This window comes from Impatiens glandulifera, chromosome 1, assembly GCF_907164915.1.
Source record: "Impatiens glandulifera chromosome 1, dImpGla2.1, whole genome shotgun sequence".
Classification (NCBI taxonomy): Eukaryota; Viridiplantae; Streptophyta; class Magnoliopsida; order Ericales; family Balsaminaceae; genus Impatiens; species Impatiens glandulifera.
This window is the reverse complement of record NC_061862.1, coordinates 28,886,837-28,958,925: the sequence shown is the minus strand read 5'-3', so window position 1 is coordinate 28,958,925 and position 72,089 is coordinate 28,886,837. Positions and strand designations below refer to the sequence as shown.

At 30.7% G+C, this 72,089-nt stretch overlaps 6 protein-coding genes and 1 pseudogene across 6 annotated transcripts; 1 reads left to right on the top strand and 6 right to left on the bottom strand.

The window, feature by feature from the left end:
- Positions 1-16,792: 16,792 nt before the first annotated feature.
- LOC124922625 (transmembrane protein 45B-like) lies at positions 16,793-17,683 on the bottom strand. Its single transcript, XM_047463351.1, has one exon. The coding sequence runs from the start codon at positions 17,681-17,683 to the stop codon at positions 16,793-16,795; it is 891 nt and encodes a 296-aa protein (XP_047319307.1).
- Positions 17,684-24,269: 6,586 nt separating this feature from the next.
- On the bottom strand, positions 24,270-25,461 carry LOC124920095 (transmembrane protein 45A-like). The gene has a single exon (XM_047460501.1). It carries the CDS (start codon positions 25,361-25,363, stop codon positions 24,416-24,418), a length of 948 nt encoding a protein of 315 aa, XP_047316457.1. The 5' UTR covers positions 25,364-25,461; the 3' UTR covers positions 24,270-24,415.
- Positions 25,462-33,302: 7,841 nt separating this feature from the next.
- LOC124922614 lies at positions 33,303-33,692 on the top strand. The gene has a single exon (XM_047463341.1). It carries the CDS (start codon positions 33,303-33,305, stop codon positions 33,690-33,692), a length of 390 nt encoding a protein of 129 aa, XP_047319297.1.
- Positions 33,693-34,762: 1,070 nt separating this feature from the next.
- LOC124921360 (metal tolerance protein 4-like) lies at positions 34,763-35,469 on the bottom strand. The gene is made up of 2 exons (XM_047462010.1): positions 35,058-35,469; positions 34,763-34,947 (listed from the first exon to the last, which is right to left on the bottom strand). Exons 1-2 carry the CDS (start codon positions 35,317-35,319, stop codon positions 34,778-34,780), a joined length of 432 nt encoding a protein of 143 aa, XP_047317966.1. The 5' UTR covers positions 35,320-35,469; the 3' UTR covers positions 34,763-34,777.
- Positions 35,470-35,525: 56 nt separating this feature from the next.
- Positions 35,526-36,294, bottom strand: LOC124922605 (metal tolerance protein 4-like). The gene is made up of 3 exons (XM_047463331.1): positions 36,078-36,294; positions 35,844-36,019; positions 35,526-35,759 (listed from the first exon to the last, which is right to left on the bottom strand). Exons 1-3 carry the CDS (start codon positions 36,292-36,294, stop codon positions 35,526-35,528), a joined length of 627 nt encoding a protein of 208 aa, XP_047319287.1.
- A 6,327-nt stretch (positions 36,295-42,621) lies between these two features.
- LOC124922596 lies at positions 42,622-44,506 on the bottom strand (annotated as a pseudogene).
- Positions 44,507-51,613: 7,107 nt separating this feature from the next.
- LOC124921339 (alanine--tRNA ligase-like) lies at positions 51,614-66,680 on the bottom strand. The gene is made up of 23 exons (XM_047461986.1): positions 66,463-66,680; positions 65,460-65,698; positions 65,014-65,154; positions 64,084-64,230; positions 63,586-63,738; positions 62,749-62,878; positions 61,859-61,955; positions 61,564-61,684; positions 60,598-60,657; positions 60,193-60,243; positions 60,017-60,112; positions 59,784-59,885; positions 59,167-59,289; positions 58,866-59,009; positions 58,707-58,778; positions 58,541-58,616; positions 58,113-58,255; positions 57,892-58,000; positions 57,628-57,815; positions 57,345-57,434; positions 57,054-57,233; positions 56,785-56,964; positions 51,614-51,850 (listed from the first exon to the last, which is right to left on the bottom strand). Exons 1-23 carry the CDS (start codon positions 66,611-66,613, stop codon positions 51,779-51,781), a joined length of 2,865 nt encoding a protein of 954 aa, XP_047317942.1. The 5' UTR covers positions 66,614-66,680; the 3' UTR covers positions 51,614-51,778.
- Between the last annotated feature and the right edge of the window lie 5,409 nt (positions 66,681-72,089).

The window sequence follows — 72,089 nt, the reverse complement described above, 5'->3', positions numbered from 1 at the left end:
TTCAAATATTTTAACATTTAGTATTAGGGACTCTAGGTTCTACCAATCCACAAAATCTTTTACTAATTTATCAAATCCTCAAAATTTCTACAAATCCACCAAAACATTTTTACCAATCCATCCAAATTAATGGCCTAAACAAATATTAATCATCTCATTCCAGAGTTTAATGGCAAAGACTATGATTACTTGTACATGAAGATGAAGACTTTTTTTGATCTATTAACCAATGGGAGATTGTGGATACTTAAGTGAATGAGCCAGAGGGTTCTTCCTCAATAAATTTGACCTAAAAGAACGAAAGTAGTCTCGACAAACCGACACAAACGCTCTGAAACCTTCAAAGAATAGTCACTAAAACAATATTTCTTAAAATAATGTGTATCGATACACCAAAAGAAGTGAGAGATCTTGTAGAGTGAATTTCAATTATATGTGAAAGTCAGAGCAATTAAGTTCCAATCACTACTCAGAAAATTTAAAAATACCAAAATGAAGGAGACACTCATGGAATTCTCGACCAAAATCTTTGATTTAGTCAACCAAATTAAATATCACAGTGAAGATGTCACATGCCAAAGAATTGTACGAAAGATTCTCATTTGTCTTCTTGGGAAATACGATCTCATTGTAGCCTTCATTGAAGAAACAAAGAATTTGTCAACACACATAGTCCAAGAAATGATAATGTCCTTTAAATTGTTTAAGCAATGATTATCTAGACACTCCGAAAAACTAATAGACAGTATATTTTAATCATAACTCAATACAAGTAACAATGAACGAGAGGATAACTCGAGTTCTAACTAGTCAAAAGATGGAAGATATTCAAGAGGACTAAGTGGATGTAACTAAAAAAATAAGGAAAAAAGACAACACATCAAATTACAATAATTGCAATAAGCCAAACTACTCTAAGAATGACTATTGGTTCAAAAGTCAATCTAGATACATCAAATGGCATCGATTTGGTCACCTCGCCAAAAATTGTTGAACTATAAACACTCATCAAAAAAGTAAGGCTATGACAAATTGAACAGGTTGGGAAACACACGGAACATTCTATGTGTGTCACATAACTAGTGACAAAGAATAAGGAAAATGGTTACTAGACAATAGATATAACAACCACATGACGCCGACCACATAAATTTTCTCTAAACTCGACACAAGCGTGAATGCCCTATTAAATTCGGGAACTAAGAGCAAGAAAAAATCAAAAGGACTTAGAAAGCTCACCAACAAGAAAAAGGAAGGACCAAGTTTTATCAACAATGTTTTATGTGTGTCAATCTTGAGTCAAAATTTACTCAGTTTCGGACAATTGGTGGAAAATGAGTATAAGCTCTACTTCGATAACAATGAGTGTATTATCTTTGATAGACAAAATAAGTCAATGATGTTCACCAAGATCAAAATGGTCAATTGAAATTTTGCTCTCAACATCAATTATGAAGATCTAAAAGTGATATGAAACTCCTCATCCCCGAGTTCAACTCCAAAGAGGTACAGATTAATACACAATATATATATGAAATGCAAACTATTATTCAATTGAGCTTGAGAACTTTGACAAACTAATCAAAAAAATCGTGGAGAAAAAACAATGGAGGAGAAAATCAATGTGATCACGAATAATCATACATGACACCTCGTTGACAAGCCAACCGATCGATAAAGACTATCAAATAGATTTACAAAGTTAAGCATAACCCAAATAAATTTATTCAAAAAATTAAATAACACTCGTTGGCAAAGACTATTCTCAACAAGTAGGAAATGATTAAGGGGAGACATTTACCTCAATAGCTCAGTTAAATAGCTCCGAACTAAACTTGGAATCTAACAACACATTAAGGGGGAGTTTTAAAATTAATGTGGTTTAAGTTTTACCATATTGATTAGATATTGTGAGAGAATTATAACGCTTAATTACATTATTTTCCTAAATTTAATTTCAATCAAATATGAGCAAAATTGTTGAATCCTTATATTGATTAATAAAATATTTCAGTTATTTTCTAGTCTAAATATTAAGGTTTTGAAATACAAAGCAATGTAGACTTATGGAGCTTATACTTATCGTACGCGTTTTATTTCGCCTCCTCCCTAGAACGTCTAGGAATGTTTTTCTATACGGGGATTTTTTCTCTTATGTGTCCACAAATTTTAGAGTTCACCTAACATTTTTTGTTTTAAAGCATGAAAGGATATGTGCTTAAGAGTAGATTTATTAATTTGAATGATATGTCTTTAAGAATGATTTGTGCGATCCGAAATTGGTTGGTCCATGACTTACCTATCATTTTGAGTGCTCTGTCCACAGAGGGGATGCAACGAAAAACATGAATGGTAAACATGCACTGGTAAAAAAGTGGTCAAAACCGAGAGTGAAAACTCTCGGTTTTGACCCTATAACTTTCGGTATAGACCAAAATCCGAGAGTTAAGGTAACTGTCGCCATCCCTCGGTATTGACTCCGTCGTTAAAAATAATTGTGTGTTTACCGAAAGATATCCTCTAGTTCTCGGGTTTTCTTCAAATGAGAAAAACCGAGAGTTATTAGCTTAACCTTCGGTTTTTCCCTTTAAAGAAAAACCGAGAGTTATTGAATTAACCTTCGGTTTTTCCTTTGAAGAAAAACCGAGAGTTATTAGCTTAACCTTCGGTTTTTCCTTTGAAGAAAAACCGAGAGTTATTAGCTTAACCTTCGGTTTTTTCCTTTAAAGAAAAACCGAGAGTTATTTAGCTTAACCTTCGGTTTTTCCCTTTAAAGAAAAACCGAGAGTTATTAGGTTAACCTTCGGTTTTTCCCTTAAAAGAAAAATCGAGAGTTATTAGGTTAACCTTCGGTTTTTTCTTTAAAGAAAAACCGAGAGTTATTAGCTTAACCTTCGGTTTTCCCTTTAAAGAAAAACCGAGAGTTATTAGTTTATCCTTCGGTTTTTCCCTTTAAAGAAAAACCGAAAGCTTCCATTTAACTTTCGGTTTTTCTCTAAAAAATTTACAAAATAGCCCTATTGTTTTGTGCTCAACCGAAACCGAAGCCTAAACCTGTTCAGCCAAACCAATCAATTCATAAAACAAAATCATCATTCCAAAATTCTCCAATCAATCATCCCAACAACATGTTTTACATTAAACCATTAAACATATTCAATCAATTCATATAGTCGAAACGTCTTAGAACTAGCTGGTGGGGGGAGGGGGTGGTTGATATTGCCGCATAAACATTTCAAAACTCTCTAATCTTGCATTCAATTCTAACATTTCCTTCTCTTGTTTTGCACTTTCCCTATCCATTCTTGAAATCAATTCTACCTTTTTCGCTTGGATTTGATTAATCGTTTTAGTTTTTTCTTCATCCCTTTTCTTCAATTCCTCAAGTTCCATCGCCATTCTTTGATTCTCCTCAAACAATCGATCAGTGGCTCGTTGAGAATTGTAAGAACTTCGTAGATCCTGACGAAAGTGTGTGGGTCGGACGCCTGATCCCATACTGAATACTCCCCCATGTTTTTGGCGTCCGAATACTCTCTCTGTCAACTCAAAGTCTGAAATTTCTGGTTCGTTACTTAGAACTTCCTCCATCTCAACCTGCAAATTTGAAATAATTTGTCAATTATATAATAATTTATAAACTAGTTATAAGTAATTTAATTAAATTCAATTCACTTACAATTTTCTCTTGCACGCGTTCGTCCGGGACGGGAGTTGGGTTTTCTTTTGTCGGTTTTGGGGTACGGGTCCTCTTGAACACTTCAACGACAGATGGAGCCCATCCCATTTCAATCGCCTGTTGAAAAAAAAAATTATATAACTCATAACAATCTTTATATTAAGTTATTATATAACTCATAACAATCTTACCAACTCTTCTTCAATTTGAGCAAACGGTCTACTTCCCGTATGATGCGGGAATTTCAGCTGCTTTCTATTAGCTATATTTGTGCTACTATTTTTCTGAAATTCAAAAAAAAAATTGAAGTTAGAATAACTAATATCATATTTTATTTGAATTATGAAACCGTACCTTAAATTTCTCCGTAAAGAAATGGTTGCGACACACAAACTCCCAATCATCTCGATCGTAGTCTGGTGGAGGATTGGCAAGTACCGCGGCCTCGTCTCCTTTATGGACGCGTATATATTCCTTGTGCAAATCCGAGCGCCATCTATCCCATATCTGTCTGACGTGTCCCATTCCGGTCTTTCGAAAAAAATCAATAGGACCATTAGTAGCCTCGAACGGATCCTGAAAATAAAAACATTCAAATGTTTTAAAATAATTATTGAATGATCAATGTATAATTAATTAATCTTTACCTTCACAGCATTCCAAATGTAATCCAATTGGTCAGCACTTAATGCCTTCCACTTCAAAAGACGGTGCGAGACGGCTGAGGGATCCCGCACAACCGACCCCACATGTCTAGACCACCTTGTTCTTCCAACGTCAACACCGCCTGGCCTCCCATCTACCTCTCTAAAAGTTAGAGGAATCCTTGTCCCCACTGGTCTCTTAGATAACGCAATATTCTTGTTTTTCCCTCGTCTCTTGTGGGCACAAGATTCTTCAAAATATATCAAATTCATAATCAGATATGTGAATCAATTCAAACTATAACTAATTGTAAACAAGTTACCTGTCGATGATGGGTCGGGAGTGGATCCATGCTCCTCCTCTTCATCCACGTCCTGAGGGTCCTCGTGACCCTCGTTGTCAGCCTTATCGTCGTCATCCCCCACATCAGCAAACGTACTCTTTACAAACTCTTCTGCCTCAGCAGCCTTAACATCCTCGTCTGCTGGGGGAGTAGTAGCTATCGGGACTACAGCAATAGGTGGTGGATCTCTAGTAGACGATTCTCGGAGCCTTAAGTTTTCTGATTGTGCAATGAGGTTCTGGTACGGCTTTAAGAGTTTGCTGGGTGTTTTCCTCATACTCCACCAAGGTTCTTTACTACCTTTAGACATTCTTAATGCATACCATTAATAAATGAGCGACTAATTGAAATAAAGTAGTAATAAGAAATAATATAAAGTAAAAAACATATAATCTACCTAATTAATTAATCTGATCTATATATTTGTAAACCGCGGTTTTATTTTTGTCACAATCTTCCAACCGGGTCGGGCTGACATATCAAGGGCGTAGAAGACTTGTTTTGCTTGACTCGCCAATATATACGGGTCTTGACTTTGGGTTTTTAAAATTCGGTTTACATTTATACTTACGAAGCCATATTTATCCACTTTCACTCCTAGTTCTCCCGAGTGTGTATCAAACCACTTACACTTGAATAAAACAACTCGTTTGTGAGAAAAGTATTGCACTTCGATTATATCTGTTAAAACTCCGTAGTATGACATAGTTTCAGACCCATTGAACCCTTCAACAACCACCCCACTATTTTGAGTTGTCAAACCTTCGTCGTGTTTTTCTGTACAGAATTTGTATCTGTTTACTTTACACCAAACATACATAGACGAGTACATACTTGGACCTTCTCCTAAGATCTTGAGGTCTTTTGATATGTTGTTAAATTCGGTTAATTGAGCAACCTATACATACATTTACCCGACATGTAGTTGTTAAAATAAATATAAAGAGTTAGAATATATGGTTTATAATGAACTCACTCTATGCTTGAAATATGCGGCAAACGTTTCTCCATGAGACTCGTTGTTATTGCAATACTGCATGTAATCTCTGCAAATAGATCGAATATTAAATAGCATACTCTTTAATGCTAATTAATAATAGCAACATAGAATCTTACATGTAAAAAGGTTCAGCTTCGGGGCAATTTTTCAAAATGTATGAATGAGCTGTCACTCGATCGATATAATCCAAGTTGTATATTTTTCCGTTAGATAGGTCTTCCAACGATGAAAATATAGAAATGCCCGAGATTTCAGTTTGTGCATTTTCTTGCTCTTCTTCCTCCATATACCTGGCACATAAACTAATACTCTCATTTACAAGATAGTTCTCGCTTATAGAGGCTTCTGGGTGGTTATTATTCCGCAAATATCTTTTCATTGTACCCATGTAATGTTCAAACGGATACATACATCGATATTGAACAGGTCCCCCAAGCAAAGCCTCAAATGACAAGTGAACCGGGACTGATAATTGAATTCTGGCACGGCATCCTCTAACTGATCATCATCATCATCGTAGTCATCGACATCGTCATTAACCACTTGAGTAGTACGTCTTTTTCTCTATGACAATACCAATACTCATAATGCACATTTATTCCATAAATGATGAGGTGAGTCTTCACTTCGTCTATTTCCATAAACGGCGTGTTCAAGCATTTCACGCAAGGACATTTCACTTTTTGTCGGGATGTACTCCTAACAGCAAACTCGAGGAATTTGTCAACACCTTCCTCGTAATCTGGATGATCTCGACATAAGGTCATCCAGCTTTTATCGGGTACTTCCATCTTTCTAATAAAATGGAAAACAACCCACATTATTATTTCCTTAACTTTGTCTAAATTAATTAGGATTACATAATTCTAACATAATCTCTACATATCCAACCAAAATTCCACCGTAAATCTAGCATACATATAATCTAACATTATTTCATTCTTACACATTTCAAAGCAATCAATTCTAATCCAACATAATTTTATTCATACACAATTCATTCCATATAACAATTCTAACCTAAAATGAAATCTAATTCAAACTCAATCTAATTCAACATTTCAAACATAATCTAACATAATTAATCAACCCAAACATAAATCAAACTTAAGTCTCACATTAAAATCTAACATAAATCAACCCTAAACATAAATCAAACTTAAATCTAACATTAAAATCTAACATAAATCTAACATTAAATGTAACATAAATCTATCATTAAATCTAACATAAATCTAACATTAAATCTAACATCAAATCTAACATTAAATTACTAACCTAATCATATAATAAAACAACAATAACTAACCTTGCACAAAAAGAGCAACGAAGAAGAAGAGCGGGCGGTGTACGTAGATCGAACAATAATAAACCCTATTAATCAAACAATAAAGTATGAATCAAAAACCAAATCCAACATTTCATACAAAATTTCAAACTAAATCCAAATAATACCAATTTCAATCAAATTCTAAATTCAATCCAATTCATACAAATTCCAACTAAATCCAATTCATACAAATTTCAATCCAATTCAATTCTAAATTTAATCCAATTCATACTAATTCCAACTAAATCCAATTCATACAAATTTCAATCCAATTCAATTCTAAAATTAATCAAATTCATACAAATTTCAATCCAATTCAATTCTAAATTCAATCCAATTCAATTCTAACCTAAATCAATTCAATTCAAATCAAAATCAAACCAAAATTTAACCTCAATCAAACCAACATCAAACCAATATAACATAAATCAAACAAAAATGAAACTTCAATCAAACCAAAATCAAACCAACATCAAACAAATCTAACCTAACTCAAACCTCAATCAAACCAAAATCAAACTAACATCAACCCAATCTAACCTAACTCAAACCTCAATCAAACCAAAATCAAACTAACATCAAACCAATCTGCCCTAAATCAAACCAAATCAAATTTCAATCCAACCAAAATCAAACTTCAATCCAACCAAAATCAAACCAATCTAACCTAAATCAAACCAAAATCAAATTTCAATCCAACCAAAATCAAACCAACATGAAACAAGATCTAATCTAAATCAAAATGCAATCAAACCAAAATCAGACTTCAATCAAACAAAAATCCAAATTCTAACCTAAAATTCATACCTAAAATTCTAACATAAACTCCAATCATAATTCTAATAAAGCTAAATTTCAATTCATATATATATATATATATATAACTGATTACCTTTGGTCGGAGGAGAAGAGCGGCTGAAGGAGGAGAAGACCAGCGGCTGAAGGAGGAGAAGAGCGGCAAACAGGAACGGAGGGCGCCTTCGGTCGGTGGCGGCGGCGGCGTCGTCTGTCGCTCGTCGTCTTGGGTCGGCGGCGTCTTTGGTCGGCGACGTCTTCTATCTGGCGGCGTCGATTTGGGCTAAGGGGGCGCGGAAGAGAGAAGCGGGAGGAAGAAACGGGGAAAGAATAAACGGGAAGAAGAAAAGGGGGAAAAGGGTTTTATTTTATTTTTTATTAAATTATTACCGAAAGTTTTAATTAAACCTTCGGTTTTTACATTGATAAAAAACGAAGGTTTTAATAAAACTCTCGGTTTTTGATCAATGTAAAAACCGAAGGTTTTATTAAAACTTTCGGTTTTATCAATGTAAAACCCGAAGGTTGTACTAAAACTTTCGGTTTTGATTTTCATATTTCCGAGAGATGTGAAATAAACACTCGGTTTTGATAACTATTTCCGAGAGTTATATAATAAACTTTCGGTTTTATAATTTGACAAAATTTTAAATTCATTTGTTTATCACTTTCTAATAACCTTGAACAACATCAATTTAACTCATTTGATATCCTTAAAACATTTCCCAATCCATATGATCAAGCATTACACAAATACATAAGATAATCAAACATAAACATTCAAATACACTTCTCTATATAATCAAACACAATCATAAACATTTTAACATTAAACACAATATTAATTTTTAAAATACAACACACAATAGATTATATTAGTTAGGAGTCTATATGTGGAAGGTAAAAAACACTTTAATTTTAAAAATGAGAAGTGATATTTCTGAAAGTTTTATCATTACTCTCGGAAATAGCTATCAAAACCGAAAGATTTAGATAAAACTCTCGGTCTTGGAAAGGGTAAAACCGAAAGTTTATTATTAACTTTCGGTTTTTGATGGTTATTTCCGAAAGTTCATTATATAACTTTCAGAATTATCACTTTACCAATTGTTAAATTCATTTGTTTATCACTTTCTAATAACCTTCAACAACATTAATTTAACACATTTGATATCCTTAAAATATTGGATAATCCATATGATCAAACATTACACACATTCATAAGATAATCAAACATAAACATTCAAATACACTTATCTATAATAATCAAACACAATCATAAACACTTTAACATTGAACACAATATTAATTTTTAAAATACAACACACAATAGATTATATTAGTTAGGAGTTAATATTATGTGGTTAAAAACAAAATATTTTAGGAGTTCAGATTTTTTTAATCTAAGGTCAAAACCGAAGGTTTATTTGAAAACCTTCGGTTTTAACCCTCCCCATTTTTTTAATCTAAGGTCAAATCCGAAGGTTTATTTGAAAACCTTCGGTTTTTACCATTCCCCATACTTAGAAAATTTTCAGATTTTTTTAATCTAAGGTCAAATCCGAATGTTTATTTGAAAACCTTCGGTTTTTACCATTCCTCATACTTAGAAAATTTTCAGATTTTTTTAATCTAAGGTCAAAACCGAAGGTTTATTTGAAAACCTTCGGTTTTTACCATTCCCCATACTTAGAAAATTTTCAGATTTTTTTAATCTAAGGTCAAAACCGAAGGTTTATTTTTAAACCTTCGGTTTTTACCATTCCCCATACTTAGAAAATTTTCAGATTTTTTTAATCTAAGGTCAAAACCGAAGGTTTATTTGAAAACCTTCGGATTTTACCATTCCCCATACTTAGAAAATTTTCATATTTTTTTAATCTAAGGTCAAAACCGAAGGTTTATTTGAAAACCTTCGGTTTTAACCCTCCCCATTTTTTTAATCTAAGATCAAATCCGAAGGTTTATTTGAAAACCTTCGGTTTTTACCATTCCCCATACTTAGAAAATTTTCAGATTTTTTTAATCTAAGGTCAAAACCGAAGGTTTATTTGAAAACCTTCGGTTTTTACCATTCCCCATACTTAGAAAATTTTCAGATTTTTTTAATCTAAGGTCAAAACCGAAGGTTTATTTGAAAACCTTCGGTTTTACCCTTTAGATTTTTTTTAAAAGAGGGTCAAAACCGAAGGTTCTCAAATAAACCTTCGGTTTTGGCCATGCTGTTTTTTTTTAAAAGATGAAAAGTAAACAAATATAACATATAATTAATTAACAACATATTCAACCCAAACCAAACTAAACCAAACCAAACCAAACATAATACTAATAATTCATGAATATTAAAACAAAACACATAAAAATATTGTCATCGTTCGTACGGAAAAACTAATAAAAACATAATATATCTAGAAATTAATTAATTATTAGATGGGGTGGAAGGAGGGGGTGGTTGATTCAGTCGACTCCTCAACACCACAAGTTCCTGTTCGAGATTCTCTAATCTCTGGGCCATTTCGGCCCTGTCCGTTTTAATTTCACTAAGCAAACGACCTCTTTCCGCATCCCTTAATCGGATTTGTTCCATTTCCAGCGTCATCTGTCTTACCTCTTCCTCACGTGCCGCAATTTCTGATTGTGCTATCAGATTCTGGTAACACGGATGCAGTTTCTCCGGTGTACGCCGAAGTCTCTTCCATGTCGAATCACCCATATCCTAAATTCTTTTCAGATATATGTATATATATAAATTATTCAAACAAAATAACGTAAACTAGCATAAATCTAGATATATAATATAAACTTAAGAAATCTAAATCTCATAATAAACAAAAAAAAAAATCAAATGAAAGAAATTACCTGAACGAAAGAGGAGAAGAACCGGCTTGGAGGAGGCGGCGGCTGCGGCGCGGAAGAGAGAGAAAGGAGAGATGAGTGGAATGAAAAAGAGAAGGGTTAGGGTTTGTATTTATAGAGGTTGATGCCGAAGGTTTTCATATAACTTTCGGTTTTCAATTGAGCAAAACCGAAAGTTTATTAAAGAACCTTCGGAAATAACCATTACCAAAATTTAGAAATTTTTTTAATTGAGAAAACCGAAGGTTCTTTGTAAAACTCTCGGAAATGAAATTTTCAAAAAAGGCAAAACCGAAGGTTCTTTGAATTACCTTCGCAATTAAAAAACCAAGGGATTTCAAAACCGAAGGTTTTTACAAAAACCTTCGCAATTAATCCACACCCAACACTTAGAACTTTTTTGGGTTTTTTTGGAAGGTAAAAACCGAAAGTTCTTGGTAGAACTTTCGGTAATAATTAATAAACCCGAAGGTTTTAAACACCACTCGGAATCTATTTTTAATCCCGAAGGATTTATCCCTCTCGGGAGTATTTAGGAGAGTTTTAGGAAACCTTCGGGAAAACCGTCGGTAAAGGTCCTTTTTTTACTAGTGATGACCCGTGCACTTTTTAGAAAAAGATTTTTTTTTCAATGAAAATTATGCTATAGAACTTTGTGCCTTACCTTTCTCTCGAATCTCACAAAAAGTATATACGAAGACTATTCATATATGATGTTGTCTTATCTGTTTGAGAGGAAGAACCAAAGTGGAGTTCTATATCATAGACTTCTTTTGATTGACCCATATAGGATTCAATTTAATACGTGTACAAAACGTAGTAATCCGGTTGACTTTAAGAGTCGCCATTTTATTTACTTCAAAAAAACTCTAAAGGAAGAAAATAAAGTATTCACGAATTAAGGGTCCGGTGTTTGGTTACGCATGGGTAAAGGGCCGAAGCAACTATGTCATATGTGTCTATCCCGTGGGATAGTCTCTACTCGAACGTAGTTGGTCATTTGTTTGTGAAATTATGTTACACCTTTGTGTGTCTACCAGTTTTCGTTGAGGCTATTCGGCATTATGAGTTCAAAATTTGTTTGTTTGTGAATATACCTTGTATCTAATCTAGAAGGAGTAATCCTAGCTCTAATTAGATTTCGATAAAGGTTGACATCAAGCCATTATAATTATCTTATTTTTCATTTATCGTGTCTTAAATCTATTTAACAGGATGTCATATGTTTAGTACATAAATAATTTTGAACTCTCATTAGGTATTCCTAGACAAAACAGGATATAATAGAACCTCAAATGCACTCCCTTTATGCGCACATGTGAACCCCGATGTGAACTCATCACTTTGTATGTTTGCTTGGAAGTTTGCTTGTTGTTCTATACTGTGAATCTTTATATGAAAAAGACTTCACGAGTGTATTGAGATGTGGATTAAAAATCGAAGAGGGGAATTGTAGCCCCAAAGTATGCAACAATCGAAATCGAGAATTTTCCAAAAAATGTTAGATTATCTCGAGATTTTTGTGCATGTCGAACATATTTTTATAAACATTTTGCACTCATTTTCAAAAAAATTCAAGATTACGAGACTCCCGATATGACTCCTCTAAAATGAGTATTTTTCCAAAGTGTTACGAAAATTCTGAAAATTTCCAAGGAGTTCAAGAATAATTTTGTGAACCTTACTATCAAAATTTCATAATTTTTTGGGCCATGGAGGTCAAGATATGAGTGTTTCAATCTAAGCCCAAATATTTATGAAAATAATATTATTGTTGAAAATAATATTTTTGACCATCCTTGAATTTTTGGAATTTTTCAAAAATCATTTATAGTCTCCAATTGAAGAAATAAGGTTGTTTGATGTAAAAGGAACAAAACAAGTCCTAAGAAATTGCCCAATAAGATGAAAATTAAAACTTTATATCATAAATTGGACAAATATATAGTTTGAGGGTCGAATTAAGGTGTAAGCAAAACCGAAAAAAACGAAAAACTGAACTGAACTGAACCGTAAAAATAGTTGACCGAAATAATTATTAACAGACTGAATCGAGTTTTGATCAATTTATAATTTTCCGTATCGACCATGGCCGGTTTGGTTGGTGATTTAGATAATAAAACACCAACGAATAAATCGAACGACCGTATATATACGTGTTTAGATATATTTTAAGTATATGTCTTTCTAGTTTAGTGGTAAAGATAAAGATGTTTATTTTTTTGTTAAGGGTTCCAATCTTGGTAGACACATCTTTATTATTTTATATATTTGAATTTTTTAAACTTATTTTAATTTAATGAATATTCTAATATATTTTCTTTTTGATTTGTTACCTGTTTTATTAAACTTGTATTCTTAAGAATTTTTTTATCAGCTTTTCATTCTTTTAATTAATATATTATAAATTTATTATTCTATTTATTTTCTACTTTAATATATTATATTTTTTTTTCAACGATTAAACTGATAAACCGACCGAACCGATTTTATAACCGACATTTAACCGCCAACCGATGGATGAAGATTTTGAAAAACCGACACCAACGGTTGTGATGAATTTTTCGGTGAAAAAACTGACCGAACCGAACTGCTTACACCCCTATGTCGAATTGAACGTGACAATAGTTCAATGATCAAATTGGTTCGGATTTATTGAAAATAATCTGAATATGAAAGTTTGAGGTCAAAATTGCACAAGACAAAGAGTTGGAGGGCTTATTACCTTCGCCTCAGTCTGTTGAAATTCGTTACTACGGGTTCTCTAGAGCATTTAAGACCTCAGATGACGATTTCGACACAAAGAAACGAAGAATAGAAGAATTGAAAAAAGAATTCCTCTACAGATCTGAAAAAACAAACGACATTTACCGTATTTGTTTTCTCATTCGTTGATGCATTGGTTCCACGGAAAACATAGGAGCATTCCTCGTCTTCAAGAGCATCGATTGCACATTCGTTGCGTCAAGGAGGCGATACGGAACTCCGTTTAAGAACTGTCTGAAAGTTCTTCCTCTGACAACCAAATGATGATGATTCCAATGGTAAGAATTTTGAGAAACGAGACTAGCCAAGACCTAGTCTCTTCCTAACTAAACTCAATCTAACTTAGGAACTCTAGAAGCTAGATTAACCAAGCATTCAAACATAATTCAAGCAACAATTCATCAATTAATAACAAAATATAAATTAATCAATCAAACTGTATGAATACAACTATTCGTCGACGTCGGTGTACAAAACTCACATCATGAATGAACTACAACATATATAGTTAAACTAGAGAGACCTACCTGAAGAAAATAGAAGAACAAGAAGAATCAAAGTTGAACTCGAACTCGTCGGAGAAGTTGATGTCCTCATTGGAATTGCCTTAGCTTGTTCTTACTTTGGTTGCTTTTTCTCCAAGTTTTGCTCTCTCTCTCTAGTGTAATGTGTAAGCTTAGCAAATGAATCAACCGTCCTCAATTTAATGATATAACACCCTTAAATACCCTTAGGCAAGGATAACTTAGGAATTTCTAATTTTAGGAAATCTATAACTCGGTTAATGAGTTGAACTGACCTATTTCTCTACTCAGCCGAGTCTAGGTTGAATTTCTTCTTGTAGGTAACGGGTTAGGCTACACCTTGAGCCTTTGATTGATCCAAATAGTCAGGTGTAAACAAAATAAAAAATTTATTTTATTATTTTTTATTTTATATATTTTTGAAAATTTTTATTTAGTTATATTTTTTTTTATATTATTTAGTATTTATAGTTCGACCTAAAGCCCACTCTAGGTCGCCCATAAACCGAGATCTTCATTTCGAGACCATCGACGTTCCATTAAGAATTTAATGGATTTGAGGCCATTATTGAAGATTTTATCCCATATGAATGTTTAGCTAACAAACTCCCCTTAACAACGCATCATGGTTTTTCCTTAATGGTGCTCTAAGTCAAAAGTTATAGCCATTTGAATTTTTAGTTGAACAAAAATAACTAAAAATAGAAACAAGAAAATGCTTGATTTCAATAAAGGGTAACTCGGTCTAAATAATATAAAAAAAAAATAAATATAAAAAAAAATATAAAAAAAAAATATATATTAAAAATAAATATAAGAAATCTAACTCAATGATATTTTCAACGGTATCTCATTTTCTCCAAATGGTTGAGTAAATCAAAATATATGAATTTTCAAGGTCACACAATGCTCAAGTTCTCTCTAGGACTGAAATGGGTGAATTTGCATCAGGTTATCGAGCTGAATTGACTACCTTGGTCATCGAATAGAGTCATGTGATCAATGTCATTCGAACGGTCTGCGTCTTAGCTTTCCAACCGTAGGTTACAATCCAAATTCGAAGCACTATAGCTTCAGTTACGAATTTTAGACTACAGGCTATGTTCGATTTGATCGCGTCTTGGTCGCATTGTCTTGTACCGCCGATTCTGAAAGGTTAAGAGTTTCAACTAAATTTATAATGCAAACAAAACTTGTATATGACTCTTCAAGATTTACAAATCAACCAAGATCGTCTAATTTCGTTTAATATAGCGATTTAGGTGAATTTCCATGTTGATGATCCCTTCAGAATTTCTTCAGCGAACCCATGACACCAAACACACCATTTGGGCATTTTTTCAAATAATCTGCGCCTGGCGTAACATGACGTTAGCATCCGCATTTTTAATTCTTTTAGCCGCGCGGTCAGACCCTTTGACTTCCGTTGACTCGTCCGGTTCAACTCGGTTTTTGACCTTTTTTTGCCTTTTTGAAGGCATTCTACACAAAATTGCAAACAACAATATTATACTTAAAAAATTTAATTTTTTGAACTGGTTAATCAGAACATATTAGGTCGTCCGAATTCCGTTTTTTTATATGAAATGACGTTTGAACACGCAAACAAGCTCCGAACTAATTGTTTGGTACATTTTGTCCGATAACAATATTATACTCAAAGTTCATGATTTTTCAAATCGGTCATTCTGAACGTAATGAAAACATTTGAAGCTCGAGTATTTTGTAAATTGGAGTTTGGACCGCTATCTAAGGGTCATTTTGAGTCAATTTTGAAAAGTATTTTTGATTTTTGTTTCCCGTTCCAATAATCAAGTATGATCATCATATTAGACCAAACATAATTATTTTAATTTTGGGGTATAAAAATTGAGTGTTTACAATTATAATAAACTCTAAGAAGTTAATTAAAGTTTATTGTGTTTGTGTTTAAGCTTTGGCTTTAGTTTGGACATGACCAGGAGTTATTTAAATTTTATTACCTGAATGTTTACCCTATAAATATGTTCATGTTAAGAGTTTTATATATAAAGATAGAATTTTAGAGAGATAAACAGTGTAAGGCAAAACTATGTAATTCTTTTTCTTCATAGTGAAATATGATGGTAACTGAAGTGAACGTAACTCATTTGAGAGAACCACTATAAATCTATGTCTTCTTGTGTTTTAATTTTTTTCCGCTTTGTGTAGACCTTTTTAAGCAGGTCGAATTTATGGCATCCAAATCTAACAACAAAGCTAGCAAAATATCAATTTCTCTCAAAGTTTCTTCAAAATATTATAGTAAACGTGATCGTGATTCAATTTATCGTACCTTAATTTGTTGGCGGATGTTGGGTCAGAAAAATAAAAATCCCTACAATATTTTTATAAATTATTTGTTTGGAGAAAACGAAAGATTTTTGGACAATAACAAAAAAGAATATGTGAATAATTCGTTATTACAATTATGTTGTCTTAGATTTGTACGGAATAGTCTGTGGATTCTACTATGGACCTAACTACTTTGTTAGAAGATCTTCGCACGTCCGTTAATTATTGTTCAACTTTTATTCTTATTTGTTTGTGTCAAAGATTGTTTTGTTTCTGTTTTGACATTAAATCATGTTTCTTAAAAATTTTACTTCACTCTTTGTCATATTTTTTAACATCATTTTTTTTATATAATTATGTTGATGTATATTATTGGGGTCGTCCATTGTGCATTGGATTTCATTTTCTCTATTAATAGAGGTTCAAATTATTAGTTTCAAATACATAATTAACAGTAAAGATGAGTAGGGTTCTTCTAGTACACTAGAAATTAAAATAAAACAACAAACAACAGGATCACGATCAAGCATCAATAATCTCTTTAAGCCTCTTCTGCTGCTCCGGCTTCCTTCTTATCTTCTTCTTCATCATCATCACCGGCATCATAATTCTTTTCCATCAATAATTCATATCCCACCTTTTCAGGGTAAATTCTAATCATATACAAATACAAACACATAGTGAGTACGACGAAAAACACCAAGAACCAACTAAACTGGAGCGTTGTCAAAGCTTTCGCCCTCTGGAGCGCTTCCTTCGTCGAACACTTCACTTTCAAGTACTCATCCTTAATTATGAAACATCCTTTAGGAATTAGCCCCGGGCTCCATAGCTCGGCTCCCATAACAAGATACCAGAAACCTTTGAAAAGAAGACTAAATGATCTCACTAAGCTGACTAAAAAGCTCCTCCGATGGCTAATGCTAATCCCGGTGCTTATAAGCGAGAGAAGAGTGATCATCTGAAGAAGCCTATGGTAATGGCCTTCGAGTCCCATATGGTCAGTCGAGTGGAAATAGAAAAGAAGGTAGTCTTGCCCGAAGGCAACGAAAGCTAAGGTTAGTGTCAATCCATACTTGGATTTGGATCGAGAAAAGCGGTCCAAGATTATGGTAAAAAAGGCGTAAACGAATAACCATAAGGTGATGAACGCATGCTCGAAGTTGCGGAGATGGTTGCTAGAGATGGACCCGTCTGCATCGAAAACATGGTGGCCGATTTGGCCGATGACTAGCTCCATTAGTATATAGAATCCACTTGCTCCCATCATTAAGTAGAGCTCTAAGTACCTCTTATTTGCAATGGGGAAGAATGTTAAGGAAATGTAGGAGTTGGGATTAAGGGCATGGACCTTAATGTGGTTAATAAGGTGCCATAGACCTATAAGAAAATATCCGGATCCAGCAAAAACATGTCCAATTGCAGTGCCCATATTTTGTGATTAATGAAGAGAGGAATTAGGTATTGGCTTGGGATAGATCGATACTATAGGGAAGGGATGATGATGGGTTATTTAAAGATGACCAATTGTTGAATGTAATTTAGACTCATCTTAATCTAAACAATTTGCATCTTGGTTTCTTACTTACGCCTGGTAGTACATATTTAAAATGTAAAGATGAAGCCAAAAGTTATTAATATATATATTAAGGTGTGATGATGAAGCATAAGTTATTAACTTGATCAAAAGTTGAAGCACAAGTTCTACTATGTAAGCTTCACCAATTTATTTCATTTTTTAATTTTTTTTGGGTAATTTGGGTTCCTATTAACTTTTTAATTACAAAATAATAATTAATTGTTTGAATGTATTTAAAAAACAAATATAATGAAGGTGAAGTATATATAAATTATTTAATGGCTTGATCAATTACATTTTTATTCGAAAATTTCATCTATTATTTTAATGAAAATTTAACACATTTCCAAGGGAAAATCTAGTATTAAAATCAATTAAAGTATCAACCCACGAAATGCTATAATCCCTCTAGTTGCGAGATCGAACTCTAAAATGATCACTCTTTTTGAGTTTCTTATATACAAACTAACAACAAAGAAAATATCATGTGATAAGACCTTAGAAATATTTCATTTATGTGATTATATTATAAAATTAAGTTAGTATCTGGTTAAAATATATATATTTAAATAAACAAATATAATTTCAAAATTATTATTATTATTATTATATATATATATATATTATAAAAATAAAACAAGAAAAGAATTGAGCTATGATTCCTATGAACCTTTGAGGTTTGTTTTTTATTGTGAAGATGGGCCAAACCAGATGAAGCCCAACTGTCAAGCTCGGTCCATTAGATATAAAATTGAGCCCGCTACGAGTCTGTTTAAGTTAAGAAGAGTAGGCAGTAATCCGAAGTCCGAACTTCCCAGTCCTCTGCGTTTCGGAAATCAAATAAAACCTAAACGACGCCGTTTGAGCAAGTACGACATTGTTTGGTCTGAGGCCGTGAAGAAAACAACATTTCCGTCGTGCGTTTCCTTCTCCACTAACATGATGACTCCAACGGAGCGCAAATGTTAAAATAAAAATAAAAACATTGTATTGAATAATATATTAAATTTCATATTTTATCTTTAATATGTAGTTAACCAATTGGTATTTGAGACACGAATTTAGTTTATTTTCATTATATAAGATTTGAATCGTGTTATATGCGACCTGAATTATCAAAATTTTAGTCCTTTACGGATTTTTCTAAATGGATAAACGTCCGTTATCTTATTCTAAGGTATTATTTTCATTTTTCTATTTTATTTGTCAAGTTTGTAAATTATATTTAGAGATATTTTGGATTTTTTTTTAAATTAAGTATTATTTTGGGAATTTACGCATTCTAATTTGTCGAAATTTATTTGAGTGGTTATAAAAATGTGTAATCGAATAAAATATTTGAGAGAAAATTTGAGTAGAGCTGGATTTTTTAATTTATTTTTCAAAAATTTCGTAAAACATAATTTTGTGTACGAACTAACCATTTAGACATATTTGTGTTTTAAATTAAGCATTTTTTTGAGTTATACGCGTTCAAAGAATACGATTTGAATGTTTTAAACAATATGTAATGTGCGAGAATAATTTAGAAAATTAAAAAAAAAAATTGATATTTTGTTTTTACAAATATATAAATTAGTTCAGAAAAAAGAAATTATGTTAGATTGAGTAAAAAGACGAATATTTATTCGTTTGTGAAAAAACTTTAAATAACTAAAATAATTATAATTTAAACTTTAAATAACACAATTCAAAATTAGTTTAAAAAAATTCAAAATTGAGCCTGATATATTAATTGAACATATATACATCTTGTCACAATATTTAATATTCTTAACTTTATAATATCTTTTTAATATATTATTGTATATATAGGATAATTAAGCGAAAGACTAATTACGTTAGTTCCTAGCTAGGATTTCTTTCTTTTTTTTTTTTTTGCATTTGTCCGGCATAAATAGAAGTCTAGGTTAATCGCTTTTTGGATTTTTTGTCGCTAGGAAGTTTGAGACCCTTACAAGGAATTCAAAAATTATAGTAGCTTTGTTATATGGAAGAAGTATGATCAATCTCGAAACAAAAAATTAGAGTTAGGTAGTAATCAGAAAATTTTAGAGGGCCAAAGATAATGTAAGAAAAAAATTTTATTTGAGAAGAATCGAACAAAATATACCATGTTTATCTTAAAAATATCTAAACTACTAATATATAATAAAGATTAAAATATTTGATTACATACAAATTTTAGTAAATAATAAAATTTTGTTTTTTAGTTGGCCTTAAACCAAAAGAACCTGTCTATTTAATTTTATTGGTTTAGTTAGTTCATTTATTTGTAATTATTTGTAATTACAAATAAATATCTTAGAGTCTAAACAATAGCAATGATTTCTTTAAGTCATTTTTCATCCCAAGCTAATTTATCATTTATTTTTGTCCAATAAGGACAGATAATTTTTGTTTATGATTTGGAGCACTCTAATGTATTCGAAAAGTTTGAATCATTGGCTAAATTTTGTTCATCATATTCAGCCTTCGAAGGGAAGAAGTTTAACCTGCATCATGAGCTTTAAAGTTGGCTTGGGGCGGCTCAGGGAAAGGCTCCGACAAAGCTAGATTTTTCATTTTCGAAGATCGAACTAGCTTCTTCATGCAGAGTGCTCCTTAGTTTCTACACTCAATGGGCCGGATTGAAGATAATCAAAATTAGAAGATTATAAGCTGGTTTGGGGAGAAGAAGAAAAAAAAGAAGTAAGAGATGTATAAATTAAGGGAAAGGAATAGGATCTACAATATTAGAGAAGGAATTAGGTGGTGGAAGAGGATTAAGGGAATAATAAATGAAATAAAACAATGAATGAGAAGGGAACGGAAAGGAAATGATATAAAAGGAAAGATTAATAAGGAGAAGGAAATAAGGTGGTGTTATTAATTCATGATATATATTACAAGACTTGGTTAGTGTCATGATCATACAATTATTAAATTATGATGAAGACTTTATATATATATATGTAGTAACCATAAAGCATTACATAGCTTATTCATCAAACTAAACGGATCCATCTTACAGAATCTTGATATATAGACTTACGTGTATAGTCTATTACAAGGATCTTAATTATCAAAATTTTATATTGTGTGTCACGTAACATGTCCTAAGTAATATTTATTATCACATTTTATAATGATAAAAAAAAATTAAAATACTTATGCATTTATTTTTGTTTGAAATAGTTTGAATCTTTTGAGTGGTACAAAATACAAAATGAATAACCTAACTCTCTCTATATATATATATAGAATTATTATTCTATGGTCGAAATTTGAATCCTCTTACTAACTCATTTCAAACTTTTGATTGTTTAAGTTTTCAACTAAGTTGTGTTTCTCAGATTTTGATTAAAACTTATTTTAACTAATAAATTGATTTCGTATTCAAATGAAATTACATTCATTCTTACTAAGGGGTTAGCCGACATTTAGTGTAAGTCTTGTCTAGTCGGCCGATTCAAATAACGAATTTTGTATTATAATATTATATTTTATATCTCGTAATTCTATAATATAATTTACATTTTAACTGGATTAATTATCGAACATCTTTCTCTCTCCTTCAACATCAACATTTTTTTATCGTTTAGAGACGATTTTGGGCACAACACAAACACACAATATCTAAAATGAGTAACAATCTCATCGCCATCTTAGTCTACAACACCGTTGTCTGGAAAATAGTAAATGCATAGTTGATTGAGAACGAAGTTAACTCAAGAAGAAGGTGGAAAACTTTACCCGTAATAGTAATTAGAAAATAAAATATATTTAACACGTATTAGGACAATTTTATAACCTTTTAAATGATATTAGATATTTATGATGTAAATTTAAACAAAAAATAAATATCTAAGGAGATTTTAAATAAAAATAATTGTTTAAAGAGCAATTTCAAACAAAATAAATATATAAGGAACAATTTAAAATAAAATTATGTACAGAGTATATAGAGATATATTTATTTGTTTAAATATTAAGATAGCTTAATTTATAGACCATAAAAATTATACCAAGTTAAAAATACAACCCTAGAATACATGAAAACAAATTTTAAGAAAGTTAGGTAATGCGAAAGGAAAAGAGATCGTGCGATAAACATTAAAAAAGTAAAATTATATTTGTTGATTATGAGTTATTTTATGATTCCTCAATATTCTTAAATCTTTGCAATGTTTGTTGGGTCTTACCTATGATATAAGTTATATAAAAGTATAAATTTGAAAAATATAAATAATATAGGATAATATAAGTTGTATATTGTTTATAATTTTGTGTTTAATATATAGTATACAATGTATCATAAGAATAAAAATATAATTTTATCCTTTTAATTAAATAAAGTAAAAATATGAATTTAAAATTATTTTTATATAATTAATATTTTATTATTATTATTATTTTATTAATTTTATTTATTTATTATTATATTAGTGTACTATTATTATTATTTAATATTGTAATTATTATATTTAATAACTAATGTAATTTTAATTAAAATAAAACTAATTATAATATGAAATGTAAATTACATTTATTTAATTTAAATATTATTAATAATTGTAATATAAAAAATATAAAATAAAATTAATATATATATATATAATAAACAATATTATTTATAATCCAATTAAAATATAATAATTAATAGAATTATCATTATAAAAATAAATATATATTTAATTAAAAAAATTATTATATTGGACTATTTAAATATATATATAATATTAAAATTATTATATATATTAATATTAAAATAAAATATATTTAATATATTATATAATAATAAGTTGTATATAATAATATTAATAGAGGGTATAACAAAAAAAAATGGTATAAAAAAAATGTTGTATCTATTAGTTACAAGATACTAAATATGATGTAATAATTTTATAGGGATATAAATTTATACTAACACTAAAAATCTAATAATACCCATATTAAAACACTATTGATATAATTTATACGGTTATATCTGGCTTGTAATACTCCGTACCAATTACCAAAAATTACCTTATGTTTAGGGTTAGTTTGTTTATGATTGGGCATTTGGATTTGAATATTGTTTTAAACACATTAGTTAATTTATAACTATCAGTTCAAACACATTAGTTAATTTAAACATATTCAAGGGGATGGAGCCATGTTTGGGCTAGGGTGGGTTTCAGCCCTACCTAAATTAAAAAAAAATACTTGATTAGGGTGAGTTCCAGTCCCAATTAAACTAAAAATAAATAAAAATAGAGCAATTATCCTTTTCTCTCCTCTACTATTAGATTCATATATATCTAGTCCCACCTAGCAAAACTTCCTTTACTTTTTATTTTTATAAATTAAATTAAATTAGCACTTTATGTTTTTTTTTGTTTTTTTTTTATGTTCGAATAAGTTCTTGTAGAAGTTAATTTCGCATTTTTAATACCATTTCTTTCTCTACATCAAAATTTTTTTGAAGTAGCAATTTAGTGACAATGATTCATAAGACACGGTAATTTTATTGAAAAACATTTTTTGAAATATTTAGTTAATCTTTTTTAATATGAATAAAAAAAAGGTTTTTTATCCTTACTTAACTTAATTATAATATTATTTATTGGTCAAATAATTAATGGATGTGTTATAAGTCATTGCTAGTTAAGTTATTTGTTTTTTTAATTATTAAAATATAAATGATTTGAGTTAAAAAATATTAAAAGTACAAATATATAATAAAAAATAATTATAAAATAAAATATAATAATTTAGTTTTTTTTAGTTAATTCAATAAATAATTGGTATGTTTTCTTTTTAAATTATTTTATTAATTCACAAATTATTTTTAAAGTATATAGTATCTAATTTTGATGAATGATAAGTCTAATTTAAAAGTTAAAATGATTAACTAAATATATTTTTAATTTTTTTATTTAAATATTTTTTAGTGTTACTTTTTTTAATTTATTTTTATTAAGAAGAATAGAAGGTTACAATTTTAATAATGTGTATGCTAAATGTTTTGAATGTACTATTTTATTTCATAATTTTATAAAATAAATGTTCATAAAAGTAAATGTTCATACATCTTTTATTTTATAGGTTTGAATTAATTAATTTATTTTATCAATTACAGGGAAAAAAAAGCGAAGCATAGAAAGTTAAATCTGAGGTGTTGAGGATTTGGTTTACGAAAAAAATTGAAGTCAGCCCCAGATAATCTTTTATCCTGTCTCCGCCCCTGAACACACTAGTATATATATATAACCGAACTTGATCTGCTCTCATTTTAATTTTGTAGCACAACTAAGGATGCAACTTAATTATTGTGTTTTCTTTAGTTTTATATAGTAATATATAGAATTTTCTTTTTTTGTCTTTTATGTTCATATTATTTTTTTCATTTCTTTATTAATAAAAAGGTGATTCTTTTCCCTAAGAAAAAAAAAATGATGCAGCTAGATTCAATTAATTTGTTCGGTATAAGGAATTAAGGATTCTTATAATTCATTGAAAAACATCAAATAAGCAAATAAACAACAAGATCACATACACACCATGCAGATCCATGTTTTTAGTCAAGCATCAACTTCTTTAATTAATTATGTCCATATATAATTATGCATTAATTCCAATCCCCATTTCAATGCAGCTGTTTAAGGGTGCCGGTTTGCATCTCTTCTGTCTCCCTTCACCGTCTTCACCTTCCTTTTTATCAAGATCATCATCGGACGTGTCAAAACTCTTTTCCATCAACGGTTGATATCCGACTTTTTCCGGATATATTCTGATCATATATAAGTACAAACACACCGTTAACACAACGAAAAACACCAAAAACCAACTAAACTCAAGGTTCGTCAAGGCTTTCGCCCTCTCGAGCGCCTCCTTCGTATGACACCTCACTCTATAATACTCCTCCTTAACTATAAAGCATCCTTTCGGCGTTAACCAAGGGTTCCAAAACACGACTCCCATCACGACATACCAAGCTCCCTTGAAAAGAATGCTGAACGATCTCACAAAGCTTAGCAAGAAGCTCCTCCTGTTTCCAATTCCGAATGCTGTGGTTACGAGCGAGAGAAGGGTGGCGATCTGAAGAAGCCAATGGTAGTGGCCCTCGAGTCCCATGTGGTCCGTGGAGTGGAAGTAGAACATGAGGTACTCTTGACCGAAGGCCACGAAGGCTAGGGTTAGGGTTAGGCCATAGAATTGAGAACTTGATCGAGAAAAACGGTCCAAGATCAAGGCGAAGGCGGCGTAGATGAATATCCATAAGGTGATGAACGCGTGCTCGAAGTTACGGAGGTGGTGTCCGGAGATGCCACCGTCTATGATAAGGGTGTGGCCTACTTGGCCTATGAGGAGCTCCATGAGTATAAAGAAACCACTTGCTCCCATCATTAGGTAGAGCTCCAAGTATTTCATATTTGAGATGGGAAAAAATGCTAAGGCGGTGTAGGACTTGGGATTAAGGGAATGAAGCTTAATGTGATTAACAAGGTGCCATAGCCCCACAAGAAAGTATCCAATTCCGGGTAAGACATGCCCTATAGCAGTGCCCATATTGTATGGGTAACAAGAGAAATTAAAATGTTTTCTTAATTTCTTGAGATAAGATCGAGAGGAAGATATTGGTTCGGGGGAATAGATACTATAGGAAAGGGATGATCGATGGGTTATTTAAAGATGACCAGAACATGAAAGGGATTGTTGAAATGTAATTTAGGCTCATCTTTAAACAATAACTATCTTAATAAGGTTGTTATTTACGCCTTAATAATAGCTTAACATATAAATTTAGGGTTAGTATGTAAATTAAAGATGAAGCACAAGATGGGGTTCATGGACAAGACTCTCCTCTCCCATTGGATTCCTTACTCAAATCCTTGAGAGTTACGGAAGAGAGAGGTGGAGAAATGAATACTAGTAAGTATATATTTATACATAAAAATAAAATTACAAATTAAAAACAATAATCCATGCTCAAATTTAGGAATGGCAATGGATACCTCAAAACTTTACAAGTAGAAAATAAAATCTAAGACATGTTTCAATTTTTTAATAACTTTCTCAATACTCAAAAATAAAATTATTACTATGCAAAAAAATAAAATTTATAATCGGCTCAAACTTTTGAGTTCCAAAAAGTTTCTTAATGGCTATCTAAGAACCCTCATACCATGGCTAAGCGGGAGAATCCAAAGGGGGAGTAGTGACGTGAGGGACCCTATGCTGACTACAATTATGGGACTAAGGCCTTGTTTGAGGAAAGGGTTTTTTGGTTTTTATCCGGGTTTTATCTAAAAAACCCTTGTGCGATAAAAAGTAGGAAAAAACTGGTTTTTAAATTTTGAAGACTAATTTGCCCTTTGACTTTAGAGGGTATGGTGTAAGTGAGAGAATGGTGGTTTAGAGAGAGATGATAAAATTAGAAGGTAATTTTGGTATTAAAGTAATAAAATTATTTGATTAGATGGTTGATAAAATGTTTGGGTTTTGAAATAAAAACTGGGTTTTATCCCAAAAACCCTTACATCAAACGAGGCCTAATTAAGAAGAGGGACAGATAACATGAACTAAATGGAATATTTCAATTTTTTAATAAGATTATAAATTTAATTTATAAAATTCTATTTATAATATATTTTATTTGGAATAATTATTAAATTATTTACTAATAAATAATAAATAATAATAATAATAATAATAATAATAATGTAACACTCGAACTCTTGTATCGTCTGTTAAAACATAGACTATCAATACTGTTAAAAATTAGACTATGAATACCCGAACAAATAAATATGCCACCCTAGCCCAAATTCTAAAAGTATATATATTTTTTACTAGTTTTAGAAGTTCATATTTACTATAATTTGTCGATGTGAGACATCATAATCTCTCCAACTTAGTCATACGACGTTCTCGTCAAGATCACATTCGTAGTCTCATACTCCCTCATTTAAAACTCTAGGAGTGACCCACGTAACATTTTGTTCCGTGGGATTCAAAAGGTGCTCTTCGTGACACTTTGTTTATATGATCTTTCCATAATTTACCATTACTATGTAAATACACTTGTAACGCCTTGAATCTCGGTACCATTACTCGTAAATAGACTATAAATACCTCCAAACAAACCACAAACCAAGTTTAAAATTCACTCATGAAAATAGATATAATTTATTAGCCTCACTATAGTTCATATAATTTTTTCATTTAAAACATCACAAATAATTTGTAATTAAATATTTTAAAATAATAATTTATTTTTAAATCTTAATAAATAAATAAAACAATTATATATTTTAAACAACAATATTATAATAAAATTATATATAAAAACATATTAAAATGATTAATTTTATTAAAAACTTCAAACTAAAATTTTATATATAATTTTATTTATAATATATTATTAAATTGTTAATGATTTTTGTAATATCATGAAATAGTTTTTTAAATAATAGTTTTTAAATTTACAAAAATAAATTTATAGTATTAGAAAAATCATTATATATTTGAATGATATTATAAATAAATATATATATATATATATATATATATATATATATATATATATATATATATATATATATATATATATATATATATTAGAGTTATTATTCTTATTTAAAAAATTAAAATAAAATATTATTTAAAATATTTGATTTAAAATTATCATTAATTTTAACAATTATAAATAAAATATAAATATATATATATATATATATATATATATATATATATATATATATATATATATACAAAAAAAAAAAATTATTAATTTTATTTAAAAATTTTGAAAAAAATCATAATTTCAAAATATTTTATGATATTTTATTTTATACTGAAATAATCAAGTTCAAATGTTGAATTTATATTTAAAACAAGTTTTATTTAATTAATATGCGTTAAAATTAATGCCTAATATTGGTTTGACAACCCATGGTTGATTTTGATCCATGCTAGACTGCTAGTCGCTTATTTTTTTTATCTTTAAATAAGAAAACATTTTGTGCTACGTAGACAGATAAAAGTATAATTAAAATAAATTTAATAATAATAAAAAAATAATATGTATTTAATGTTTAAATTTCTTAATAAATAGAACGTTCTCATTCCACGTTTATTTATTTCGATAAAACAATTTATTTTCTCACATATTTTTTTTTCTCTAAATGAACATCTCATCTGGTGACCTTGTACTTGCATTTTGGTCAATCAAATATTTGATTCATATAATACATTAGTTAGTTAAAAAGTTAAACTTATATTGTTAAAATGTATCGTGTTTATTAAATTTGGTGTTGAATTTAAAATATAAAGTGTTATTAGCTTAGTTGGTTAAAATTTGTATTTGTTTTTGTTATGTTGCAAATTCAAAACACACATATAAAATTTTAAATTTTATTTTTAACCGTTTTAAGTATATATGGGCGAGTCAACCCACAATCCGACCCAAATATCCACATACTCTTACATATATATCCAAATTAACCACATCCCTCGACCCGGCAATTCGAACACTTTAAAAAATTAAGTATCATTATATTTTTATATATATATATATATATATATATATATATATATATATATATATATATATATATATATATATATATATATATATATATATATATTTGAATTCCATGTGAACATTAAGGTAGTGTTTAGTATATGGTACTAGTTATACAGGTATAAGTTATAAGGGGTATAAATTGTAAGGAGTTATTAGGAGGTATAAATTATATAAGGTTGTAGTGTTTGGTTAAGAATATAAAATAGGTATAAATTATATAGATTTTATTATTTTGTGTTTGTTTATGGTATAAGAAGTATAAAAGACTATTTTACCCTTATATTTGAATAAATTATTATTTTAATATTTATTTTATATGTAATTTGTATAGTTAATTATATTAAAATTAATAAAAATAATTCTAATTATTATATAAATATATTTTAAAAATAAATAATCTTATTATATTATATTACTTACATTATTTTATATATAATTTAACTTATATAATTATATAAATAAAATTTATTTATAAATTAATTAAAATGTAATTGTTATTTGTAAATTTTTGTATATTAAAACAATATTAATTGTTTATATAAAATAAAATATTAATAATAATAATTTTAAAATAAATATATTTTAAATTAAAATGATATGATTATAAATTAGTTTCTAAATAAATTATATGTATAAGTTGTATTAATTAATAATTATATTACTAATTTATATAATTAATTATAAATATAGTTCATTAATAAAGAAACACAATTTTATTTAAAAAATTAAATAAAAATAAGTAATTAAATTATTATTATTATTTAAATTAAATAATTAAACACACTTAAATATAAATAGATATTTAGTTATAATTTATTATTTTTATTATATTTTAAAATATATCAAAAGAAATTAAAATTTTAATATTTTAATAAAATTAAGAGATAAAATTGAAATATTAAATTTTATAAAAGTTATATAGTCTTGTAATGGGTGTGAGTAGGTATAATATTATACCACTTTGAAAGTATAAATTATACCTAAAAAATATTGTACATATAAATATAAATTAACCAAACAATATTTATGACTTACTGTAGTTATATATATACACTTTATCTAAAGTGTAGTAGTACATACCAAACATAGCTCTATAAATATATGGTACTTCGAGAATACTTGATAAATTTTAACCCAGTCCCTTCAACTAGATTATTTTTTTTTTTTGTCTGTTGGTTCATTTATAACAAACAATTAATTAAGTTATGACAACCCAAATTAAAAAGTTATCCAAGAAGATAAATATAAACTATTAGACTTTTTTTTTTTTTTTTTTTTTTTTTTTTTTTAAGAGTTTATATTTATTGTAATTTCTTGATATGGGACACTACAATTTACCCAAACGCGATATCTTCGTCGCGATTCTATTAGTACACCCAGACTCTCTCGATTAGGACTCTAGATATGTCTCACGTGACACTTTGTTCACATCCTCTATGACACTTTGTTTCTACCACCGGTCGACTCTAATACTACATCTAATATCCCAAACCCGAGTACCGTTATTCGTGAATAAATAAATTACAAATATCTTCGAGCAAACTATCTAATCACCACATCCAAAACTCATTAGGTAAACTTGGGTTGTGGTTGTCCAATTGTTTGCTCGAGAGATTTATAGTCCCCGTATTTGGGACGTTATAGGTGGTATCAGATCCAACCCTGTGATAGAAACAAAATGTCATGGGGAGCACCTCTTAATTAATCTTACGGAAATAATTAGGTGTCATGTGTGTCACTTCTAGAGTCCTAACCGAGTGAGTCTTTGACTTCTAATAGGATTAGGATGAGTACGTCACGTGACTAAGTTGAGGAGATTGTGATGTCCCACATAAAAAAATCACAATAAATTTGAACTTCTTATAAGAGCGAGATTAATAGACTATAGATATTTTCATAAGTACAAATTGCGATTGGGTTGTGGTGACCTAATGGTTTGTCCGGGGTATTTGTAGTCTATATTCTCACGAGTAAGTGTACCCGTGTTCGGTGTGTTACAACCTTACATGTGATATGAGAGTCGGTCCTGTGGTAGAACAAAGTGTCACGGGGAGTACCTCTTGAATCCTATGGGAATAAAATAACACTTAGATCACTTCTAAAGTCCTAACCGGGTAAATATGGAGCTACGATTGAGATCGCGACGAGGCGTTGTGTGACTAAATTAAGGAGATTGTGATGTCCAACATCACAAAATGACAATAAATATATATTTCTCATAACAGTAAAGCTAATAAAATATAAATACCTTAATGTGTATATTTTGAATTTGGACGGTAAGGTATCAGTACGGGACAATATCACTTGAATCATATAGGAACAAGTTAACTGATCATTTCTACTTGTATACACATTCTTTCTAAAATTAACATTTCTAATCAATGTTTAATAGAAAAAAATTGTTAAAATATTTATGAATTTTAGTCTCAGGTCATATTCCTAGTTTTAATTGAAGTAAACAAAGACTTTATCGGAGCCGGTGCCGAGGTTTGGGCTGCACTAGCCCTAGTAGTAAAAGATCGATATATATTTTGTTGCCCTAGGTCTAGTTTAAAGAATTGTTAAAAAAATGCTTTTAGCAAGATTCGAACCCATAACACGATAAAAAAATTCTAATTTTTTTTATCTTAAACCACAAAGCCACAATCATTTATATTTAAATTTACAATAAATTTAATAAAATAGTTTGATATTATATATATATATAATATATATATATATATGAAGTTAAAGTAATTTTTTTTATTATAAAGAAAATATAATTGAAGTAGTTACTCTTATTTATTTTTTGTTATGTTAATTTTCTTTTGATTAACAGTTTTTTTTCACGAATACAAATCTATCTATGCATATTTTTAGTTATGTCAGGTTGAGTCACTTAATTCATCTCAATTTTAATAAACATACATTTTAAAATTACTATACCATTATTATTAATAGTTAAATTATATATTGAATTAATAAAATAATAATTAAACTAATAAATAAGAGGGGGAAAAGTTAGTTTAAGTGATTGAATACAAATTTCACTTTTGGGGGGATTTATGTTGAGTTAGAAAAATAATTGGGAAAAATAAAGTTGTTAGGGAGTAGGTTTTAGATAAAATGTTTTTAGGGAGTATGTTTTAGATAATTAATAGTTTTTAGTTTAACTTATTTATCATTAATAATTTATTCTCATTTTTTCGTCTATTTGGTTTTGTGTCTGTGACAAGTGCAACGTGGTTATTTTAGTCGTTTGGTTTGGTTTGGTTTGGTTTGGTTTGGTTTGGTTTGGTTTGATTCTATCATTATTTTATTGATCATCGGTTTTGTTGGGTGGGAGACTCACTCATATTTATAACAATGGTACAATTTTGAGTTCTTTTTATTTATTTTTTATTTTCTTATAAAATGAATTTTTGTTAAAAAATGATAATTTACTTCATTATTATTAAATTAAAAGCTTGTTTGGATGAATTTATAAAAAAAAAATGCTAACTTTTTTTGATTAATTCATATTATTTTAAAATTAATATTTTATCATCGTTACCATCACAATTACTTTTTAAAATTTTAAAATAAAAAATGAAAGTAATTTATTTTTATTTAATATAAAATATGTGATTGAACTTATTTTAAATGAGTTTTTTATAATATTTTAGACAAAAATATAAAAGTATTTTTTATCAACTTTTTCTTAACATGATTCACTTTGATTTTTTATCAAATGAAAACAAAATTATAACAAATAAGCTAATAAATTTTGTACCAAATCAAATTTTTTTTTTTTTTTTATATTTTTGATAAAAGTGTAAAAATAAATTCTAGCAAAAGAACTAATATAAAGGGGGAAAATAGGTGATTAGAAATCTTTGTCAACAAACAAACTCTAGATAGTTGAAAGTTGAAATCCAAGAATTTAGCATCATTAGATAACTTATGAGGAAAAACTTCATAATTAAGTAAAAATTGGGTGAAAAGGTGATGATCAAAAACAAGAAAGGAATAAAATAAAGGAACTAAATATAAAGGCTAAAATAATGGAAGGCAAAGGTGACAAATACATGGACCACATTTCCCAATACTATCTTTCTGACCTCTACTTTACCAATTCATCAAACCCAACCAATTTTTTACCTTTTCATCTAGTACCATTATTCCAACCCCCACATGACCTGGGTCTTGGTCGGTGCCACGTCTTTCCTTTTTAATGGTCCATCATCTTTGCAGGACAGAATCTTAGCCCTAGGTCTAGTCATTCTCCTTCTTAGGATCTGTTGAATAGTTTACAACTTATTTATATTTAGGGTTATTTATATTTAGGGACGATAAACTTAATGAAAATTTGAGTGAGGCTAAGTTCACGAATCTGACGTGATTTGTAACGTGGGAACCATGTCTTGAAAGGCTCATTTCGAGTTCCGAAAATACTAATTTCGAGACCAGATATTTTTTAAATTTTTTGTTTCGAAATGAGCGTTTCGGGACCCGAAATGAGCGTTTCAAGACATTTTTAATTTTTTTTCTTTCCTATCTACATGCGTTTCAGAACCTGAAATTAACATTTTGGGACATTTTTTATTTTATCTTTCCTACCAACGTGCATTTTAAGACTTTTTTTAAAATTTTCTTTCTCCTATCCAAATGGCATGCCACGTCGAATTCGTAGACTTATTCTGCAATTTTTGTTAAGTTTATATTTTTCTTATATTTATAGCTATATATGATTATGATATTAGCCCCATTTGATTAAGTTTATTTGCAACAATATTTTGAAATCAAACAGAGTACTCTCTCTTTCTCTCTCTTCTTGCATATTTAGTGACCCTACATTTCTTGCCACAACCAGTTGATTCTAGAACCCAAGAAAAACCATATAATTATCCTTCCTCCATTATAGGATCAAAATCAAGAACACCCATCACAGAAAATTAAAGAATGGTTAGATACTATTCAAATTCTTCTTACTATGATTACCTTCAATACCTTTCTCTCCCAATCCACCTTTGTGTCTTCCTCTCTGTTATGTTCCTGGTTTTGGGCTTCACATGGTACATCAACTATGAGTCCATGTTTGAAGATTTGATGGACCAGTTCAAGATCTTTCTCATGGTCGTTCCCATACTTCTTCTCCTTGTGGTCCACTGGCTGTCAAGTGAAGACCGGCAGTGTGTCCCGTTTTCAATATCTCTGCCGGAGAGGGAATCGCTTCACAGGGCTGGCGGGTCACCTTGGGGAGTGGCTGCCGTTCTGGTTTTTCTACTTTATATGATCTCTTATCAGTCTAAGTTACACGAAAGCTGGTTTCCTATAGCGAGCAGAAGATGAATTAATGATGATGATGATTATAGCTAGATCTGTTGGATATTAATTAGCAATTTTATTAAGGTAGATCAAGGTGGTGATGATCTACTGATCTTCGATCATGTTGTAAATGGGAAGTTGCATGTATATATATGCTTGTATCTTTCCCTTTCTTTTATTTTATCAGAAAATGTATAAATATGATCCTTTAATTAGCCTTTCTTTTCTTTTAAAAAGTTATAAAAAAAAAAATTTGATTAAAAGGGTTACGACTACATGTGCATTTATATGGTATATTGATGCATATGGAAATGATACCTATCTCTACTCTGAAATCGCAACTCGCACAGCGAAAGAAACCCCGTTGTTATACAAAAGGTCATTATACAAAAGAGAACTGACTGTTATACAAAAGGGACCCTGAGTCGGCGAAGTCTCTTTTGTATAATTGCAAGGTCCCTTTTGTATAAGGGCGAGGTCCCTTCGCTGTGCGAGTCGCGATTTCAGAGTAGAGATATGTATCATTTCTCAATAAATAATTGTTCTGGTTTGTTTGTTTACAACTTTACATACAATTGGGCTATTCATATGAACTATAACAATATTATCCTAGTTTATCATATTCAAAGATAAAATCAATATTGGGACAAAGTTCTACCAAGAGAACAAAGGAGCAGCAAATGATGGATTGAGTCTTCGACAAAACCTTTTACACTTGAGCCAATTCATGTAATATATTATTGAACCCTTTTGTTTTCTATACATTACAAAGAAGTCACTTTAGCCACCTGACAAGGCTTTACAAAGCAAAAGGAAACAAATTAAAGCATACATACACATTGCACAAAGATTGAAAAGAAAATCAATCCTGGTAGTTGGGCAATCTTGTGAGTACAGAATGTTCGGGTGTATGATCGCTTTCAAAGTCAAGGTGAACAAATGCACGTTCGACTTCGCGAAGCTTCTCTAACTTATTCTGCAATGTTTCTCCAATTGTATGTGCTTCCTTCAAGGGCAAATCTTCTGGAAGTTGAATGTCAACCTGTTATTGTATTATTATTATTATTAGCAGCCTTAACATTGAATTTTATTTATTTTTCTTAAATCATCTATAGACTTTGCAAGATTCTAGATGATTTCCCACTTACTTCTACAAAGTATAGAACACCAAAGGTATAAGCACGAACAGTGTCAACACGCTTAATTTGGGGATGTCTCAAGACGAGATATGTTAGTTTTTGTAAGACCTCTGGAGGGGCTGATTTTCCCACAAGAGATGCTGTCAAAATTAGGAAAGTCATTACAGATTGGATCATGTGTAGTGGTTGGTGTCCCCATTCCTTTCAGGTTATGTCCTCATTTTTAATCAACTACATTAACCATACTTACCTGCATTTTCAAGAACGGTTCCTGACCAGTTTATGATGGTATAAATTGCAAGCACAAGTCCTCCAACAGGGTCAATCCACCAAAACAACTTATCACCCAAAACCGCTGCCACTAACCCAACTGCATTTGTCATGACATCAAAATAGTGATCCTGGAAGGAAAGAAATTTAACATCTAAAGTAATGAAAATACTTGAACCAAAGATCTTGCTAGATAGGTATGATCCAAGTAAGTACCTTTGCATAAGCGCGGACAATATCATTTCCTGAAGTTCTGCAGTACAACCAGAGTGCAAGTTTCACAGTAGTAGCAGATAACATAATTGTGTAGAGCCATATCAGTTGATCTAAGGTCATCTTTTCAGTTGCTTTATCTTCTATTAACTGTTCTAAAGCTTGAAGTAATATCTGAAAGCCTAAACATTATACAAATTAAGGGTCATCATTAAAGAAGAAGATAAATAAATAATTAGTCATTCAAAATCTCAATATAATGTATTATACCAAGAGTGGCCATGACAGCAGCAAAGATGATAATTCCGACAGGCTGAACCCTCAATTTACCTATGGGATACTTGTAGATATTCACATTCTTCATAGATAGATGAGTCATCCAAAGTATAATACCAGCTATAAGATCAAGTAAGGAATCTAGTGTTGATGCAGCTATGGATGTGGATCCACTCTTTATTGTAACATAAATCTGCAAATATGGAAAATCAAAATCCAACCAGGTTAAAGTCTAAATCATAGAATACAGGGCCTTTGGAGAAGAAAATACTAAAACCTTAAAGGCGAGTAATATGACATTTGCATAATTTGAAATCATCATGGCCTTCTCATGCTGAGCTTGTTCTTCTTCGTTATCTTCTTCTTCCTCGTGATTAGATTCATCAACCACGGAGTCAACTTCAGCAAATGATTTCAGCACTGCAACTTGTTTTTCATAATACTCTTTCTCTCCTGTCAAATGCAATGCAGATTTTTACTTTGATCAAACAAAATAAGTCTAAGTACGTACCTTTCGATAAGCTTGTGGCCGTAGTGATATTGGAGAAATTAATAAGAGAGTCAGACTCAAGATCAACAGCAGCATGAAGCTTCTGCGGGAGTTTGGCGACAAATTCTGCCCGGAGCGAGTTCAGCGAGTTCCGGCGACCGAATCGGAATCTACCACTTCCATTACTTAGTAGTAGCGGGGATTTGGCTTCAGAGTAATTGCAATCCTCAGTTCCCATAAGCTTTAAGGATTCTACTTCTCTCGTCCATCCCTTCTGATATTCATATATATATATATATATATATATATATATATATATATATATATATATATATATATATATATGCACAAATGCACGTAACAATATAATAATAAAATCATATGTTAGAAAAAGTTGTAATGCAGCATGATAAATGCCTTATCATTTACAAATAGAAAAAGAAATATCCCAAGTTTGACAACATTTATGGAGCATGTTACATGACATCTAATAATTTACAAAAGTTAAGGTGATTTATTTGTTTGGTATGGATTCTCCACTCTAATATATATATATATATATATTCAAAGTGTCTGAATTCACGAGACAAGAGACGATAGTTAATTTGAATATATATGTGAGAGTAAATGAATATTTGAGTCGGATTATGGGTTGGGTTGACTCGCTCATAAACTTAAAACGGCTAAAAATAAAATTAAAAATGTTATATGTATGTTTCGAACTTGCAACCTAACAAAATAAATACAACTCTTTAACCAAATGTGAATGAGATCTGGTTTGTAAATGGATAATAGGTCGGTAACAATTGAAAGTGATTAAAAAATATGAATCAAATATTTGATTAACCAAAGTGTGAGGTCACAATGCAAACTTAAAACGGTTAAAAATAAGATTAAAAATATTATATGTATATTTCGAATATGCAACATAACAAAATAAATACAACCCTTTAATTAAATGTGAATGTGATGTAGTTTGTCGATAAATAATAGCAAGGCCGACCCTAGGGTAAGGCAACCAATGTACTTGCATAGGCCCCTTACTTTTATAAGGCCCCCATTTTTTTATATTTAATAATATTATATTATTAATATTATTTTTTTTTCTCTTTTTTATCCTTTAATATTAAATATATATTATAAAAACGATTTTTTTAAAAAGTCTTGTATTATAATATATTAATTATTTATATTTTAATTTATTAATTGATTTTTTTTTACTATTTTAGGAGCCCAAAAATTTAATTTGTATAGGCCCCCAAAATCTCAGGGTTTCTTACGGCCGACCCTGAATGATAGGCCGGTAACAATTAAAAGTGGTTAAAAAATATGAACCAAATATTTGATTAACCAAAGTATGAGATCACAGTGTTAAATGTCAATTGAGATTGGTGGTTTGTTTTCTTAAGGATAAGAGACGTGTTAAAATGTGATTGAGATGTAGTTTATCGAAAAATAATAAGTCGGTAACAATTGTACGTGAGATTGATGGTTGGTTTTATGAGGAATATATATATTAATGAGTGAAAAATATAGTTTAGTTAATTAGGAAAGAAATTAACTTATTTCTTATATATATATAATAATAATAATAATAATAATAATAATATTAACTTTAATAGTGAAAAGGAGAGTTTAGTTAGTCATAAAAGATATTGAAATATTTTTTATTTTAATAATAAATCTGAATAAATAAAATTCAATTTTATTTAAAATAATAATAAAAAATCAACATTAATAATATATATATATATATATATATATATATATATATATATATATATAAACCTTAATGAAAATTTCATAAATTTAAAAATAAAATTTTAATTTAAATATGTTAAAATAATAAGTATTTATTAAATATTTAAAATATATAAAATATTATGTATATAAATATTTTTTAATTGTTAGTTATATAAATTATATATGTATATATAAAATTATAAATTTAAATCAACAATTTTAAGTGATTTAGTGGTTGAAAGGTTAATGTTACATAATAGAGATCATGGTTCAAATTTTGTTAGACATAATTTTTAAATTATTAAAAAATATTGATAGTTAATATGTGAAATAAAAACATTGGTTTATCGAAGTGAAAAGATGGTTGGATGTGAATGATATTGGTTAAAATTTACGATGAAATTGGTGGGTAGGTAAATCACATTCACAAAATTAGAGGTCAATTGGGATGGATGGTTAAAATATGCGATGAAATTGGTGAGTAGGTAAATGACATTCATGATATGGAAGGAGATGGTTTGTTGATTGTTCATTAGGACGAAGTGAAAGTGTAAGGTCACAAAATTAAAGGTCAATTAAGGTGTATACAAATATGTAATGAGATGGTTGGTTAGTCGTAGTAAGTATGCCACACGATGAGATGTCGATTAAGGATTGGTGGGCCAAAGTGAAGATAAAAGAGATTGGTAATGTATCAAAGTGAAAGTTTAAGGTCACGGTATGAGATGTCTGATTAGGATTGATAAAAATGTGAAATGAGATGGGCTAGGGATTGATGGGTAAAGTGAGGGTAAAAGAAATTGATAACGATGAAGATGATTGATTTAACCGGTATGAAATTGTGTAAGGTCACACAATATGAGAAGTTAATTAGGGTGTGGATAAATATGGAATGACATGGTTAGTTATCCGAAGTGAGGATAAAAAATTTAGGTTATATATTGTAAAATATGTGAGTCACGAGATAAAAGAGGTCGGTTGGTAATTGGTGACTATAAACATGAAAATTTGACGTATCCCAATTTATAATAATATATATAATTTTAAAATAATATTTTAAATTTTTTAATTCAAAATAATCCAAAGAAGTTATAATCAAATGATGGATAATTATTGTGATAATTAAACTTTAATTAAAAATTTTAATTAAAAATTTAAAATAATTCGAGATTAAAATATTGTATTTATTTACCTAAATTAAACTAAAAAAGTTGAAATTATTTAATTATGATTTTGAATATAAATTATATATAATTTATGGTTTAAAACAATTAAATAAATACCCAAAATATCCAAAAATAAAGATAATAAACATAATTTTTATTATATTTTTAAAAATATTTTTTTGTGTAATTTTTACTAAAAAAAAATGTAAAAAAAAAAAAGTTTATATATATATATACTCGGATTTTAAAAAAGTATTATAAAGTTTAAAATGAGAATGTTGTTTTATTGGATTGTAGTGGGATGGAACAAAATAATGAAGTGGTGAATAATATGATAAGGTTACGTTTGGTATGGTAGGAAGTATAAGAATGTAGATATAGTATAATTATAGTAAATTTAAAATGTTTTTAATTAATTATTATTTATATCTACATGATTATTTAGGTATAATTTATACCTTCAATCAACTATAATTTAGTAATTATTTCTATTAGTTACAAGCCTAGATAAGCTTTAATATTTATCTTTTATATTTTAGTTTTATAAAATTATTAAAAGTTTAATTTCTTTATTATATTATAAAATATAATAATATAAAATTATAACTAAATACTTATTTATATTTAACTATGTTGAATAGTTTAATTTAAATAATAATAATATTAAATAAATATATAATTACTTATTTTATTTAATTTTTTATTCTTTATATATTTTATTTATCTCTGTAAGAGAATTTTTTTTTAATCATAAAAAATTAAATATTAAAATTTTATATATAGTTAAATATAATAATTATTTAAAAAAACTAATAATGTTAATTAAAAAATAATATTCATATATAAAATTAATTTATAAAATAAAATTGTACTTATAATTATTCATATACAAAATTAATTTATAAAGTTATTAATAAATGATATTTATAATTAATTATATAAATTAGTGATATTATTATTAATTATTACAATTTATATCTATATAATTTATTTTTAAAACTAATTTATAATTATACCATTATAATTTCAAATATTATTTTATAATATTATTATTATTAATATTATATTATACAAACAATTAATATTTTTTATATATACAAATATTTAAAATAATACATAAATTTAAAAAATAAGATAAATATTAAAAAAATTTATTAATACAAACTACCTATAAGATAAATATTAAAATAAAAATAAAAATTATATAAATATAAGAATAAAATAATCTTTTTAAATTTTGTACTAATTTCTTATATCACCAACTAAACACAAAATAATAAAATATATATAACTTATACATATTTTATACTTCATACCAAACACTAATAACCTATATAATTTATATCTCGTAATACCTCTTTACAATTTATACTTATATAACTAATAACACGTACCAAACACTGTCTAAATGCATTACTTAAATATAAAAGTATTGTTGTCGGATCAACAATATTTAAATAAATTGGAGTTTATTTAAAAAATATTAATGGGTAATCATAGAAAGTGAGTGATTATATTTTTATTTTAAATAAAAATATTTAATTAATAATATTAATATATAATAATAAAAGAATAAAATTTAAAATAAATATAAAATATTTTAGTTAATAAATTAATTAAAGTGATTGTAAAAGAAATATAACTTTTGTTTTTTATTTTTTTTAAACGCAACCAAACAAAGTCAATGTAGGTAACTCTTTCCCAATAAATTTATATTATAATATTAATATTTGTTTTAAAGTTGTATTGATTAAGATGGTCATAATATTAAATTATGCCACCATGTATTTTCACATTAAAAAAAACAGTGTTTCTCTCTTTTTTTCTTCTTTTTTTTCTAACTCTTTTCACAATCAAAACATGAACTTTAAAGCATAACACACCCAAATTTAAAACAATTTTTTATTCCTATTAATATTTTTAATATAATGTTACCAATTACAAACAAAATGTGTACATGCATTAAGAACTAAGTACAACACTATCTTATATAGTAATGTTCAAGTGAGGGAGATCAGCCTCATCGCCACCGCCTCTATTTTTCTCTTCTTCGAAGCCACCTTTTCATCGCTTCAACCTCAATGTCACCGTCTCTGTTTTCCTCTTCTTCTTTGATTCCTCCTCTTCATCAATTCAAATGATGTTTTTCCATGAGTTAGCAAAACCGTCCATTGTAAACACCCGGATGTGCGAACATCACCCGCCACGGTCTATCTGGATGCATTCTCATGTACATTGCAGATAAAGTGCAATTACAACATGTGAGAACTCTCAATCTGGAGTATACCGAATTGCCTGTATATATAAAAAAACGTTAATAGTAAAAATGAGTGAAAATTAAAATTTCTAAAATAATACTTATTAATTTTTTCTTATTAAATGATAAAATGTTATACCTCTATCATTTGATGTAGTCTCGAAAATATACTATTACGTTTCAATAATTTCTCAAAAAAAATGGACGTGTCCAGACAACTCACGAACAAACTACACCTTAAATCGAACAACGAAACCATGATATATCTAACAATAACAACGTGAAATTTGAGAATTGACTAGGGAATTAGACCCTTTGTGAAATAGGTGGAGGCAACACCTTGGGAGGCGTGCAATGCTCAATTGCTTAACCTAAACGTCTATTTATAAGTAATATTAGGGTTTTCATTCCTAATACGCGGATGATTTTAATTCGGCCCAATTCTAAGCGCATGGGCCTTGCCAACCCAAACTTTTTGAGTAAAATATTCTTTATTTGTTTTCTTGTTTTTTAACTAAAGAGATATATATATCTAGAGTATCTAATAAGTTTAAGTCCACCCATTTCTTTATTAACTATCAAATCTTTATATATATTTGTTTTTTAAAATAATAATAAGAGTAGTTAAAGATAAATTGTATAAATCTAATTCTTAACATTTAACTCTTAATTATTCATTATAGTGTGTTAATTTTTGTAATCTTCATTTTACCTAATTCACATTTTTTCTTCAAAAATTTATTATATGAAAACAAATTTCCGCTAGGTTTACTCTATTGAGTTAGAATAATATAGTATAAAATGTTAACTTATACTATGAACTCTAATTTTGTAATTTTTATTTACTTTTATGTGATCTTTTAATTATGTAATGATATTTTATTTTTTTCAATCATTCCAATGATATATCAATTTATCAATAAAAATATTAAAATATTTTTACTTTATTTTATAAATTTATATTTTAAATATAACAAATATTTATAATAATATAACAAATTAAAAACTCAAATTACATTTTTTAAAAATATAATTTAAAATTTTAAATGAAAATAGTCCTACTCGACAAACCAAATGTTTTAAGTTAGTTTTTTAATATAAAAAATATATATTCCAAGTTGAAATGAAAGAATTATGGTGTTAACTTTCAAAAACCTTTTTTTTTTAAGTAAATCATACTCAAATATCATTTCATTCTCTTCGCATCACTAAAATTATTAATAAAAATATTAAGATACATCTATTCTAAGAAAATAAATATGTTATCCATAAAAATTACAGTAGAAATTCTTTAAAAAATATTTGATAAATTAATAAATTCTCTAAAATAATAAATTTGTCTGTTCCCGACTTAAGCCAATATAAAAAATTGAAAAACTCGATAAAATAATATTTTTTTAGGAGATTCCTTTATAATTTTCGGTCCCAAGAAAATCATAAATTAATAATTCATATAAACTGAAAACATATATATTACCCTCTATTGAAATATGATTCCATAGTTGTCTGATTTCTTTTAAAGTTCAAGTCTATTTGGAGTTCATCTCTAACTTTTCTTATTGCATCCAATAGCTCATGTGTTGTATTTTTGTATTGTATCATAAAGTTGTGAAAATGTTCGATTCCATAAGTGCTTCTTTTTGCGTAATAGGCTCTAAAGACACCGTATCATTTTCGTCGTCATCCTTTGTATCGTTCTCAATGATAGTACTCACAATATCTTCTAAACTCTAAACCTCTGAACATGCTTCATTTTCATCTGGGTAGTTCATTAGATTGTCGATATCCATCTTATTACGATAGCCACATCGATTGAACATAGTCTTGAGATCTTGAGTTTCTTCATCAAAAGTGGATTCATAAAAATTTCATGCAACGTCACTAGTTGAACGAATTTTACAGTATCGGGAATAATTCACTCTTGTTTCTTTTCGAACATATATCGTCCAAGCTAGGATTGCCAAATTGACATATATCTTCCCTAGACTAGATTGTCCCACCTCATAACCTTCCAATATTTTATGGTAGAACCTTCCATGATAATGCATCTTATTATCTCAGCATCGCAAGGTTGAATATTTGATGTCATGTTGGGTGGCAAGAAGAACAATTCAACGTTTCTTAGCCCTTCAATATTTATTGAATGTGCTGGACAATTATCCACCACAAGTAGAACTCTTCTACCGTGCATAATTTGGTCAAATGAACGTACATATTCATCAAAATACACTAGTCATCCATGCTCTTATGTTAGCTCTATACTGACAATCCAAGCTATTCATGTTGATATTCTTGAAGCAACGAGGCTTTGCATATTTCCTAATATTCCATTGAGGGATTTTTTCAGAGTCATCTTCATTGCAATAAATAACAACCGTCAACCTTTCTTTATCGTGTTTTCTTCCTTCAAGTTGTTTTGTTGCAAGTGAATGATAAGCTTGTAGCCTATAAAACAGTCCGATTTTTATCCATATTGAAAACATCTTTCATATGGAATTGATCAATTTTCTCCCGAACCAATACCAATTTTTGCTCCATGTCTTGTACATCAATATAAACCCACTCTCGCCAAAATGACTTTATGCCATGATAGTGCTTGAATTTCCCAAGCCATCCTATAGAGAAGTTAAAATTTGAATCATCAGGAGGGTACACAAGTTTCATTGTATCTCTTGCCTTCTGCAAAATTAGTTCTTGATGTTGGAGAAACCACTCATAAACAACTTTCTCCATGTCAGAATATTTTGCTGGTTTGTGTCTTTTGATCTCTGCTCTTCCCTTTTCTATTTCAGCAGAGATAGTCATCTGACCGCTGTTTGATATTGTTCCTTGACTAATTTCAACAGAAATTTTCCCTCAAGCCATCTCTACAAGTTTTTTTTGTGTGAACTTGGGACCGATAATCCTAGATCCTACGACTGAGAGGTCCGACCTTGGGACCGAGCATCCCAGATCCAGGACCGAGCCCCTCCGGTCCTTCGACCGAGTACCCCGAGCTTCGATCGAGCCTCTCCGGTCTTCGACCGATGAAAACAGACCCAAGCCCTATGAATTCGGTCATAAGGCTTGCTTGGTTCCACTTTTTAAAACCCAAAATTATTTTTTTAATTTTGGGACTCTAATTCATTTTCATATAATCCCGAGAGGTATCAAAATATTTACGGGATATTTTCCAAACAAATATTTTGACTAAAGCCTCATTTAGTATTTATTTCTAAACTCTAACATCCTTTTCTGATATTTTCAGAGTTCTTTACTTAATCTTGTATTACAAGCAATCGCATGTATGCCCTTTTAATAATTTTATACAATTATTTACATAACCCGAACCTACCCTTGTTTAGGAACCCCAAACCAATAATTCGAGAAAATAAATGTTATAAATAAATCTTTTGATAGCCAGACTTTTGAAAAATCAAATCGTTTTTTAACGGGCACGAAAGACATAACGTGAAAGCTCTTTCTCGAGTATAACTAATCAACGAACCCATTATGAAACTCTAGTGCTATTGTGTTTTTACACGTACACCAAAACGATTTATTTTTAAATCTCCAAACCAAGCACCAAAGCTACATTTTTTGTACAAATCATTTTCTTAAATAATGTTTTATTTAAAAGAGATTCTTTTAGCACGTAAATCGAGGCTATATTTGTATATACCTTTGACCAACTCCGTCTGGCCTGACTTTTAATTCATAACTAAAATCCCGAGGAACCAAACAAAAGAACCGGTACCACCGGGGAAGCAAAAAACGGGCGCGTATAATGACCAAAGTGAAGAGTAAAAGAGATTGGTAATGTTGGAGATGGTTGATTTGACCGAAATGAAAGTGTAAAGTCAAATATTAGAGGTTGATTATTGGGGTGGATAAATGTGGAATGAGATGGATGATTAGCCGAATTGAGGATAAAGAATGTTAGGTTCTATACTGTAAAATATGTTAGGAGATGAGTTGTTTGACGAAGTGAAAGTAAGGTCTCGAGATGAGAGGTCGATTGTGAATTGGTGGATAAATATGTGATGAGATAAGTGAGAAGATGAATTTTTTACCGAAGTGAATAAAATGTGGAATGAAAGTGTTCTATTTTTATTGAAATATATTATTCGTGATTTATTAAAAATTTTAAACATTGAATATATATTTTAAAATTATTATAATTTTTTTAATTAATTTTTTTGTTTATATTTTTATCTGTGTGCATCGCCCGAAACCAATGGTTCATCAAAAGATATATTGAAAAATTAGAGTCGTACAAGAAGATTAAAATCTCACTCGAGGTCGAGGCATAGACAACTTTTACAAGATAATTCACTAAACCAACTCTAAATTTTTAATTCGCTCTATCTTCAAAAGAAAAAAAATCTCAAAACAACTTAAAAACTAAAAATGGAAAATTACTCTAGAAGCCATCTCTAACCGTTTAACCTCATGGTTAAACTATGTTTTTCTAAATTTTTAACGAAACGACATATGTCATCCTTGCGGTCTTTGTCGCTTTTTTCTTTAAATCCTATTAGGCAACAAATAAAAACAAGATAAATTTTAGATATTTTACCATCTAGTTTGATAAAAATAATATTTTATTCAAAAATATTCCGAATCTTAATTATTTTAAAAATAGATTGATAGAATATTGTTTCTAAACTAATTATTTATTTTATTTTCGTATAAAGAATATAAGGAGTTCATATGAGAAATTTTTAAAAACCAAATTTTTTGACTCAAAATATATTTAAAATTATAAAATCTATGATATAAAATGTGGACAATTACATTACTTTTTAAAGTTTGTAAAACAATTATATTTTAATTTTATTATATATATTTATATTTAAATTATTTTTATATCTGAATTTTATAATCTTTTTATTCATTATCAAAGGTATTTTTTTTTAAAAAAAATTAATCAAAATTAAATCTCATTCAATTCAAATAACAAATAAATATGAAAAATTAATTAGTAAATAATACAAAATAACAATGATAAAATCAAAATCAATAATGGATGATCTAAATATCAAATTGCATAAACAATTTACAAAAGCGATTTGTTGATGATTTCTCCAAAGACGAACTCATTTGAATTTTTGAACGATGACAGTTGAAGTAGAGCAAGCCGAACGAACGAATAAAACAGTGTAGGAAGAAACTCTACCAAAGATTATGAACGATAGTAAAAATTATACTTAGCCGAGAGTTGGTAAACAACACCGGAAAATATCATGTCAAGTAAAATGAACAATCTACATACATGGCCGAAATAATGAGAAATTCATATAAATAATGGGAGGATACATGTAAGAGGTCTTCCATATAAAAGATCAAATTGAGTAATTTTTTTATTAAAAAAATGAAAAATAACTACATATTCGATTATTTCGTCTCCTTTGTTGCTAAGAAGGGGACAAATACAGATTCAACAAAGGATCACCAACACAATCGGAGTGTATGAGTATCAAAAAAACCCAACAACGACCGAGAGTATTATTCGGACTATAAAAATCCAAGAAAAAAAACGAATTCGGCTAAATAGGACTCTGAACCGAACAAAATGCAATATTAACTCAAATCTGAGTGATGAAAAGAAAAAAAAGAAGAAGGCACCTTTCAATAATAAAAAAATCATCAAAGAGAAAAAAGATTAACCTTCCAACTTCTCTAGAAATTATTTGTTTAAAGTGAGATAATTTTATTCATAATATAATATAAGAAAATTATAAAAATATTTAAATACATGATTTTGTACAATAATTGTACATATGAAAAAAATATGCAATATCAATTTCCAAACCTTGTATTGATAGGTGTGTTATATAAACTGAACTGTAACATTTTAAAACTGAACTATAATCTTATAAACTGAAATATAGTATTTATAATATTTTATAAATATTCAAATATATTATAACATACAATTTGTTCATATAATTACTATCTTCGTTGAATATTATTCCCACAAGTATTATGTTAGGGATAAAATTGACCGGCTACATGGGAAAGTTGAGAAAACAAAAGTGATGTGAAGAAAAGTTGAGTCGAGACTAAATCATTCCATTGTTATTGTGTTGATATTGAATCTTCCACTATTACGGTTGTTGTCACCGAATTTTTCTAATACAAAAAGTAATTTTCCTTAAACGTAGTATTTATAACACTTTACATATATCTAAATAACATCAAAACGCAGTTGAACATTACAACACATTACAGTTTAGTTTTTAAAAAACGTTAAAATTCACTTTAAAACACACTACAATTCAATTTAAATAATATTGCATTTCAGTTTATATATAAGACATTACAGTTCAGTTTAAATGACATTACATTCTTTTTACTATTTAACATTTGAGGAATGATAGGGAGAACAAGTCTGAAATCGCGACTCGAACAACGAGGGTTATAAGGGATCTGACTGTTAGACAAAAGAGACTTCGCTGCCTAAGTGTCCCCTTTGTATAACAACGAGATCCCTTTTGTATAATAGGCATGTCCCTTTTGTATAACAGTGAAGTTCCTTCGCTGTGCGAGTCAATAATTTTTAGTCGTGATATGTATAATTTCTCTTCACAATTCTCTTTATTGTCTAACAACATTTAACATTTCTAACATGTACATTATTCAAACTATGTCATCATCAGGATAAACAAGATTTTGCTTATCCAATAGAGTTTATAATGAAAGCATAATAGGAAAAAAATACTTTATAGATCAGAAAATACTCCATTGAACACGCAGAATCAACTTTTCTTAGGTTGAAGAACAGAGAAGGTCAAACAAAACATAAAACCCCGAATGGAGATTGAAGATCAGAAACCGCAGGCGACATAAATGACTAGGGTTTGAATGATTGGACTTGTAATTAGGGGTGAGCATAATATGGGTTTACCCAAACCCAACCCTAACCCAAACCCAAAATATTAATTTGGGTTGGTTAATATGGGTTAGGTTAAGTATGGGTTGGGTTGAGTATGGGTTGAGTATAATTTGGGTTGGGTTAGGGTTACCCAAATTACCCAAATTATATAAATTTAGTTTAATTCTCTATTATTAATTCAATATAAACTAATCATCTTCCAACTTTAAGTCGAACACGTTTTTAACATGTTTAACATATTTTTCATACGTTTAACACGTTTTGCACACATCTAACACGTTTTTAATATTTTTAACACGTTTCACTTATAACATGTTTTTCACACGTTTAACACGTTTTCCACACGTTTAACACGTTTTTCACACGTTTAACACGTTTTTCATACGTTTAACACGTTTTTCACACGTTTTCACATTTTTTACACGTTTTCACGTTTTTGACACGTTTAACAGGTTTTCACGTTTTTGACACGTTTTTGACATGTTTAACACATTTTCACACTAATAACACGTTTTTGTCACGTTGAACACGTTTTTGATATGTTTAATACGTTTAACGCGTTTTTGACAAGTTTAACACGTTTTTTACGTTTTTGACACGTTTAACACGTTTTTAACAAAACTAACACGTTTTTTATAAGTTTAACACGATTTTCACATTTTTGGCACGTTTAACACGTTTTAAACATCTTTAACACGTTTTTGAATAGTTTAACACGATTTTCACGTTTTTGGCACGTTTAACACGTTTTTGACATTTTAACACGTTTTTGATATGTTTAACATGTTTTTCACACGTTTAACACGTTTTTAATATTTTTATCACGTTTTCACACTTAAAACATGTTTTTCACACGTTTAATACGTTTCTACATTTTTGGCACGTTTAACAAGTTTTTGACATGTTTAACACATTTTCATAGTAATAACACGTTTTTGTCACGTTTAACACGTTTTTGACATGTTTAATACGTTTAACGCGTTTTTGACAAATCTAACACATTATTTTACGTTTTTGGCACGTTTAACACGTTTTTAACATAACTAACACGTTAACACGTTTTTGATAATTTTAACACGGTTTTCACGTTTTTGGCACGTTTAACACGTTTTTAACATTCTAACACGTTTTTGATATATTTAACACGTTTTCACACATTTTTCACACGTTTAACACGTGTTTCACACATTTAATATGTTTTTCACGTTTTTGGCATGTTAAACACATTTTGACATATTTGACACGTTTTTCACACATTAACACATTTTTCACATTTTGGTACGTTTAATACGTTTTTGACATGTTTAATATGTTTTTTTACGTTTTTTACATTCTTAACACGTTTAACATGTTTGTAACATGTTTAATACATTTGTAACATGTTTAACACGTTTTTCACGTTTTTGGCACGTTTAACACGTTTTTGACATTTTAACACGTTTTACCCATTTAACATATTTTTGATATGTTTAACATATTTTTTTGCACGTTAACGCGTTTTGATAAGTTTTAACACGTTTTTGTCACGTTTAACACGTTTTTGGCATTTTTGACACGTTTAATATATTTTTCACACGTTTCACATTAAACGTGTGAAAACGTATTAAACGTGTTAAAACTTTGAAAAACATGTTAAACGTGTCAAAAACGTGTTAAACATATCAAAATGTGTCAAAAACGAGGAAAACGTGTTAAACGTGCCAAAAACGTGAAAACATGTGAAAACATGTTAAACATATTACAAACGTGTTAAACATGTTAGAAACGTGTTACAAACGTGTTAAACGTGTTAATAATGTGAAAAACGTGAAAAACATGTTAAACATGTCAAAACGTGTTAAACGTGCCAAAAACGTGAAAAATGTGTCAAAATGTGTTAAATCTGTCGTAATCGTGAAAAATGTGTCAAACGTGTTAAAAACGTGTTAAAACTGTCAAAACATGAAAATAGTGTTCAACGTGTCAAATGTGTTAAACATGTTGGATGTGTGAAAATCGTATTAAATGTGTCGAAAACGTATTAAACGTGTCGAAAACGTGAAAAACGTGTCAAAAACATGTTAAAGTCTCAAAACGTGGAAAACGTGTTAAACGTGCCAAAATTGTGAAAACGTGTGAAACGTGTCAATAATGTGAACAACGTATTAAATGTGTCGAAAACGTATTAAACGTGTCGAAAACGTGAAAAAACGTGTCAAAAACATGTTAAACGTCTCAAAACGTGGAAAATGTGTTAAACGTGTCAAAACGTGTTAAACGTGTCAAAACGTGTTAAACGTGTCAAAACGTGTTAAACGTGCCAAAAATATGAAAAACGTGTGAAACGTGTCAATAATGTGAAAAATGTATTAAACGTGTCGAAACGTGTTAAACGTGTCAAAACGTGTCAAAAATGTGGAAAACGTGTTAAACGTGTCAAAACGTACCAAAAACGTGTGAAACGTGTCAAAAATGTGAAAAATATGTTAAACGTGTCAAAACGTGTTAAACGTGGTAAAACGTGTTAAACGTGTCAAATTGTGTGAAACGTGTCGAAAACGTGAAAAAATGTGTTAAAAACGTGTCAAACGTGTTAAAAATGTGTTAAACATGCCAAAAACATGAAAAACGTGTTCAACGTGTCAAAAATGTGTTAACCGTGCCAAAAACGTGTTAAACGTGTTAAATGTGTGAAAAACGTATTAAAAATGTCAAAAACGTGAAAAACGTGTTAAACGAATAAAAATGTGTTAAATGAGTCAAATACATGTTAAATAAAAAAATAAAAATAAAATAATTTGGGTTATCCAACCCATACTCAACTCAACCCATACCCAACCCATATTAGTAAATAATATGGGTTGAATTATGGGTTGGGTAAAATTAATTTGGGTTAAATATGGGTTGGGTAATACGGGTTGGGTTTACCCGTTTGCTCACCCCTACTTGTAATGAGTTTTGAAGAGAGAGAAAGCGGAAGGGAGGAAGGGGAGGAGAGGAAGAGAAAAACGCCCAGTTTTTGTAAAAGAAATTAATTTTTTTTTTTCATGTGCCACATGGAGAGTAATTATATCATATTATTATTCATTGTATTAGGGTTCAAATCATTACCTAAACATGTACCATTATGTTTAGTAAATTCAAAAAGACTAATTTTGAAAGTGATCATAAATATGCAGATAAAAGTGGTAATACCATTATGATTAGTGAGATCTTAACGAATTTAGGTGCACTTGGAAGTTCATTTGACTCCAGTACTGCTTATCAAAATTGGTTGATTCCTTTTCCTTCTTTCTTTCAAGGTTTACCGGTTTAACCTATTTTTGTGCTTTGTGAACGAACTATATGTAATTTACCATATATGTTTGATTTATTAAAGAAATACCTAATAAATACTAAGCTAATTTAATATAATATCTATCATAAACATGGACATTTAGATCACATAAAATTTACAATTAGCCATTTAGAAAAAGAGTGGAACAAACAAACACAAGAATGTTTCTAAACTAGATCAAACACCACAAACTGAAAAGCTAAAGAATCAGAGCATTTGGTCTCCATTTCACACCTTTGCATCAGGAAATAAGAAGATAAATAGATGGTTACAAACAGCCAGTTTATCTCCCGATTAGATTCATTATTTCTTTGTTTTCGTCAACAGACAGAAACATATTGTATGGTTAAATTGCACAGATTCTTACAGCAGCTTCAAAGTGGCAAACGAGTTGGCTAGCTTCATTGCTTCCTCCAAGTTAGATATTTCAGATCCCTACAACCATATTATCGAATTAGATTGGAAAATCAAGACACAGAAGAGTGAAGCATTTAGATGCCGAATCTATTATAACATTTAACATTAAGATATATGCTGGTTTCTTTGCCTAGAATATTCTTTTTGGGTGTTTGTCCCACATAAGAAGTGAGCAAGAAAAAATGTATTGACCTGGCCCTATAAATAAAGGGCTTGGGTGTTAGTTTTCTCTTAAACTATTTTGAGTATCTGTAATCCGTGTTAAGGATTATATTGGAATATTTTTCAGTGCCTCTGCCCGTGGATTAGTCAGCACTTTTGTTGGATACCACGTTAAATCGGGTGTCGCTTTCATTCTGTCTTTTACTATTATTATTATCATTGTTCTCGAATCCGTTATAACAAATTGGTATCAGAGCAGGGTTGTTTAGATTTGCTCATGCAAGAACGATGGTTGGAGATAAAAGTTTGAAAGCCGACAAGTTTACTAGAAGGAATAGTTTCAGTCTGTGGCAGATCAAGGTCCGGGCATTGTTGAAACAACACGGCCTATGGGCTCCCTTGATGAAGCCTGCACCTGTCCCACCACCTGCTGATATGGAGTCTTTGGAAGAAAAGGCACACTCAACATTGCTCTGGCAGACGATATCATTACTGAGGTGGTTGAGGAGGAAACCGCTGCGGGTTTGTGGTCTAAGCTGGAGACTTTATACATGAAGAAGAGCTTAACCAACAAGTTGTTTTTGAAGCAATGTCTGTTCAGTCTGCGTATGCAGGAAGGTACACCTCTTAGAGACCATCTAGATCAATTAAATGCAATATTATTAGATCTGCATAATATTGATATTAAGATAGATGATGAGGATGCTTTCTTAATTCTGTTAGTTTCTTTACCAATATCATATGAAAACTTTAGGGAGTTTTTCATTAGCGGTAAAGATTCATTGGCTCTAGAAGAAGTTAAATTTGCCCTTCACAGTATAGAATTGCGACATAGCTGCAGTGACACTGTTTCAGATAGTCAGGCTGTTGGGCTAGTTGCAAACAACCATCAGAGATATGGTAAACCGGGAAAAAAGAAATTCCCCAACAAACTAGTCAGTAGGGGTTTGAAACCAACAGATGTGTGCAATTAATGTAAGAAAAAGGGACATTGGAAAAATGAATGTCCAAAGAAGAGACAAAGTCAACATGAGAAGGCACCAGATACTGTTGCAGTTGCTGAAGATGGTACAAACTCCGAAGAGGATATTGCCTTAGTTGCTGATGGTCACACACATTACACTGGTGTGTGGGTTCTGGATTCTGGAGCATCTTACCATATTTGTCCTAGGAGGGAATGGTTTTCAACCTATGAGCAGGTGGATGGTGGAAATATTTGTATGGCCAATAGCTCTACCTGCAAGGTGGTTGGGATGGGCTCGATCAATATTAGGACTCATGATGGAAAATTCCGTACACTGAACAAAGTTAGACATGTTCCACACATGACGAAGAATCTGATATCTCTAAGTCTTTTGGACAAGAAGGGGTTTAGTTTCAAAGGTGAAAGTGGAGCTTTACATGTTTACAAGGGTTCAGGTGTGATTCTAAAAGGTGTGAAGCGGGGCACTTTGTATTTTCTACAAGGTACTACGATATCTGATTCTGCTGCTGTTGCTTCCTCCGAGATTGACCAAGGAGACATGACGAAGTTGTGGCACATGAGGCTTGGGCATATAAATGAGAGGGGGATGCAAATTCTGGCTAAAGATGATCTTCTGTGTGGGCATAAGATAAAGGATCTTGGGTTTTGTGAACATTGTATTTTTGGGAAACTACATCGCAGCAAGTTCCCCAAAGCGATTCACAGAACAAAATGCACACTTGATTACATCCACTCTGATTGTTGAAGGCCGTCACGTGTAGAGTCTTTGGGTGGTCACATGTATTTTCTGTCGTTGATTGATGATTATTCAAGGATGGCCTGGATATTCATAATGAAGCATAAGAGTGATGCTTTCAAGAACTTAAGCAGTGGAAGGCATTAGTGGAGAATCAAACTGGGAAGAAGGTCAAGAGGTTACGAACTGATAATGGTTTAGAATTCTGTTGGTCTGAGTTTAATGAGTTTTGCAAGACTGAGTGGATTGCCAGACATCATACGGTTAAGAATACACCTCAACAGAATGGTGTACCAGAACGTATGAATCAGACACTACTGGAGAGAGCTCGGTGTATGCTCTCAAATGTTGGGTTAACAAGAATGTTTTGGGCTGAAGTAGTTAACACAACATGCTATTTGATTAATCGTGGACCTCACACAGGTATAAATCTGAAAACTCCTTATGAACTGTGGTCTGAGAAGTTTGCTGATTACTCTATTTTGAGAACTTTTGGTTGCACGATCTACTATCATGTCAATGAGGGGAGGTTGGAGCCAAGAGCAAAGAAGGGAGTATTTGTAGGCTATGGGAATGGTGTGAAATGATATAGGATCTGGTCCCCTTCTAAGAGGAGGGTTATTCTGAGTAGGAATGTTGTCTTTGATGAAAATTTCATGCTTAACCCAACTGTGAAGTTCACCATTCCGGTAGATTGTGGTGTCGAGAAACAGGTGGAGCAGGAAAAGACTCAGGCTAGTTGTGAAGCAGAGGAGAGTTTTTCTCAACCACTTTCAGCGGCAGATTTTTCAGTTGCTCCATCATCATCTGTAGAACATCAAAATCTAGCTCTTAATTGCCCTAGAAGAGTTAATTTTGGTGTACCTCTTATAATGTATGGCTATGAGGACATGGTTGCTTATTCTTTACAGGTTGCAGAGGAAGTGGATCCTCATGAGCCATCCACCTACAAGGAAGCTGTTGCGGGTACTGAGTCTGTCCAATGGCTTGCTTCCATGGGAGATGAGATGACGTCACTTCAAAAGAATCAGACTTGGAAATTAGCTAGAAGACCACCAGGGAGAAATGTTGTCACTTGTAAATGGTTGTTCAAGAAGAAGAAAGGGTTGTCACCAGCTGAGGGGGTCAAGTATAAAGCTATGTTAGTTACTAGAGGGTTCAGTCAGAAAGAGGGAGTGGACTATAATGAGATATTCTCACCAGTATTCAGACATACTTCCATCAGGATGCTACTTGCTTTAGTTGCACATCATGACCTGGAACTCGAACAACTAGATGTGAAGACAACTTTCTTACATGGAGAGTTGGAAGAAGAGATATACATGACTCAGCCAGATGGCTTTCAGGAACCTGGAAAAGAGGAATATGTTTGCAAGTTGAAGAAGTCCTTATATGGACTGAAACAGTCTCTGAGGCAGTGGTATAAGCGGTTCGATAGCTACATGTTTAAGATTGGCTATTCAAGGAGTCCGTATGACAATTGTGCCTACTACAACAAGCTCAAAGATGGTTCCTTCACCTATTTGGTATTGTATGTAGATGATATGTTGCTAGCTGCTGAGAAGAAGTCTGGCATTCAAAAGTTGAAGGGACTACTTAGTATAAAATTCGAAATGAAGGACTTAGGTGCTATTAAGAAAAAATTCTGGGAATGGAGATCTACAGAGATAGAAGTCATAAGAAGTTATTCTTGTCATAGAAGGGATATATTCAGAAAGTTCTATCGAGGTTTGGAATGGCTACTGCTAAGCCCATTGATACTCCTAGTGCTTCAAATGCACATTTGTCTGTAGTATTTGCACTTAAATCATCTCAGGAGAAGGAATACATGTCACATGTTCCTTATGCTAGTGTAGTGGGAAGCTTGATGTATGCTATGGTCTGCACTAGACCGGATCTTGCACATGCTGTTAGTGTTGTCAGTAGGTTCATGGGAGGGTCATGGGAGACCCTGGTAAGGAACACTAGCAAGCAGTGAAGAGGATTTTCCACTATCTTAGGGTACATCTGATATTGGTCTCAGTTATGGTGGTGATAGTCAGTGTCTAGTATTAGTATCTGGTTACTCAGATTTTGACTATGCTGAAGATGTAGACAGTAGAAGATCGATGACCGGTTATGTATTCACGCTTGGTGGTTCTGTTGTGAGTTAGAAGCTACTCTGCAGCCGACAATAACTTTGTCTACTACAGAGGCAGAATATATGGATTTTGACAGAAGCTGCTAAAAAGGGAATCTGGTTGAAAGAATTGGTTAGTGACTTGGATCTACACCACGATCAGGCTTCAGTGTACTGCGACAGTTTGAGTGCAATATGCTTAACCAAAGATCAAGTTCACAATGAAAGAACAAAACACATTGATGTGAGGTACCATTTTCTGAGAAGTGAAAAGAGGATCAAGGTAAACAAAGTGGGGACTGCAGACAACCCAGCTGATATGTTTACCAAGCCGATTCCGTAGAGCAAGTTTCAACACTGTTTGAACTTGATCAATGTTAAAAGCTGTTGATTGTCCTTGGAGGGGCAATGTCTGAGACAGAGCAGGTCACATCTGGGCATTCAGTGTAATGCATCTGTTTTGTTCATCTGGGCATTCAGTGTAATGCATCTGTTTTGTTTATTTGGGCATTCAGTATAATGCATCTGGCACATCTGGTATTTAAAGTACATATGGTGCATCTGGCTATCTGGGAAAATATTCAAGTCAAGGTGGAGATTTGTTGGTTTCTTTGCCTAGAATATTCTTTTTGGTGTTTGTCCCACATAGGAAGTGAGTAAGAAAAAATGTCTTGACTTGACCCTATAAATAAAGAGCTTGGGTGTTAGTTTTCTCTTGAACTATTTTGAATATATGTAATCCGTGTTAACGATTATAGTGGAATATTTTTCAGTGCCTCTGCCCGTGGATTAGTCAGCACTTTTGCTGGATACCACGTTAAATCGGGTGTTGCTTTCATTCTGTCTTTTACTATTATTATTATTATTATTGTCTCGCATCCGTTATAACAATATAAGTGATAAACAAGGTTTAAGAAAATGTCCCATGAATAATATATAGCCATATATACCTGGCCTTGAGCAAGACCCCCTTTACCTCCACCGCCTTTCCCTTTGAGAGGCTTCAGTGCTTCCTCTAACCATTCGACCACCTTCAGATTTTTCCATATATCTACTTCTTCAGGTACTCCTGCACATACTAGTGCCTTGTTTGAACTTACCACTGTGCTGAAAACCATAACTGCAATATTCTGTCCATTTTTATGCAGAGTCAGGGAACACATATAGGAATAACAAAATAATAATAATTTAGAGACAGAGTTTAAAGGTGGCGATGAACCTTTTCCATGCATTTGAAAACAGCTTCACGCAAAGCAGTTGTGTCGTATCCAACATCAACGTACGATATGCAGAAAGATTTTCCTTCAGAAGCAGCAGCTTCTGCTGTCTCAGCAGCTGCTTTAATGGCCTTTTGTATGTTTTCTTCAGCAATCTTCTTCTTAGCTTTTATCACTTGACTCTGTTGAAAGAGTGAAAGCTAAGAATCAATAGATCCTTATATACTAATTGAGTTTTTGCATGAGCATTAAGAGAAATCAAAATGTGGGTTCTTTATGAAGTAATACAAGACCTGAAGCACAGAGAGTTTGGACTTGAGATCAGCTTTCCTGGCAGCGGGAATAGTTGCTGATTCCACTAGATGATTTAGAGAAGTTACATTCTGGAGAAGCATGAATCAGCACAAATCACACTATAATCTGGATCATGATCCAAAAAATAACCTAATTATGATTCATAAAAAAAGCGTGGGAAAAAAATTCACTTTCGAGTTTAACTTTTGGCAATTTTATAATGAGATCGTGATTGTGACAAAATACTCGTTTCTAAATAGGCTCAATAAAACAAAAGCAAACCTGCTCTAACAAGCTTCCTTCACTCTTTGATGCCTCAACTACTTCCCGCTCAAGTGAAACCGCCAAGTCAATGGCCTTGAAAGCTGGATATGTTGTAACAGCAGTTACTCTACGAATGCCTTTAGCAATGCCCTCCTCAGACAAAAGAGCGAAAGCTTTGGCCTCTCTAGTATTTGAAATATGGGTCCCTAGAAAACAAGAAAACAACATTAAGTATCTTATGAGAGGACATATACAAGGTTCCCATAGTTATAAGGAAAATACCTCCGCAAAGCTCTGCAGATATTGAAGTCCACTCATTACTTTCTGGATTAGCCAGTATATCTTCCACCTTTTTACCAATAGCTACGATCCTTACTGGATCAGGATAGATCTATGTTCAAAAAAATGACAGCTTGCAGTCAAATTAAAGCAAAATAATCTCCTCTAGAGTCTAGATGAATATGAAAAGACAACAAGGAAGTGTAGGAATTTATGCAGCTTACTTCTCCAAACACAGCTCGTAAACCATTTATACGCTTAGCATCAGCTAATGATGCCTCCTTGGAAGATACGTCCATTTCAGCCTTAATTTGTTCATTAACAATTGCCTCTATCTTCCTCAATTCATCTGGTTTAACAGGCTTGCCTGTCCAAATTAATTAGTTAAAAAAGATGCCAATAGGATCAGGTCACTTATGAAAGTGCCATCTTTTGTAGCTAAGAGTTATTTCAGTACATCTTTTCCGGGATCAACTATGATTCTAGGGGAAGGAAACAAACTTGAGTTTATCTCACCCATGATGTCTTAATTGTGGGACTGGGACCATACTCTTGGATGTTTTTTTTCCTTTTTTTGTTTTGTTTTTAGAGATGAATTTTTTAATGAAATTTTCATTTAAGAAAAAAGAGTTATTTCAGTACAAGGGCTTACCATGGGAAAAATCAAATCTTAATTTCTCAGGAAGAACAATTGAGCCTTTCTGGTCAACATGATTTCCAAGTACTTCCTGCATTCAGGTTGAGAGGTTCTTAGATCATCAAATCAACAGCAAAAGGAAAAACGAAGGGGAAATGAGAAAAGATGAAGAACCTATTACCCTGAGAGCAAAGTTCAACATATGCGTACATGTATGATTAGGAGCTATAAGTTTACGCCTGTCATAATCAACCTGCTCAATGCAGATAGAAAGAAACAATGTTTAAACTAGAGTGCAAGTCCAGGAAAAGGCTAGTGGTGAATGGAATTAAGATCTTACTTTACAAATAACTTTATCACCAACAGCCAGTTTGCCAGTTTCCCCAGTAAAGAAACCAATGTGAACAACAAAGCCTCCATAAATTTGTACATTAGAAATTTGAAATGAACCGAAAGGGCCTTCAAGCAATCCACTATCATATATCTGTCAGAGATAAAACGTATTAGTTGTTTCTTATTTCTTAATCATATCTATTGATATGATATGTTTCTCTTTTTCCTTCAGGTTTTGATTAAGGTTTGAAAACCTTAAATTCTGAATTCTGATTTGAAGCACTAGAAAAAACTATATATTTTAATACCTGACCGCCTTGTTCAGCATAGAAGCTTGTAGTCTCAAGTACAATGCCAACTTCAGAGTTGCAATTTGTGCTTTCCACGAATTCTCTTCCCGTATAAATAGCTTTCACCGTGCTGTGGTGATCCTGATTTAACAGAAAAGTTTGCATGAAATCAGCCAGCAATTGTAGTAAAATATCATCACATTCACACCAAAACATGCTATGATTTTGTATTTTAAAAAATGCACATATTCACACATATACATGTTTATATTGATTTGATTTACACGTAAAACATGTTTCATTTATTAATGCATAAAAAAATCAAAATTTGAGCTTCTAAGAGAGCATTGATAAGTCCTATTATGTATTAATAGAAGATTATGCTGTTTATATACTAGATCAGTACGTAACATAATCCTAATATAACCTCGTACCACACTTTGACTATCTCTCGTCAATAAAATAAACTATTTTTTCAATAAAATTGTTAACTTTTCCCACTTAATTTCTCTTTAAAAAGAAAAAGGGCTTTACAACTTATATACCTAAATTAAGAAAGGTAGTATTTGTACAAGTAAAAGAATTTATAGTCATATAACACTGCTTTAGTAGCATAGAGCTGAGACAGGGATCACCTGAAACCATGCAAACTTGAAGTTATCATTGGTTGGGGGAACCCCCTTTTTATGTAAAGAAGAGATACCATCCACATCTATTAGGAAAGTACCTCCAGCTTGCTGTTATCAAGAAACAAATAAATGGCTTGGCATAAGCTTCTTTCAAATTATTTTGGATATTCTGCGTAATTTAAGCACAGCTTCCAATGGAGTTACCCACAAAAGCAGAAAAGAAATCAGGACACCCTCACCTTGTTAAGGGCATTTCTTGACCTTTCTTTTGCTTCATTCATAGCAATGTCAAAGCCTTCAATATCAACTTCCAAGCCTCTTTCTTCCGCCATCAACTGGAAGGGATATGATTGAAGGTAAGAATAATCCAATGAAATTATGCAATAAAAGTAGAACAATACATTACTTTCTATACCTGAGTTAAATCTAGAGGAAACCCATATGTATCCCACAAGACAAAAGCAACCTGTAAAAACATTACTTACAAGTTTTACAAAAGTTGATCTTCCATCGAAATGGAGAAAATTACAATATTTATTTATTTCTGAAATATACATATAATTGTTATTTGAGAAATGTTCTTCATTAATAAACATACCACAATTAGACAAAAGCTTCACAATGCCACCAAAAGGAAACACTTTTATTACTATATCTAGAAGCGTCTTGGAAACTAAACTAAGTGAGAGACATACAACATTTTTTTGTGTTTCTGTATCTGAATACAAAAGCATAAATAAATCGTTTTTCCAAATGGGGCCATAATGTACTCACAAGCAACATTATGGGGCTGGGAGAAGAAGAGAGTTCAAAAACTTGCCTGTCCACTTAATTTTTTTCCTTGTAGTTCTTGTGCCACCCGCTTAAATTTCTCAATGCCCTGAAAATAAGAGACCAATATATTAGCACATTTTTTGCAAAGGCCAACATAGTATTGCACAACACATTTATGTGGAATTTCCAAAGAAGTAACAGACATTAGTCGAGGACTTCTTCAAACAACAGAATTTATGGCCACGAAATTCAGGATTTGTCTACCACTGAGCTATGAGTCTCTCCTAAGTATATGAGGTATCTACAGAACTGCATAATTGTCAAACGATCTAACTATTAAGAAATTATGGAAGACAGAGTGAATAATATGGTACTAAGCAACATGGACATGACATGAACTTTGACCAGACTGAAGACTTTTTGCAGTTCAGTGTTAAAATTAGATCTTGAGGACAGGAACAGCTAAAATAAACTCTATTGGAAAATAATGGACAGAAAATAATGTATTAATTTATGTAGCCTGGTTCAAACTTTACATGCTTGTCCAAGGTAGAGTTCTATGTCATGAATCTAGTTCTATGCAAAAACAATGTACCTGCAGGGAATAACTCAACCAAATTGATGATAAAACAACATAAAGCATATACATTTATATTCTTTATGAAAGGATGAAATCATTTCATTAAACCAAGTTAGTAAGTTGTACGAAGAAGAGTAAACTCCTACAAAATTATATTAGAACAAACCAGGAATCTACAATATTATTTTGTCCTAAAGTTGCTCATGGAATTTACAAGATTATTTTAGCCCCCAACCCTTAAAAGTAGGAAGCAATTCCTAATCCCAACAAATGCATTTGATCAGAACTAAGCTTCCTGTAAGAATGTCAATATTTCGTCCACAAACCTTATTTAAAAACACTATCCTTACAATAAAAGAACATGTTATCAAGGTTTTAGATGAAATTTGTAACTACAGAAGAGAGGTCACATGTCATGATATTCAAGCTTACGTTAAGCAATGTTTTCCCAAAACTAGCTTCCTCCTCTGCAATTGTCTCTGTGATGTGCACTTCATGTTGTTTGAGCTCTGGGAAAGTCTCACCCATTACTTGCACCACAACACTTACAAGCCTGTTTCCCACAAAATAGTGAATTTCTAATAACCAAAATATTCATAAAAAATAATGTATTTTAGATATAGACATATAATAGCACCTTATAGACAGAGTAATATGCATGCAGAGTATTAACCGAGCTGAGAAGTGCAGAGATACAAAAATATATTTATAGGTATTGCAGTCTTACCCATTGAAAAAACCCGGTTTTGCTTTCAAAACTTCAGTGCCATAGCGTACTGCTCGACGAAGAATACGTCTGAGCACATAATCACGTCCCTCATTACCTGCACATGTAAAGCACTGATGAATCGGAAAAAGGTGTTCCAAATAGTTATTCAGCCAAACGAGGAAATAATGGATGACAGTTATCCCAGACAGAACAATGAGTTGAAAAAAGATAAATTAAGTTAACAAGAAACACTACTTCCATTGAACAACCACAAAAACACTGCTTCCACAACACCACTATTAGAACTTAATTAGGGACTTTGATTCACATAATTACACATCTTAAAGAGGATCATGGAAACTGCTACATGTTCAGTGTTTAAGTGCACAGTGTAATCTAAATCACAAACTTGCCTACAGTATCAAACATATGTCACAAATGTTCAGCTGAATCACAACAATTTGTGACAGAAAAAAAAATCCTAACATTTGTTTAAACTATAGGGCTGTACAAAGTCAAAATTTGAAGCTTAGTTGAGGCCAAAGTCAAATTTCATATCCCATTTAACATTTTTCCTCAAAAAAATAACGAATTTATGATGACTATTAACGGCCATCTTAACAGTTCACAAACATTGGGCTAATTTGTTCCTTTTTTTTGTGTGCCAACTTTTAGATTATATTGTATCTTTAGTCAAAGCTCGGGAACTAATTTTTCTTTTTTCCTGAGATCAAATTGAAGAGCAGAAGATTCAAGGACCAAAAGAAAAAAAAAGAAAAAGAAAAAAGAATTCACCAACTATTCTCTTTCCTAGTTTGTACAGCTATTGAGAGAACAAAAATAGAAAACCAGGACTAAAGATTAAATAACTAGGTCATTATGGCATAAAAAAAATGTCAGTACTCCACCTGGGCAAGAACCATCTGCTATTGCAAAGGAAAGAGTCCTAATGTGGTCTGCAACAACTCTATAAGCCATATCAACTTTGTCTGTATCATCTGACCCAACTTTCCCATAGTATGGACGAGCACCAGATGCCTACCAGATTCACAACAGCTGATAAGCCAAATCGAACTAAAGAAGATAATGACTACAACAATATTTCTAAAATGAACAAATATTTGTAACAAATAGTTAGCTTTTCTACTCCAGCTATATATTCTACCAACTATATCACATTACCAGTATTTAAATTGTTAACGAGTAAATTATTCACGGTCTTATATTGGACATGAAATGGTGAGGATCAAACTGAGGGAGAATATCTTGGTTAATTCTCCATCCCAGAACAAATAACTCAAAATAATAACAGTAATGATAAACACCGCTGAAGACTGTAGATTCTGTTATTTTGATTCAAACCCATAACTAAGCCACAAGAATTGTTCTAGCATCATTACAAAAATAGCAAAAAAATGTATTGTTTTGCAGCATTCTGACAAAGTTATTGCCCGATTATATGTTTTACGGTCAAGTTGCAAAATTAAACACGCATAAATAGCAAGAAACAACTCATAAGTGCAATTACCAATAAATGAGCCTGACATCTAATCCAATCATTAAAATTTTCCTAGTATATATATATCATTTTCTTTTCCCATACCTCAACTAATCAAACTTTTCCCAGCATATATTACTATTAAAATCTTAAACAACATAAACTTCAGAATATTTACAATACTGGTAATGAATCGTGAAAACAAAATAATATGACTATAATGTCTACAACTTTACAATAATTTTACCTGTTGGATGGCATCAAAGATTGGTACAAACACGTCTGTGTCATAATTGCTCAGCTTGTTCTGGAGGATAGAAGTTAATCTTTCAAAGCCCATTCCAGTATCTACATGCTTTGCAGGGAGAGATTTAAGTGAACCATCTGCTTCCCGATTGAACTGCAATTAAACATATTAATGTATAACATATGCAAAAGTAACGATAAGGGAAACTCTGCACCAGAAATAAACGAAGAAAGTTACCAAAAGTGAGAATTAGTATTAAGATATAGTATATTATATCTAGAGTACATGTTTAATATTTTAGTAATGTTACTCTTACTGTATCAAGAATATGATATCTTAATACCATAAGATGAGCTAATACAGATCACTACAAAACAAGAATTCCTTCCACATGTCAGCAACAGAATTTTTAGCTGTGTAATCAATTTCTTCAAGATATATTAACAATCAGGCAAATTACAATAACAAGGATCAAGGAATATACACTTTTACACATACCTGAATAAAGACAATGTTCCATATCTCAATACATGTAGGATCATCATTATTAACCAGTGAAGCAGCATCACGATCCCCTAGTCTGTCAAAATGTATTTCCGTGCAGGGTCCGCAGGGTCCAGTATCACCCATCTCCCAAAAATTGTCCTGATCATGATATTGGGTCTTTAACATTAGAATTTCTGATACTCGAAGTTTTCCACAAATATGTAAATATTTTTGATGTATGCATGAAAAATATTGCTGGAAGTTTCCACATCTGTTTGTTTGGTCCAAGATTTAAAGGGAATCAAAGCTTGGTTTCTTCCAAAACAATTTATTATAGTACTTAGAAATATAATATTATACATTTCTTTTAGTACTAAATTATAGCCTCTTATGCATGATAAACATAGAAAACTTGTATAAGCTTCTCAGGCGTATACAGCAATTCGGCTCAAATTAGTATTAAGTAGAATCACATGATTCTGCTCTAGTTAGAATAACACAATTTTCAATAGAAATAAATGATCCCTTTTCTTTTTAGCACTTGAACGAATTAATTTTTAGGTTCTTTTACACTCATCAAAAGACACGAAAAAAAGAGAAATGCTTTCTACAATTACACATATCTTCAAGATCTCGTTCCATCAAACATTCGAAGGGAAAAAATTGATGATTGTTGAAACTTCCAAGCAAAGTTTGAAACATAAAGAAACAAAACCATTCATGTCATGTCAGTGTTCCATGATGCAGAAAAAAAAAGAAGGAAATTATATTTTACAACCAATACTTCACTATGGGTGTGCTGGAAAATGATGGAAGAGAATTTTTTGTTTTGACTGTAAAAATGATTGCATTTCTTGTTCATAAACTTTTTTTAATACATAGTTGAACCTTTTAAATAAATAAACAAAGATGGAAGAGAATTGTAATCAATCAATAACATACTTTGCAACCAAAGGGCAATACGCGCCCTGGCGGTAAGAAAGTAAGCCATATATCTCTAGCTTCATTATCAGGAGCAAGTCCAGCTTTCTCATCACCACCAAAGTAGGTAGCGTAAATCCTATCAGTATGTAGCATATAGACCTGCAAAAAGAGCAAAATAAAATGAGTTATAAGAAACGTATTACCGGTAAAGCCTATAAACATATTAATGTGACTTGAAACAATGGTCCAAAATGAACAATGTTGATTGTCATGCATGGAACTGAAAGTTCAAATGTATTTTTTTAAAATCATTGTAATGGTTAATCAATATAAACTAATATGATTTTCCCAAGGTTATATGTATTGAACAGTCAAATGTAAATTAAAAAATACAATGGCTCAACAAGAAAAGGTTGGGAACAATTGTAGGACAGGGGACGGGGTGGTGTTATCTACTCACTTGCCTTAGTGAGAAGTTCCATTGCCCATTCAATGGCCTCTTTCTTAAAATAATCACCAAATGACCAGTTACCAAGCATCTCGAAGAATGTGTGATGATAAGTATCTTTCCCTACATCATCCAGATCATTGTGTTTTCCACCAGCCCTAATGCACTTCTGGGTATTGCAAGCACGAGTAAGTTTGCCCATGGGATTGTTAGGATCAACAGTTCCCAAAAAGATAGGCTTGAACTGGTTCATACCTGTCATATAGCAGAGTCAGCCATTCTGCAATAATCTGCAGAAACAAACACATTGACACCTAGGATAACTTAATTTATCAGTTGCTAACATCATGCTCCCTATCAAATATTATAAACTAATAAATATATAACTAAGTAAGCCAAGAACATTAATACAGGATACTATGGAAATAATCAACATAAAGTAATATCAACCACCAATTATGTACTGGGCATCCATCAACAGTAAGTTCGAAGATTTTCCAGTCAGGGTGAAAATTGAGCAAATTGGAGCTTGGGCATTGACAAATTCTTTTCTTTCGCTAACATTTCAGAACTGAAATTTCAGCAGCAACTAATTGAAAATGATGATGAAGCAAAGTAAAGACTTAATTAGCCATTCAACAACAGGGGAATGTGAAAAGACTTCTTAGAGTAACTATATCCTATGAAGAAGCAGCCTCAAGAAAAACAGTCCCATTTGTTTTGATATCGAAAGAGTGTCATCATCCACAAGGTCAAATTAATTCGAGGCACCTTGACCAAAAAAAGGGGGGAAAATATTTCTAAGATGAACATTGATAAAATGGCGGGAAAGTTAGTTTTTTTTGTTCCCAATTCAATCCAGAACTTGTAGGTGACAAAAATGGTAACATAATCATGAAAATGATCAAATTAGGCACTGTGCATGAATGAAAACATCAAACATGGAAAAGAAAACAGTAATCGGTGGGCAACAATAAACCTTGAGAAACAGAGAAATAGAAACATGCAGAAACGTTTACCAGAGTTGGCAAAGAGGAGAGTCGGATCATTGAGCGGCACAACCGGACTAGAACGCCAAAACACATGCTCTTTTCCTTCAAAGAACTGAACAAAAGTGTCTCGGACCTTGTTGAGTGGCCACTGTACTTCCTCTTGCAGCTGCGACCCCATCTCAACCGACGAGTGGCAGAACCGTATGATGAATATATAGGATCAAGATCACTGATTTGATGATGTGTTGGCCCCAAAATGAAGGTCGCCGAGGACCGGGGATGAAAGAACGAACCAACCTTGGATACTACGCAACAGGGCCACAAAGTCTTGTCCAAATTGTAGAGTTTATATAAAGGAATACTCTCTCTCTCCTACTAGGATCCAATGGCATGTTTGGATTTCTCTGAAACAACAAAAATATATTGAAGCTTGACTAATTTTGAATCTTTTAATTCAATTCTTATCTCACCAAGAAATTTAAAAAATAAATGATTTAATTTACAAATTAAGGCTTTGGAATGATTGAAATATAGCACATCCTTTTTCGAATCTCACACTATATTCTTTATATTCTTTATAATAAAACTTTTACAAAACGAAGTTTTTCTCATAGTTTCAAACACAATTAACTTATTATTTACGAGATAATTATAAATAATTAAAATATTCATATCACAATTTTTATTTTTTGAAAAAGGTCTATATATATTAAAAATAATGAAAATTATTTGAGCATATGACAAAAGCATGAAATTCAGAGAAAAAAAAGTTACTCAATAGGTTATTGAACTCGTAAGTCCTCGAGAAGAACGATTAACTTTCCGACAAACTCTACCGACTTTCCGAAATGAATCTCAGAAAACATCATAATGAATGATACGCATCTGACGACTACATTAGTGAAAGTTCGACGATTTTTCTTAAATCAGATAGTCCACCAAAAAATAATTGGGATGATAACCCAATTATGTAGGCCTGTCATATTAGCCGCATCAATTAAAATTTTCCAACAACTATCCAAAGACTCGGACATCACCCAATAAATCTCAATGATACTCCACAAAAGACTCTAGATACTAGTCATCATCGACAATTTAAAAGTAAGTGAGTTACTTATTAAACCTCCTCGTAAGAATTCCACCGACAATGACTAACCATAATATAACTTTTTTTCATGCACATATCATCTGTAAGAATTCCACCGTGAATGACGCTCCATCCAAAGAACGAGATCTTGGATGAAATTTTTGACTCCCAACAAAAAATATATGAACTCATCTTAGCGAACAACTTGTGGAAATACCCCCACATGAAAACTATCTATATCTTGTCAACGCATAACGTCTTGTTCAGACATAGCCATTTGTTTGTGTTTTACCAAAATTAAATTCTATTATGAGACGAACTCTCCATAATGTTTAATATACTTTCTATATCTAATTCGGCCAGTGAAACCACTAGATCGAGAATCAAACATATCATTAACTTTGGCATTTTTACATATATCAATGGAAGTAAGCTCATGATACGTCATAGCTAGACTTTTGACATTACACCAACTATCGTCCCAAAAACTGATAGAAGAATCATCCCCTATAATGAATCTAGATTGCTCATAAAAACTTTTACATATATAATAAATTCCTCTCCAAATGCTACACCCACTGGATAATTAGATATATTTGTAAACCAACCAGACCAATCGTAACCATACTTAAATTTGATTATCGATGACCAAAGAATATTCGGTTTCGTTGCAAATCTATAACACCATTTTGATAGAAGAGCCTTATTAAAGGAAATAAGATCTCGAATATCCAAACCTTATTGATCTTTAAACATTTAGCCTTTTCTCAACTAACTAAATGACAAAACGATGAGTTAGAGGATCCTCATAGAAATTTATACATTATTCTCTTAATTTTCACCGCCACACTCTTAGGAAGAATGAATAAAGACATCATATATGTAAGCATGAATGACAACACACTCTTAATGAGAATTAACCGACCCCCTTTCGAGATTATTTTACTTTTCCTTCTAGAGAGTTTATATTCCATTTTAGTAATAATCGGGTCCCAAAAGACCTTGGATCGTAATTTAGCAACCAATGACATACCAATGTATATTGATGGAATCACTAATTCTAAACCCCAACACTTTTGAAAACATTATCCTTCTTCTATTCGAAATAGGATCTGAGAAAAAGATGGTGACCTATTAAGATTTACTCGAAGACCGAACATGCACTGAATACCCATAAAATATCTTAAAGGTGTTTAAAATTCATGTATGTAGCCTGAACCATGCAGACCGTCTCATCAGTGAAAAATAAACGTCATATAGAAAAATGATATCTTCTTGACCCACAACTCACTTCACGGATGAGTCCTGAGTTTTCTACGAACGCTATTATTTTTTAGAGAGCTTCCATAACAATAACAAACAAGAAAGGAGAGAGTGGATCACCTTGTCTAATCCTTCGGAAACTCAAATAATCCCTAAGAATTACCATTAACAATGACAAAAACTTAACCGTCGAGAGACAAAATCTAATCCACTCAATCTATTTCGCATCCATTCTCATTTTGTCCGTTAAATCAAACAAAAACTCTCAATTGACGTGATCATAAGTTTTTTCGATGTCTAACTTGACAAAAACACATTTTCACCTCTTGAATCAGCTGAGTCAATGCACTCATTGACTATTAATACAATATCGTATATTTGACGATATTTGATGAACGTTATCTGATTACTAGATATGACCATCTTTAATACCTTTCTTAATTTTTTTGCCAAACATTTTGCGACAATCTTATAGAAAGATGAAATGAGATTAACAGACTTAAAATTCTTCACATAATAATCCATGGAGCTTCACGAATAAGACATATCAAAGTAAGAGTTCCAACTCTTATCAAATGATGAAAACGATAAAAATGATCAACTACTTCTATTATTCCCGTCTTAAGAAAATGTCACGCCTTCTTAAAAAAAGTCAAAGTAAACCTGTCGCATCCCGACGCTTTATCACTTCCGCATTCCTTAATAGCCTCCTCAACCTCTTCCAACGAAAACCGAGCCTCTAACATATCTTTTTGTGCTAAACTAATTGAATAAAAAATAATAAATTCAATTTAGGTCTGACCTTAAATGACTCCTTAAACAAATCCTTTTAAAATTTGAAAATACTCGTAGAAATTTCTAGTTCACTATCATGAACTTCCCCCTCGATCGAGATCAAATTAATCACATTATTTCTTACTTACGCGTTAGACATGGAAAAATTTGGTGTTTCAATCTCCGACTTTTAACCATGTAGCTCTACTTCGCTGGTGTGCCCCGATTTCTTCATCCTTACACATATCAAACAACTTACTAACAATGTGAATCCGAGAACTAACCTCCTTAGTGGAGAGTTCACGAATATCCTCAACCTCGTCAATGACATTAATTTTATTATATAAGTCATTAATTTTAGCACAAAATAAAGCATGATCTCCCACAAACCAACTTTTGATAAACTTACGTAGATTCCTTAAGTTCACAAAGTGTCTACTCGACGGAAAACCAATTGATGTCTGACTCACCCACCATGATTGCACACGCGGTATAAAGTCTTCATTGATTAACCATTTATTTTCGAATCTAAATGGTTGACATGTTCTTTCCATCATACGAATTGAACTACCAAATTTTAACGAATTGAAGTTCTTGAGGGATTTTCTAAAATTCAGTAGTTAAAATTTTTGATTCGCTGAAATTTGATATTAATTAATAATATGGATTTTATTTATTTATAAATATAACGTAGATAATAAGCTTCATTGTTTATAATTTTAACCATAAAAAACCTCCAATTTTAAGATTCAAAAAGAGATCTCTGAAATTTCAATGAACACTCAAAATCATTTGACAATTAAAAAAAGAATTTAAAAAAAAATAAAACTTTATGGATGACTCAACTCCCTGTACACATTAAGAATGAGGCAATTCTCAATTCATAATTATAAATATCCATTAATATAAATTAGTCAAGCTTAATGAATTTCAGATTAAAAATCATTAAAAAAAATATAAGTGGTTATTGTTTTTATGAAATGTCGATTTTCAAGGAATAAAACATAAATCAATAATGAGTACACAAGCTAACTGGAAGCATATCTAGCTTTAGAAATATATCCAACCAAACAATCCTAATATTAATGAAAGATACTCGACCCAATGGAGAAGCTAAAGGACACTAATGGTCTTTAATTATAATTTTTAGTTATTATATATAAAATATATATCCCACTAGCTAGGAATTAATAGTAAATTAATTATTTACATGGAATTAGGAAACTTCGTACCATAATAATATTCTCCATTTCAATAAATAACAATTACGTACACATCAACTTAGTCATCCGTGATGTGATGATTGAGCACCATCACCGGCCATTAAAACTTTTTACTTCTGTCCCATTCCCCATTTTTATTATAAAAATATTTTTAGTTCTATTCATGGATGGATAATATAATTCCCAAAATCTATATTATAATTTTAACGGTAACATTTGTATTTTTATTTGGCTAATTTGTTTTTGTTTTATTTATTATTCTCTCATTATTATTACTTACTTGATTTATCTTATTTGTTAATAGCTTCTTTGCATCGTTATTATTGTATTTGATACATTTAATCCTTGTAAATTACTATTTATAGTTAGAGATATTTGGGCCGACTTTTTTCTTGATAACTTATTTGTGTAGTTAGTTCTAGACAACATATTTGTTACCATTTATTCACAAGTTAATGTTTAATGTTGTCAAGAAAATTGCTAAATTCTTAAGGATCCACTTGTTGGGTAGATTTCATTATTTGTCAATTATTGACATAAGAATTGTGAATATTATGTTATACAAGTAATTAGTTGTATATAGTTATTTTTTATTATTATCATTAATTCAATTTGTTTGTCCAAACATATAAAAAGAATGCCAAAAACAATATATATTTATGACTTACAAATTGCAAATTTTTAACGCGCTACTAAAATAAAAGGAAAATATGTTTTTATTAGAAAAATATCAAAAATATTTTTATCATATCATTTTACAATTGAGTAGTTATAGCCTAATCTTAAACGCAAAAAATATTTAATTAGTTGAATATAAGTTTAAAAAAAAATTATTTTAGTTATTATTTATTATTATTTTTATTCAATTAAAAAACATTAATTTATATAAAAAATTTATTTTGTATCAATAAACTTGATACATAATTGAAGTTGTTATTTCATTTGTATTTTCGTACTTAATTTGATTTTATAAATTGATAGGAAGTTAATTCACAAATATATGAAGTTTTAAATGATTAGTGTGACATTATTGAAAAACTAGACTATGCTATTTAGACTTATATAGTACATAATTAAACTACTTAATCTTTAGGTTGTTGTAGTTAGCTAGGGTGACAAGTTGACAAAACAATGTTAAATTCATCAAATAACTCAATTTATTATAAACCTAAATCCCAAATTGATAGCAATTGTACTTTTGATATATCTATCTTCAAACTTTGTTTGAGATTATTGTTATTAATAAATTTACTTTTTTTTAATTTATGAACACTTTTTTTTGACATAATATTCATGTGGTATTTGAG

What these genes read in the sequence shown, in the direction of transcription:
- LOC124920095 (XM_047460501.1), bottom strand. Translation starts at nt 25,363, where the DNA reads ATGGGCACTGCTATAGGGCATGTCTTACCCGGAATTGGATACTTTCTT.
- LOC124921360 (XM_047462010.1), bottom strand. Translation starts at nt 35,319, where the DNA reads ATGATATTGTCCGCGCTTATGCAAAGGTACTTACTTGGATCATACCTA. An exon ending in AACCGTTCTTGAAAATGCAG is followed by an intron (nt 34,948 to 35,057) that starts GTAAGTATGGTT and finishes TAATTTTGACAG; the next exon opens with CATCTCTTGTGGGAAAATCA.
- LOC124922625 (XM_047463351.1), bottom strand. Translation starts at nt 17,683, where the DNA reads ATGGGCACTGCAATTGGACATGTTTTTGCTGGATCCGGATATTTTCTT.
- LOC124922614 (XM_047463341.1), top strand. Translation starts at nt 33,303, where the DNA reads ATGGTTAGATACTATTCAAATTCTTCTTACTATGATTACCTTCAATAC.
- LOC124922605 (XM_047463331.1), bottom strand. Translation starts at nt 36,294, where the DNA reads ATGGGAACTGAGGATTGCAATTACTCTGAAGCCAAATCCCCGCTACTA. An exon ending in GGCCACAAGCTTATCGAAAG is followed by an intron (nt 36,020 to 36,077) that starts GTACGTACTTAG and finishes TGCATTTGACAG; the next exon opens with GAGAGAAAGAGTATTATGAA. An exon ending in TCATATTACTCGCCTTTAAG is followed by an intron (nt 35,760 to 35,843) that starts GTTTTAGTATTT and finishes CCATATTTGCAG; the next exon opens with ATTTATGTTACAATAAAGAG.
- LOC124921339 (XM_047461986.1), bottom strand. Translation starts at nt 66,613, where the DNA reads ATGGGGTCGCAGCTGCAAGAGGAAGTACAGTGGCCACTCAACAAGGTC. An exon ending in TTCCTCTAGATTTAACTCAG is followed by an intron (nt 60,113 to 60,192) that starts GTATAGAAAGTA and finishes TATCCCTTCCAG; the next exon opens with TTGATGGCGGAAGAAAGAGG. An exon ending in GTGATAAAGTTATTTGTAAA is followed by an intron (nt 58,779 to 58,865) that starts GTAAGATCTTAA and finishes TGCATTGAGCAG; the next exon opens with GTTGATTATGACAGGCGTAA.